Source organism: Vigna umbellata, chromosome 9, assembly GCF_029865625.1.
Source record: "Vigna umbellata cultivar VRB3 chromosome 9, Vumbellata_1.0, whole genome shotgun sequence".
Taxonomy (NCBI): Eukaryota; Viridiplantae; Streptophyta; class Magnoliopsida; order Fabales; family Fabaceae; genus Vigna; species Vigna umbellata.
In genome coordinates, this window is record NC_142173.1 from 26,845,340 (window position 1) to 26,917,428 (window position 72,089).

At 30.7% G+C, this 72,089-nt stretch overlaps 4 protein-coding genes and 1 pseudogene across 4 annotated transcripts in view; 4 read left to right on the forward strand and 1 right to left on the reverse strand.

The window, feature by feature from the left end:
- Nucleotides 1-8,050: 8,050 nt before the first annotated feature.
- On the forward strand, nucleotides 8,051-9,322 carry LOC148193095 (uncharacterized; annotated as a pseudogene).
- Nucleotides 9,323-13,336: 4,014 nt separating this feature from the next.
- On the reverse strand, nucleotides 13,337-13,889 carry LOC148193096 (uncharacterized). Its single transcript, XM_088097936.1, has one exon. The coding sequence runs from the start codon at nucleotides 13,870-13,872 to the stop codon at nucleotides 13,465-13,467; it is 408 nt and encodes a 135-aa protein (XP_087954062.1). The 5' UTR covers nucleotides 13,873-13,889; the 3' UTR covers nucleotides 13,337-13,464.
- An 8,698-nt stretch (nucleotides 13,890-22,587) lies between these two features.
- Nucleotides 22,588-30,458, forward strand: LOC148193097 (putative GPI-anchored protein At1g61900). The gene is made up of 8 exons (XM_088097942.1): nucleotides 22,588-22,919; nucleotides 23,439-23,591; nucleotides 24,815-25,414; nucleotides 25,539-25,784; nucleotides 25,906-25,917; nucleotides 26,053-26,196; nucleotides 29,509-29,553; nucleotides 30,083-30,458. Exons 1-8 carry the CDS (start codon nucleotides 22,853-22,855, stop codon nucleotides 30,151-30,153), a joined length of 1,338 nt encoding a protein of 445 aa, XP_087954068.1. The 5' UTR covers nucleotides 22,588-22,852; the 3' UTR covers nucleotides 30,154-30,458.
- Nucleotides 30,459-44,745: 14,287 nt separating this feature from the next.
- LOC124848952 (protein DETOXIFICATION 40-like) lies at nucleotides 44,746-49,272 on the forward strand. The gene is made up of 7 exons (XM_088099656.1): nucleotides 44,746-45,162; nucleotides 45,252-45,883; nucleotides 48,050-48,106; nucleotides 48,230-48,468; nucleotides 48,565-48,683; nucleotides 48,770-48,856; nucleotides 48,945-49,272. Exons 1-7 carry the CDS (start codon nucleotides 44,809-44,811, stop codon nucleotides 49,011-49,013), a joined length of 1,557 nt encoding a protein of 518 aa, XP_087955782.1. The 5' UTR covers nucleotides 44,746-44,808; the 3' UTR covers nucleotides 49,014-49,272.
- An 18,944-nt stretch (nucleotides 49,273-68,216) lies between these two features.
- The window catches only part of LOC148193098 (glutamate receptor 3.4-like), a 5,094-nt gene continuing 1,221 nt past the window's right edge, over nucleotides 68,217-72,089 (forward strand). The window contains exons 1-6 of the mRNA XM_088098811.1: nucleotides 68,217-68,339; nucleotides 68,774-69,151; nucleotides 69,312-70,657; nucleotides 71,165-71,442; nucleotides 71,648-71,679; nucleotides 71,772-72,089. The exon at nucleotides 71,772-72,089 is cut by the window's right edge and continues 92 nt beyond it. Of these exons, the coding sequence (XP_087954937.1) occupies nucleotides 68,854-69,151; nucleotides 69,312-70,657; nucleotides 71,165-71,442; nucleotides 71,648-71,679; nucleotides 71,772-72,089 (2,272 nt within the window). The 5' untranslated portion in view covers nucleotides 68,217-68,339; nucleotides 68,774-68,853. The remainder of the gene's footprint in view (nucleotides 68,340-68,773; nucleotides 69,152-69,311; nucleotides 70,658-71,164; nucleotides 71,443-71,647; nucleotides 71,680-71,771) is intronic.

Consider the following 72,089-nt stretch of genomic DNA (forward strand, 5'->3'; position numbering starts at 1 on the left):
TTTAACTGAAATCATTGTTGCTAAACTTTACTGAGAGATGACACAGGTTGCAAGAATTGCTTAGCAGATAAATCAGCATAAAACCTAGAATGAATTTACAACTTGAGTTGGTCGGACATAAAAGTAGTAAGTTGTTTATTTCCTACCATATTTGGTTGCACATTTTGCAATATGCACTCATTCAATCGTAATATAGGCACACTGTTAGATGATCTGGGTTTTTGCACAACCATTGTATTTATGAAATAATTCTTTTATACTGTTGACGAACTGTTATTGTTGTATACTTAAAAATAATTAACTTTTTAATTTAAAAATATTAAAGTAAAATGTAATTAACTTGTCAGCACGAAAATCTTTATATTATTCATGTCTCAAAATAAATCCCATTAACTAGTTGCATTTTCTCATTTCCTAATATATTCTATGGAGAGTGTTTCTTCCTGCACTTCCATAGAACATAAAATGACAATTTTATCCCTTATTCTTCTCCTGTATTCAGCCCATGTTCAGCCCCTGCACCTCTTCCACTGGTAGGTGCTTCTTCTTCCCTATAACCAGCCGACGCACCTCTTCAAGTAGTAGCAGTCGTAGATGGAAAGGTCGAATCTTCCCTCTGATTAACTTCCCGATTTTGGAAGCTTATTATCAAATTTAATTTCTCTCTCTTCCCATAACCTAATCAAATTAATCCCTCTGCTCTCTTCCCGAATTTCCACCTCGCCAAGCTCAAACCAATGTATGTAACTATACCAAGCCAGCACCCTAAAAGCACACCTTTTCCGTAGCAAAATCATTGTGTTTCGATCGTCTACTTACTAACTTCCTCTATTCTTCGGATATCACTCACCATCGTCTTCATTGTATATCATCGTATTGGAAAATGATACTTGAACAACCATTTTTGACAACATTTAGACACGCGCACACGTGTCTAAATTTGAGTGGTCCAGTTGGAAAAATTAAATGAAAATGGACCACTCAAATTTAGACACGTGTGCGCGTGTCTAAATGTTGTCAAAAATGGTTGTTCAAGTGTCATTTTCCCATCGTATTCATTGCATATCGTATTATGGATCAGAAGTTGAAGCATTTGCATTAAGATAGATTATTAAATTTGTATTATAAATTGTATAATATTGTGAATTATATAATTTGGAATAAAGTTTGTATTGAGGATTGATTTTCAAATTTACATTATAGATTCTGTAATCCAAATATAAATTTATATACTATGGATTGTACATTTTAAAATACAAAATCTCTATTCTAAAATATATAATATAGAATTTGTAAAATTAATAATTAATATTTTTGAATTTCTGATTATATAATCTGAAATATCTTTTACAGAACTATAATTTTAATAGGAGTATAATTAGAATTTTAAAAAGTATGAGGTGCAGAAAGAAAACATGGGGTGCAGAAAGAAATTCTCTTCAATGGATCGCTACGGGCCTGTTTTCTTTCTCCAACTTCAAGTAAATTGTTATATATACCTCCCTTCTTCAAAATAGTTTTGTTTCCAAATACTTAATTATTAGCTGTCATACTGAATGAGTTACCCTGAGGCATAGCTCTTATAACCTGTTTTATTTATCTTTAAATTTCTCTTAAACCCTTCTATACATCAGTAAACTAGATGTAAAAGTTAAAGTCGGGTGTGCTGTAAATTAAAAATATAAAAATATAATAATAAAGATGGGCGAGGGTAATGTGCTGTGAAATTGTGTAATTTACTCATGGGAAGCTTTACAAATCGGAAATACTTGTCATAGTGGCCTAACTCATCAACACCACATGTACGAAATATACAAAATGTATAATATTACTTTCTAACATTATCAACGATTGATTTCTTAATTAATGGTATAATTTTAGACTTATCCAAATCAATTCATTATAAGAGATGAACGGCAATAAATTAGAGTCGAAAAGTCATGGTCAACAAAGAATTACGATAGCAGGATGGAGATAAATATATTAGTAAATTTTAATTTCTTTTTTATGTCCATATTTAGTCAAGAAAAAGTAGGTCTCCGACCTATCAATCCTGTTTAGTTATATTAAATTATGATTAAGACTAGTTCAATCTAGCTTTATCAAGGTCAAGTCAATTCAAATGAAGTTTAATATGTTCAGAGTCCAAGTTGAATTAAGTAAGCTTGGACAAGTTGAATTTGGTTGTTGGCTTGAGCCAAGATTGAAATGAATCGGTTAGAGCTTTAGTCAAGTCAAATCAAAACAAAGTCACATTTAGTTGAGTCGGAGTGGGTCACATTCATCTAAGTCGGGATCGACCCACTTTTAGTTAGAATTGGAATAGACTTATATCAATCCTTGATCGATCAAGACAAGGTTGGTCCTAGCTTAATCAAGACCATGTCAAGTTAGGTGTAGTTGAGTCTACTTAGACCTAAGTTGAGCCAAGTTGATCTAGACCTAGTTAAGTTGATTCGGCCCAAGCGAGTTGAGTCAAGTCAAGTTGAATTAGTGCGAGTCAATGTCCATGAGTTAAGGCCGACCTCCATTTAGCCAAATCATGTTAGGCTTAGGTGGGTCCTAGTATGATCAAGACTAAGTTAGGCTTACCTCTATCAAGATTATGTCAACCCGAGCCCATTAAGCCTAGGTCCAAGTTGAACAAAGTTGACCAAGACTCGATCGAGATGAGTAGGCCTGAGCCAATCAAGCCAAGCTTACCCGATTCCAAGTTAAGTCGAGTTAATGTGGGATCACGTTCAATGAAGTTGGGTTAGGCCTATGTCGAGTCAAGTTTGATTAGGTTCAAGTTGGATTGAGTCCATGTAGTGCTGAAAGAAATTAGGTCAAATTTTGGTCAAATTAATTTGAGTTGAGACATCGGATCAGATGCATGACAACACAAAGTTGGATCAACCTCATCAAATCGAGCATAATCTACTCAAGTTCAATCAAGTCAACCTGACTAAAAATACAAAAGTCGATGAATTTAAGAATGAAAAAGATAGTCAAATTCTTATTATTACGTGCAATTTAAGTAATTAGATTACTCTAATTAAATTTTAAAATTTCAATTTATTTCAAAAAATTTCTTACCTAAACATATTTCATTATAAAACATTTTAAATTATTCAAAAAATAAACTACCCTTTTCTTAAAAAAGAGACAACAAATACAAAAATTAAGATCAATCCCGAATTGATTCGGAAAACAAATTAGAATATCTTGTGATGGTGATGGACCTATAACTACCGCATGTAAAGCCTGGAAACAAATTTATTTAGAAGGGTATTTGTGGAAATATATAATAGAAGGTGGTAGATTATTTAAGATGGAAGGTATAAGTAAGAATTGGCAAGTTGATATGAGTAGGATGTGTAGCAAATCAACCAACATCTAAATAACTCTGTCCCAACATTCTCCATCCTCTCTTTCAGACCTATCATTTCTAACCATATATTTGGAAGATTTTTTTTATAATAATTTCTAGAAAAATGAAATTAATCTATGTATAAACTAAAATAAAAATTTAGATAATTGTATAGAAAAATATTAATTAATTTTAACTGATGAAAAAATAATTTTTAATTTTCCTTTATTATTTTTTAAATGTTATTATATAAAGAAACTCACTCAAAGAGAATCATAAATGCTATTAAGTATGGACATAACTGGAAACGGTAGTACCTTTTCCATTAAATGTAACGAAAGTCTGTTTCCAATTTCACAACCGAACCCAACAACTCACAGAAAACAGTTATTAGGTTACTTTAATGGTTCCTAAAGAAACAATGTCACATGGTGGAAAATGACATTCTTTTTTGTTTGTTCCTATTAGTAGTGTTAGTATGTTACCAACTAAGGTGTGATCTTTTCATTAGTAGATGAGTTTTTCAACACCAGCAGCTACCTATTAGAACCCATTTAAAATCTATATTCATTAATTGAAGTTGATATCTTTTTTTATGAACATTTCTCCTAAAAAAATTGGTTTTTGTCAACTTTTGCATTCCCCTAAAATTGATTTTTTTTATGAACGTAAAATAATCTTGAGTTTAAGAATTCTTTTATTAATATATATATATATATATATATATATATATATATATATATATATATATAAATACAAGATGATTGTTACATAGAATGATATTAAAGATTCTTTAGTTCAATTGATAGGGTTTGTGATGAAATATATGGTAGAACTTCTTGCTAAGCCTGTGATGAAGCATATAGTTTAATGTACAATTTGTTATGGTAGAGCTTGTTGCTTAGTCAAAGTTTGAATCATGATAATTATTTGTGTTGTGAGTATATCTTCTCTAATTTATAATTTTGACGATGATATGTCAATGGAATATGATTTCTTGGCTTATATACCTTATTCGGAGGATGTCTTTTCCATTCTCAATAATTTACAAGATTACCAACAACTAGATTCATTTTATAGTAGTTTAAGGAAACTCATTCTACAGGAATTAAAAATAGTTTTTAAATGAACTAATAAATTCTAATACTAAAAATGTTGATTAGTCAATTCAAATTTCAAAAAACCTAGAGTTAGGACAAAAAAGTTAATACTAAATCCTACAAAATTAAAAAAAAAGTTGACTAATAATAAATTTTGTACTCTGGGAATTTGTTTTTTTTATAGTATATAAAGTTCAAATTATAAAAAGATTTTCATAAAAAAGTGCTTAGTTCCATAATATTTTTTTTTGTCTATTTTTACGATATAATTTTATCATAAATTTGACATGACTCCTATTTTCTTTAACAAAATTTTTATGTAATGAAAGATATATCTATAACCACTAGTGTAAAATTGGTCTTTGACGTCACCCCATAGACGTTGGTACACCAAGTAACCAATGTAAATTATTGACCGATGGCATTTTCGTAAATAAATGGACATATAGACGTCTATTAGGAGGGGCCCCGATGTCTATAATATTATAGACGTCGGGGCCCCTCCTAGCAGATGTCTATATGGCTGACATGGTAGGTGAGAAGTTATTTTTTTGCCATATAGACGTCTGTTAGGAGGGTCCCCAACGTCTATAATATTATAGACGTCGGGGCCCCTCCTAACAGACGTTTATATGGCTGACAGGGTAGGTGAAACGTTCACCTAGACGTAGGGGCCCCTCTAAACCGACGCCTATAAGCCCCGCGAATATGAATTTTTAAATCAGAAAGACGTCATATTAGTTAGGGCCCCGACGTCTATACTATTATAGACATCGAATCCCCTCAGCACCCGACGTCTACAGCCAGTTATAGTGCAAAACGCGAACCCGCGAGGAGTTACGCTCACTGTTCATCTTCTTCCTCGCGTTTTCTCTTTGAGACATTGCATTTCCAGGTGCGTTTCCTCTTTTTTGGACCGTTTGAATTTACTTTTACTCTGATTAAATTACTCTTTGATGAAATATCTTCCATTTGAACCGATTAAAATTCATTTTCGTTTCGTTTTGGTGCAGTTTCTGACGTGTGCTTGGGCGCCGTTTTTGACTCTTTTTGGCCTACGTTTTTGGGCATGCATTACTCCATTTCCCTGCATTGCTTTTTTAATCTGCTTAAAAGGTTAGCTTCTTTGTTGATAACTTTTTTGTATGCATGTTATTGACTTTTGTGTATGCATGTTATTGGCTCTTACGTATGCATGTTTTTGGCTTTTAGGTATGCATGTGTTATTGGCTTTTGAATATGCATGTGATAGTTGTGTTATTATAATTGGCATGTTAGATTATAAGTATCAAATCATTGAGTGAAACTTAGTTCCTGTTTGAAATTTAACACAAACGATTAATCTTTTAATCATTTGTATTAAATTTTGAATTGTCTGATTGGACAGTTTGGGAAAATTATTTTTCATAATTTGCTATAACATGTACGTTGGAGTTTATGGATAAGATTGATAAAATTTCGGTTCAGTATTTGTGTTGTTCTCTGGATGCATATTTGATTGTGGTCATCCTTGACTACTCTCATTTCGTGTATTTTGGAGACCAATGCAAAATGCTGCCGAAATCTTATCAAATTTATGATGTAGACTTCTTTGCATGTGTCTTAGCAATTTATGAAAAATAATTTTTTCTGAATGGGTAGGGCCTAACCTTGTGAAAGTTAAAAAATTGAATCTGATGAAGTATGTTACGAACATAGTATGGATCGAAGCTAGATGAATGAACGTCGCATCGGTGAAGAATATGAGAAGGGTGTTTCGGAGTTCTTGCAATATGTTGAACAAAATGCTAAGTCTGTTAACGAGACATATTTTTGTCCTTGTGTTCGTTGTCTTAATCAAATACGGCAAGACTTAGGCAATGTGCGTGACCATCTATTCATGTTCGACATAATGAGAACTTATACCGTTTGGACTTGGCATGGAGAATTACTAGACCAGCCTACCATGTCACGAGGAACGAATTATGTGGAAGAATGGATGAGTGATCATTTAGAGGACATGATACGTGATGTCGGTGAAGATAATTTTGCAAGAGCTAATTTATATGATTCTCTTATAAATTATTCAGAGCAACTGTTGTTCCCAGGATGCTCGAACTTTACACGTCTGTCTGCAACTTTGAAGTTGTTTAGTTTAAAAGAAAGGAATGGATGGACCGATAAAAGTTTCACAGAGTTGTTGGAGTTGTTGAAGGAGATGCTTCCAGAAAATAATACTCTACCTATTCGTAATTAGGACGCAATTTTTTTTTTATGTCTAATGGGTCTTGAATATCAAAAGATACATGCTTGTCCTAATGATTGTTTTTTGTACATAAAGGAGTTTGCTTCACTAAAGTATTGTCCAACATATGGTTTATCCCGTTTTAAAAAGAAATATGACAGAAACACTGCTGATGAAGGTAATGATGGTGCACCTGCTAAGGTGATGTGGTATTTGCCTATAATACCTAGGTTCAAACGTATGTTCTTTGTTAAAGAAGATGCAAAGAACCTTAAATGACACTTTGTCGGAAGAAAGTGCGATAATCTTCTTCGACACCCAGCTGATTCACCACAATGGAGGAAGATTGATGAAAAATTTCCAGAATTTAGTGCAGATCCAAGAAACTTAAGACTTGCACTTGCAACTGATGGTATGAATCCTTATGGGAACTTAAGTAGCAAACATAGTTCATGGCCAGTTATGTTGATGATATACAATCTTTCTCGTTCGTTGTGCATGAAGAGAAAATATGTAATGTTGTCCATGATGATATCGAGTCCTAGACAACTTGGAAATGTATTGATGTTTACTTAAAACCTTTAATTGATGATTTGAAATTGTTGTGGGAAGAAGGGGTGGAAGTGTTTGATTCACATGTTGAAGAACAGTTCCGTTTGCGTGCAATGTTGTTTTGCACTATAAATGATTTCCCAGCGTATGGAAACTTGAGCGGTTATAGTGTTAAAGGTCATTTTGCATGTCCCATATGTGAAGAAAACACTAGTTACCTTCAATTAAAGCATGGTCAGAAGACGGTATATACAAGACATCGAAAATTCCTTCCTCGTAATCACCCTTATCGTAGATTGAAAAAAGCATTTAATGGATGTGTTAAGGATGAGGTTGTGTCCAGACCCCGAAATGGTGAAGAGGTGTACAACAAAGTCAAAAACATCGACATTGTGTTTGGAAAACATCATAAAAGTACCTTTGCAAAAAACATTTGGAAGAAACGGTCAATATTTTTTAATCTTCCATACTGGTGTAAACTTGATGTTAGACATTGTATTAATGTGATGCACATTGAAAAAATTTTTGTGACAATGTCATTGGAACTTTATTAAACATGAAAGGGAACAACAAAGATGGAATAAAAGCACGACAAGATTTGATTGACATGGAAATCCGATCTGAGTTACATCTACAGATAATAGGAAGACGCACCTATCTGCCCCCAGCCTGTCACACTCTTTCTAAAAAAAAATACAAAGTTTTTGTAACTGTTTAAGAAGTGTGAAGGTTCCACAAGGTTATTCTTCAAATATTAGTAACCTTGTTTCTATGCAAGAGTTAAAGTTAGTTGGTTTAAAGTCTCACAATTGTCATGTATTGATGCAACAATTGTTACCAGTTGTTATTCGAGGCATATTACCTCCTTCTGTTAGGGGTATTCTGACACGTCTGAGTTTGTTCTTTAATGCCATTTGCAAGAAAGTTATTAACCCTCGAGGTTTAGATCAATTGGAAAATGAAGGAATAAGACTACTATGTGAATTGGAGATGTATTTTCCACCTTTTTTTGATATCATGGTTCATTTGATTGTTCATCTAGTCAGAGAAATTCGAATATGTGGGTCGGTCTTCTTAAGGTGGATGTACCCAGTTGAAAGATACATGAAGATCTTAAAGGGATATGTCAAGAATCAGTATCGACCATAAGCTTCAATCATAGAGCGATACGTTGCAGAAGAAGCCAATGAATTTTGTTCAAGTTATATGCCAACTTGTGAACCAGTGGGTTTTTCCAAGAGCAGACATGAAGGAAAATGTGAAGGTAAGGGTGTTCGAGGTGTGAGAATTCAAAGTGTTAGTAGAAAAGAAGTTGACCAAGCTCATTTGTACATCTTAAACAACACTGTTGATGTGATTCCTTACATTTCTGAACACATTAATGAAATAAAGGCATCACACCCAAGAATGAGTGAAAAATGACTTGTTAATGAACATGTCAAAACCTTCTTACAATGGTTTAAGAAAAAGGTTTATGCGACTCCACATGTTTCTGAAAGTTTATTGAGGTTATCCCGTGGGCCGAACACAGATGACATTACATATGGTGGGTACTATATAAACAATATTTCTTTTCAGACAAAGCTAGAAAATGACAAAAGTAGAGTTCAAAATAGTGGCGTTACACTACAAGCTGAGGCTGTGCACTTTGCTAGTTCTAAAGACAAAAATCCAATCACAACATCCATGAGTTATTTTGGAATAATACAAGAAATATGAGAAGCTGATTATGTCAGTTTTAGAGTCCCAGTTTTCAAGTGTAAATGGGTTGATATAAATTCTAGTGTCATGACAGATGACTTTGGTTTCACATTGGTAGACTTGAACAAGATGAATTACACTGATGAACCATTTATCATGGCTAGTCAAGCAAAACAAATATTCTACGTAAATGATCCAGCGAATAAAAAATGGTCAGTGGTTTTAGAAGGAAAAAACATGCAAGGATATGATGATGAAGATTCTCTTGATATACTTGAGACAACATATGTTGCTTCAAGACTCATTGAAGACTCAGTTGATGACGTTGCCGATGACATCCAGGCAATTCGTAGCGATCACAATGAAGGGATCTGGGAGAAAACAATATCTTAATAGGTTGTGATATTTTTTGTAATGACTTTATATGTAGTTTCATCATATTTGAATTATTACTAACCTTGTATATATTTTTCAGGTATGTCGGCCTCAAACTCAGGATCAAGACAGACCAGACGTGGTCGAGGCGTCACACGATTGCCAGATGTGACATCCGGACGCGTTGATGGGCAGAGGAGACATGTTGACATTGGCTTCAGATCAGGTCAGGCATCAGGGCCAAATGCTGATAGATTTAGGAGTTATCTGGGTAAGTTAGCAAAAAGTCGTGTCTCTATCCTTCATGCATCTTGGGATGACGTCCCAGAGGTCGAGAAGAACCTCTTATGGCAAGATATTGAGGTATGTTTACTTAAAAGAATTTTGATATACTTATTTCTTTTATCTTATTATGTCATTAACATGTTTTTTGTTTTAAACAGCAACATTATGATATTCCAAACACAATACAGATTAGAAAGAAAGTGTTTCGCATATAACGATAAGATTGAGGGATTTCAAGACAAGGCTGACACGACTATATGTCTTTGGAGACAGACAACATGAAAATCCATGTCAGCATTATACCTTCACAGAGGAGGAGTGGATACAGTTTCGTGCATCTAGAGAGTCTGAGGAATGGAAGGTATGTTTCTTAACATCTACAAAGTCTTCCATTGAGTTTTTATGATTTTACACTTATAAATATACATGGTTTCACAGGGTAAAATGTTAGCCGCCTAGAAAAGGCAAAGGCTAAACGATGCATCACACTTGTTATCACGAGGTGGTTATGCAAAACTGGAAAAGAAAATTAGAAAGTCTCAAGCGGATGCCTTGGGGCTTGAGTCCCCGGACCTAGCACCTGCACCTGTTAGGTAAGAGCTGTGGAGGCTGGTCGGACTAAATCTGATGGAAACATGATATCTTCCTCAGCTGCATTGATCTTACAAAGAATTGTAAGTTCAAATTCTAAACATTGTTTGATGAAGTGGTTGTTGTTGTTGATATTAATGAGCTCAACACCAAGAAAAATCCTACGATCTCTAATCTCCAAAAGGATGAACGAATTATAAAATATCTCAAAGAGAACGGAGAGAAAGTTTTAGAAAAAAAAATTATAGAAAAAATATGTATTTTAAAATAATTAAACTTGTTTATAAAAATAATATTTGTATTTTAAACTTTTAATATTAAAATACTCTAGTCTCATTATTTAATAATTTTTCATCATTATTATTTTGTTTGGATGACTAGCAATTTTATATTGTATAAGTAATGAGCACAAATTTATTTTTTTAAAAGGTTTAACATGTTAATGCATATAATAGAATTAAATTTGAAAAACATTTCGATCAAACTAAAAGAAATTTCATCATTTTTTATACATTTTCTCATTCGGCTCCCATGAAAAATAAAATTGTTTTTAAAAATATATTTCACTAACTATAATCTATTTAGGATTTTTTCCAATCTTTATTTTTTTTATCAATAATTTTCTACATAATAACTTTTGAATTTATGACAAACTTTTTTGCAATTTTCAGTTTTCATGTAACATCACTTACATAAAATAAGTTTTAAAAAAAACAATATACTTTTTTTATTCTAAATTTTAAGAATAAATAATAGTTTCGTATCATAGTTCTCCATTTTACAATATCTTAATAAAACATTAATTGAAATATATATTATTTTATCTTTTGGAAATGGTATCGTTATGTTTAATTCGTCCTTTTCTATTGTTATACATTTTTTATCAATTTCTATATTTTCTTATATCACGAATTTTCACGAACTTCATTTGAGTGTTTTATTTATTCAATAGTCATTTCTAATAAATTATTTTTATCAATTTCAATTTACAAGCTTAAGAACTTCCTTTATTTCCAATACAATTTAAGAGTTATGTTTTGTAATTTTCTCATTTTGATATATTTTGAACATTTTGAAAACAACTTATCATAAAGGAATTTTCGTTTCCTCAAAATCTTATAATACTAGTGCAAAATTGGCTTTTAACGCCACCTCGTAGACGTCAGACCACAAAATAAGCAACGTAAATTATTGACTGGTGGTATTTTCGTAAATTCTCATGTCACCGTATTCGTTTTCATTGCCGGTTGGAATGAAACTATGCAAGGACCCAGATTCGGTTTTCGGTTGAAATGCGAGGTCCAAAAGACACAACCTTTTCTATGACGAAACTAGCAAAGGAAGAAGGGGCTACTATGCTACCCAAAGACACGAGTTGCAGTAGACGTCCGTTAATGTCATGTCTGACGTCTATTAGATGTCGGTTAATGCCATGTCTGACGTCTATAAAGACGTCGGACCTGTGGAGTTCGACGTCCCATTAACGTCACGGGTGTTGCTCCCTCCACCACCACACCTTTCTCCCTCCACCTCCCCTTTACTATTTTGTCCCTCAGTAAAATTTTATTTTTAGGGTTATTATTTTTTAATTTTACCCATTCACAACCTATTTCACTAATAACCTATTCTAGTCCCGATGAGTAAAATACTTTTCTTTCATTTTAACATTATATTTCTTCCTCTCTTTCTTTCGTCGTTGTGAGATACTACAAGTTGCAAAGGTTGGTGGTGGTGGAAAGAATTGTCAAGCAGTCTCCCTCTCGTGGTGCATTGTCGCTCTCGTGGTGCAGTGCGTGGAGTGGTGGAGTGCGTGTCGTGCTTCCTCGTATTCAAATAAACCTTGAAATAAAACCCTAAAATAAAAAATGTAACCTTTAAACGGAGGTGACATCCTTCAACGGATGTCAACATCCTTCAACGGATGTCAACATCCTTCAACGGATGTCAACATCCTTCAACGGATGTCAACATCCTTCAACGGATGTCAACATCCGTTGAAGATGTTACCTCAGGTTACGTTTTTTATTTTAGAGTTTGTTTTATTAGGGACATCCGTTAAAGGATGTCACCTCCGTTGATGTATACTTCCTCACGCTGGTTAATGCTCTGGACGCTCTCGGTGTTCCTCCACACCACGGCGACAATGGAAGCTTTCAAACCAAAAAAAAACTGGGAAGAAAAATGAATGGAAGTGCGGGAGGTGGGGAGGTGAAACGAAAATGGGGAAAGGAGAAGAGAGTTCCGTGGGTGGGTGCTGGGAAAGTAAAATTAGGGTTTCAAATTATTTAAAATAGGATAAAAGTAAAAATCTTTTTAACTTAAGGATATAATTGTATTTAAAATAATGTGGGGAGGTAGAGGAAGTATAGGGTGGTGGTGGAGGGAGCAACACCCTAACGTCACCCATAAAGACGTCGGATCAGAATCTGACGTTAAAAGCCCAAAATAACATATGTCTAAAACCCGCACTGGTGTAAAATAATTACAACCTTATTGCGAAAACACTGTGGGTTAGCATTTTTACAAATTTTAAAAAATAATCTAAGTTATTATTGAATATTGTAATAAAAAATTTATAAAAAAATAAATTCTTTAAACTTATATGTGAAAAAAATAATTATATTAAAAATAATTTAAAAAATTTTGTACCCTAATATATAACAAGGAGGAATCTTTGATATGTTAATTTTTTAATTATTCTCATTTAGTTTATCATCGCTCAATAAATATCAAGATATTAATACAACTTTTCTGTTAGTGAACCTAAGAGGAAGACCAAATTTTCCTTACTTTAAACACGAACCTATATATATATATATATATATATATACATACATATATATATATATATATATATATATATATATATATATATATATATATATATATATATTCTCATAGTTTTTGGAATTCAAAATTTTAATAAAAAAACTATTTTAATAGTTACTGTTAAGCACCTTTGGTTAATTATTATTAAATTATCAACTACTCAATTTTACTTGTAATGAATATGACCAGAATATCTTTAGCTATAGTCTTTAGGTTTTTAATTATATATTTTGGAACAAAAAATTATAATAGTTATAAATGAGTTTAAAAAAATCTTAAAAATAGAAAATGTTAGGATATAATATAGTTCATGTTACTATTGTCCCCATCCCAACAAAATTTCTCGTTTGGAAGAAGAAAGGCATCATAAACTGAATTTGTATTCTCTAAGTAAGATTGAAACTACGTACACATGATTGATGTTGAACACATCAAATATATATAAGAAAAAAGTGTCATTGTTTACATATTGTTGAGTTTGAATTGATGAAGCAATCCTCTGGAATAGTGTCTAAAGATGGCTTCCAAGAACTGATTCTGTCATGATCACAATCACCACCAACTTGTAAAATTCTTCTTCCTCTCAACTTCACAGCATGCAGAAATTCCTCCATTGAACTCTGCTGCCGAGCTTCATCAATGCACCTCAACATCCTCTTCAACTCTTGCTGACTCATCACCACGCTAATCCTCACACCCCCACTTTTACAACTGCCACCATTTTTCACCATCAACCTCATCACCTTCTTCTTCATCATCCTTTCTTCCATCTCTGCTGCTTCCAACTTGGACAATATTCGAACTACCTTTACCTTCTCATTATTCTGTGCTGATATGTTGCTTTTCCTCAAACAGTTTCCCATGTTAATGATGTAAGTTGCAGAAGAAGAAAATATGGCGAGATAGGGTATGAAAAGTGAGCTATAAATAGAGAGAAAGAACATGGGGTATCCGTTTGTTGCGCCGTATGATGGAGATATAAAAAAAGTGAGATTCTCTTGCTTCTTTTCATCATCACTATCAATTGTCTGTGCATGCTTTTTCATTTCTTTCATACCTTAGAAATCAATATTTTAATGGTGGAGACGCGTCTATCACCTTAATTAACCATAACTCTTGTTTCAAAAAAAAAAAAAAAGCTTTGGAATCATTTGAGTTACATATATAGTTTTACAAAAAATGTAATTTTTATTGATTGATTTTATCCATACCTATGTATAAAGAAGATTTTTTATTTTGGTGTTCACATTTGTTTTTCAAATTAACTTTTAAATAATTTCTTAAAAATTTATACCAATTTATTGAGGAGATTCCATTTTTTGTTGTGTCCACGTTCATTTTTCAATTTTACCCTTTAAATAAAGTTTTTTAAATTAAAATAACTATTTTATTAATTTTATATTTTAAGTAACTACTTTTTAAAATTTGACATTTTTTATTAGATCATTCTTTTAATTATAAAACTATTTATAAAATGAATAAAAACTATTTACAATAAAATTATAAATTTATTTATATTTAATTTTATAATTATAGTAATAATAATAATAATAATTTTACTACTTTTTGTTGTCATAGAAAAATAACACATTTCTTCACCAGTTCTTTATAAAAAAAGTTATTGTCGAACAAGATTATTTTATATCTATAATATGCAACAAATAATAATCATAGTCTGTTAGAGGCAATAAAAGATTGCCACGTTTGGTAAAGTTGACAACAATTTACAATAATTATTTGGTTTAACATTGCATCTAACATAAATCCCGTTTGGATTTTCTAATTTAAAATATTACTTTAATCTCTATTTACAAAAAAAAATAGTTTTGACCCAAAATCGGTTTTATAAAATCGTAAATTTAATATTTAGAAATTAAAAGCATTAAGTTTAATTATTTTAAAAATCGTATTTAAAATAATTTTGTTTTACTCTAAGAAGAAAAACGAAAGCTAAACGCTCTACAGTGCTGCTATAACGATAATTGGATCATTCTATTAAGAAAAGAGTAGCGTTTGAACTTTTATTACGCCGTTTGCCCCAATAGAACGTAAGATTTGGTCAATTGCATTAATTAGTGTATAATTCTAAATTAGCGACGGTTATGCCCTCATATTACTGCTTAAAACGCGCTAATATTCAACTGCTACTTTATAGTCACTTAATTTCATCACTTTCATTTTTTATATACTACAAAGTTTTTTCTTTATCTATTATAGACTCCGCATTATACGAGGGGAATATGAAATTCAATTTTTGTTAAGAAATTCACAATGAAAAATGTTAGTGATTTTACCTCGATTAAATAAAATTAAGATAAGTTTAAAATCTATTTTTTAAAATAATATTTAAAAATTTTAAATTTTATCTTAACAAAATTTATTATTTATTAGATTTATCATAGTTATCAAACAATTATTAATGAATATTCTTATACTCAAAATATATATACTTCAACATAAAAAGTAAAACATATGTCTTTTCTTATGTTGGTTAAAAATAAAATAAATTTACATAAAGACACAATTCTCATCTTAAATATTGATTTTATAAAATTATTAATAAACAAAAATATGTAAAAATAGTTTGGAATCATTTTAATTCTAATAAACATAATTACATAGAGAAAGTGAATAAGGTTGTTTGTCGTAGAAATTGAATGCTAATGATTTTAGAAGAAAAAATCGACACAGTAAAGCACAAAAAAACATGAAATATAAATATGATTGCTTGCACTTTAATTCTGTTGTCCCCACACTAAAGTTGATGCCAGTAACCATGTTTGCATTCCTCTCCATATTTCAATTCCACCCATCACAAAGTCAATTCGAGACCAAAAACTGATGAAGAAAATATATTGTTTTGAGTTACGGTCAAGTTTGATTATCTTCTAAGTTTGATTATCTTCTCGTCTAAGAGAAATGTGCATTGCGTGAATTTGGGTATCAACCTATAATTGCTGTAGTTTAGTCTCTAATATAATCTTAGTCATTATTTTCAAGAATCTAGAATATTGAGTAACCTTTTAAGAGAGTTTATACATTATGAGAATTACAACATCACATGAGAGGTGGATTGAAGGTTAAGTTCTACAATCTCCTATTTGACATGTTAAAAAATATATAAGAAAATTACTTTATATGTTTTTTATATTAATCAACTCATTAATTGGTATCTTACTTTGTCATCTTACTTATATTTGTTTATTTAAAAATATAAGATTTTGAAATTAATATATGTTGGAAATCTCGTATCAATTAAGAATAATTTATTATATATAAATGAGTATAAATCTTATATTACAAGCTAGTTTTGTAAGATTGAGTTAGACTTAAAATTCATTTTTTATTATGATATTGTTAAAACTTATCTTAGCGAAATTTCTTGGTTATAGAATCTATTATTTCACCCGTTATCGGAACATCCATTAATATCTATAGTTACGCTTAAAATGAATATACCTTGACATGAAAGAGATGGATTGAAAATCTTACCTCAATTAGAAATAAGACAAATTCAAAATATACAAGTAAGTGTAAATCTTACCTTATAAATTAATTTTGTAAAATTAGGTTAGACTTAAAATCTATTTCTTAATAATATAAAATAATAATGTGGTTAAGGTAAAATAACAAATAACTCTATTATTTTAATTAAAAACATGTTGAATAACGAAATTATCCTAAATATTTTTAAAAGATAGTTATCATTTTACATTAAAATATCACTTGTATTAATTACAAAAATTCATATTTATTACATAAAGATAAATAGAGATAAAACAAAGATAGCCACATAACAATATAAATATAAAACTTGTAAGTATTGAATAAACTAAAAAAATTAACAATTAAGATATGTGAATTTATTGAGGATTTAAAACTTAATTAAACAAATAAACTCCTACTAACAAAAGTTTGGCCCTAAGATAAAGAAATTTGAAGAGGGAGTTTATCTATGATAGTTATAACTAGCTACAATGAATGTGGGCATAATTTAAGAGTCAAAATAAATTTGTGATAAGGTAAAGAAATGTAACGTGAGCATGGTTATAGCAGAAGACATGGTTTTTATTCAGCCATGCATATATTTATTGTTGAATCATTGTATTTGGTCCCATTTAGTATTTGAGTTGTTGATCTTTTTAAGGGTCTTTTACGTGCATAAATAGTAACATATGCCTGCCATAATTGGGGCATCTCTTCACATGGGATAACTCAAACATAATTTCATATATATCCCACAAATTAATGTTGGACCCTTGTGCCTTCATCTATAGTAATTGGCACAAAAAATACAATGTTTTCACACTTCAGATTATTGTTTATTTGCCAAGGTCTGAATTTATATTACTGCAATAATTTTAATAATAGAATTAACAATTGATGACAACTAATTTTGTGTTTATTATTTGTAAAATATTAGGTTTTTAATTGTTTATGTATTATTTTAATTAATATTATACTTTTGTTTTATTATTTTTATTAGTGTGTATGCCAAATTGTGGTTTATGGAATGAAGGGTCGAATTTATCTTGAAAGTGAGTTGTAGTCTTAGTCTCGCGCTCTTACTTGCTTTACTTTATTGAATGAATATATATGTGAGAGTATTTAAAATTGCATTGCAAATTCTTTCATGCTTTAATGATAATGTTTGCTTGTTGGTTAGCATTATAACTTTATTTTTATATAAAATGTCTATATCATTGTAAAATTCTTAATCTTAAAATTAGGAATTGGTTGAATACGCATCTTTATTATGAGACATATAGGGACACAATGAAGTGTCATTATTTGTTAGTTTGTATCTTTATGATATCTTACTTTTCATTACTCCTCGCGATGTTTATAGCAAGCACTAGTAAAAAATATACTTTTTAATTCGCCTAATAGACTTCGGTCTAAGAAAAACCGAAGCCTATCAGAAATCGGTGGCAATTTTTTAGTTTTGATGAATTTATATGTCTCGGTTCAGTGAGAACCGAAGCATATAGCACACATTCCAGCCTATTAACTCGGTGAAAGGTGGAACCGAGTTCTGTGTTTTGGGTATTGACTCGGTTAAAAAAGAACCGAGGCCTATTACCTCTCGCAGACCTACACTCGTATCTCCTTTTTCATTTTACACAAAACGCTTTTCTTTCCTCTCGCAGCAGAAGCAGAAACTCTCGCAGCAGAAAAGGGGAATCTCTCTTCTCCCACTTGGCAGCCACGGCGCGAGGAGGTTCTTTCCTCCACTGCAGCAGCTTGCGCTCCGGAGGGAGGCGCGATGGTGGCCGGCGTCGAAAGCAGAGGAGAGGCGCGATGGTGGCCGGCATTGAAAGCGGAGGGGAGGCGCGATGGTGGAGACGAGTACCACGGCGACTATGATGGGAGGCTCGCCGATCTAAGGGTTGAACGAATCGCGGTGGTTTCTGTGGAGGCGAGGTGGCGGCTAGGTCACGACGAGACGGTAGCGAGGTCGCGGCGAGGTCGCGGCAAGGGCGTCCTGCAGTGGTGGCGTTTCTGCGAGAAGGGGAGGCATCAACCTTCATCTTTTCTTCTCTCTATTCTGGTTTGTTAGGCTAGTGTAGTTGTTGTTGGAGTGCTTGCTTCTGATATTTGGTTCTATATTTTTGAGATTTGTTTTGTGAAAGGGAGGGAAAATTCAATAACCCTTTTGCTTGGACCGTGGACTGTTTTGTTTTGCTTGAACTGTGGACTGTTTTGCTTGAACTGTGCTTGAACTGTGGAATGTTTTGCTTGAACTTTGGACTATGGACTGTGCAAGGAAGAGGGAGAAGTGGACTGTGCATACCGAAAAAAAACACGCTATTACCTCGATTATCTAAGAACCGAGGCATAATCCGATATCGTTTTAACCCGGTTCAGAACCGAGGCATAAAACCACCCCCTTTTTACCTCGTTCGTATATGCCTCGGTTGCAAAACCGGTGCCTATAAGCAAAATTAACCGATGCAATTTCTCCTTCATGCACTAGTGAAGGTAGTTAGCAAATCGGGTATAACATAATATAGTTATTATTTTTTACACATGGGCAGGGCAAACACATCTAAGCGATGAAAGATTTGTAGAAATAGAAAATAGAATATGAAGGGATTCTTTTTATAACTCTTATTAGTCAGCTAGGAATCAACAAGATGTCATTACTTTAAAACTACTAGTTTAACGAATTTCCTTGCTTTCAATGCAAAGTCGTCTTTAATTTTCTACTACTTTCTTTAATACTAACTCTCGAATGATTGAGTCTAGTCAAAACTTTAGTGGTTCCAGTAATCTATAGGGTAAATAAATATGTCATGGTCTTTGAAGGCATAGTGTAAACTACTTTCACTGCATTTTCATATTTCTATATAATCAGTCCTCCTTATTTAACTTATGCGCATACAATTCTTTCACATGATGCTAGGATGCTTATATTCGTTGCTTGCATTCTTCCTTCCTCCCTATTTTATTGTACTTGCTTCCTTTGAAGTTTGAGCTTAGCCATCTCTTATTTATAATGTCATGTGCCCTTGTTTTTCACTCTAAGCAAAGGATGCACCAATTCAAGGACGTTCAAAGCAGCATGGTAGATCATTATATAATAAAGGAGCAACAAGAAAGTATTTATCCAAGAATGAAGGTTTACTTTCAAGAATATCTTCGTCCAAGACATCAATGGATAGAAATGAAATATCCAATTTCACTTAGTACCCCGAAGGTAGAGAGAAAGCTCTCCCTTAACGAAGAACTAAGTAGAGTGGTTAGGTCATTTACTATGGCTTAAGTGGGGAAGTCTCCTCAAAGGTCAAAAAATGAATAAAATGATACAAAAACAAGACTACAAAAAAAAAGGTATTACTAACAGTTTAAATACGTCGGAAACGTAAAAAATTTGTTGGTATCGACTTTTTGCTGGCGGATTGCTGGTGGAGTAAAATTTGTTGGTAAAAGTGTAGTCGGTAAAATTTACCGACAAAAATATATATCCTTCGATAATTATCAAAGAAAAATTCGTCAGTAACTGAAGGAAAAAATTCGTCAATAATTATTGAAGAAAAAATCTTTCGATAAACACCAATCTTCTCAAGCTCGCCCAAGTCAACATCTCGGCCAGTTCTCAAGGTTGGCCAATCAACAACTCAGCCACCATTGTCTCTAACTGTCTAGTCCTCCCAAGAATGCTCATCATACAATTATAATTTCCAGAATCATGAGCAAACCCAAGACTTTTCCTTGCCCAATAAAAGAACCAATGAGTCGGCTTCCTAGCATGCGTAAACCTTTGTAGCACCTCCATAAAAAAATCATGCAACAATTGAATCCTGCATTCATCAAGCCATTTTTTTGAGTAGAACCCTCGCCAACCAAGCCGATCATTGTTGAATACTTCGCCAATTGTAACACGTTCATTCTCTGGTTTGATTTGTGCGCTCATGTAACATAGAAAACTCTACATCCTAAGTTGCGACCATGCTTCCCATACCAGCTCAAGGTCCAACAACACCGGTATAGCCATCGTCGTGTAGCATTGTTGCCACCATGATCGCAATATGTTGTCCCTTTCCTTCCTCGTCTCTTTTTCGCTTTTACTTCTCCATGTTGGTTTGTGGTAAACAATTGGTTACATTGAAAAGGGGTAAGGCAATGGAGAATGTGTGGTGTCTCGAGCAACAAGGTAGCTCGGCCAATAAGACAACTCAGTGATCCTATGGTTTGGGCGTGAGGAGGAGATGAAGATGAAGAGGTTTGGCCTCTCATATATCCAGAGGTTCCGATGGTGGTAGGTTGTGCGGCGTGGGAGAAGATGAAAAAAAGGTTTTATGTTTAGACATTACTACAGAAGATTTGGGAGAAAAATTTCTCATTCTTTTTTACCGACATTTTTATTGACAAATTATTTTATTATTAATACATACTTTATTTATGAACGGAAAAATATGTGGTAAATGAAATATGTATTACTGACAAATTTTTTCGCCAATAACAAATCTATCGATAAAATATGTTGATAATTTAAATTTTAAAATTTGTCGGTAATTCAAATTTTTTGACAAATTTATTTTTGTTAGTAAAATTTCATCAATAATTCCAAGAATGTTTGTATCCCAATGATTTATGCCTTTGTTTCACTTGTATCCATGACAAGTCCCTTATTCACTTCTCACTCCCCAAGTAGGGAAATATAATGAGTGATATCCAATAAGGAGAGTGTAAACTGAATTGAAATCTACATTCTTCTTATGTGTAATGAGTATAACACCAACTCCTCTTAGTCCCCTCAAGGTTGTTATAGGTGTCCCATCCGAGAAGAAAACTCATTGGTATTCATAATCACACTTTTTTTCTTCCTCTAGTTTGCCAATAATGAATTGGTTGGTTTTGTAGGGAGGAAAATAAGAAGTGACTTTCATCTCCACATTTTTTTCATAGTGAGCTTTAGCCACTCGTCCTAACTACTATAATAAAAGTAGACCTTTTAGCATTCATCCTAATGGAGATGAAGTAACCTAGGTCAACACCAAAGACCTTCCATTGAGTGTTTTTCACTCTACTTTTATCTCTATCTCATTCTGAAGAAGCTCGGTAGATCACGACTAGAAAATAAGATCTCAATTTGATGAATGAAATGAAATAGAATTAATACATTAATCCATTACTTTTACTCTTGTATGATGCAAACAACCTAATAACACGAACCCGAATTAAAACCACTATGAATGACTTAATGAAGGTTGATCGGAAATATTTCGTTAAAAAGGGCAATATTCAATGTTTTTTTTTTCAATTTTTTCAAATAAAGCAATTTTTAAGTATTATCTAAGTCAATGATTCTCTATATAACTAATCAAATCCGCATCCATATTTTTATTTTTAAAATATTATACAGCTATTCATTTAAATAAGTTTTCTCTTACTATAAATTCAATATAAATTAATGCATTAAATATGACTCTTTTAAAAAACTATATAGCTATATAATTATTAAAATTAAAATTTCTTCATTTATTTTATTAGTTTACTTCAAATTAAAAGGTCTCTTATTTCCATGATCAAATAATACTTGCATTTTTTTTACATAATTGTTTATTTATAAATCAGTGCGATAAAAGTACGTGCATTTTACAATAACTATTTTAAATATCAAATTTCATATGATTTAACTTACACATTTGATCAAATCCTATATATTCAATCTTTTTTATTTATAAGGTTCGAATTTAAAATTTTGCATAAAATAATTTTTCTATTTTAATTAACATAATAATGATTCATTAATCAAGAATTTAAACACAAGTAAAGCATGGTTACTAAAATGTTATTTTAAAATCAAAATAGCCGAAATCGTAATATTGTAATGCAAAATAATGTTATCGATAATGTATTGATAATATAAAATATACTATTTAATTTGTTATTTATGATTACTTGCACTGAATAGAAAGACAAGTTAATTGGATAGGGTATGTTGCTTGAATCGAACGGTGCATGATTGGTCTTACCAGCATTGGACGGTTGGAATTGCTTGTTGATGGGTGCTGGGACAGCAGGTAACATGGGATTAACTAACCAAGCTACCTCTTCACATGGCATTCAATCCATCACGTGCTCCTCACGTGATCATCCCTGATACACATGCCTGGCATCTGCAAGTGGCAATGCCATCTCTTTCTCTCTCCTTTCTCAACTCCATTGTGTGAGTGACGGAATCAGTGAAAACAACGAAAAAGGGGTTTCTGTCTTGCATCATTCTCTTCACTTCTCTCTCTTTGCATTGAAGTTTTTTTGTTCACTTTTGGGAGCAACCTTCTTAATGTTCACTTTGGGATTGTTGTTTGCCTTGGTTGCTGACAAGCTGCAACTATGAAGGGCTTGCTCTCTCCCACTTTCTTTCTTCAAATTACTCTCTTTCTTCTTATTTTTCTTCTAGGTGGGTTTTATTTATTGCAGATACATGCACGATCCTTAATTGCGAATTTGAGTATTGAATGATTAAATTGTCTCTAAGCTTTTCAAGTTTGCATCTTGATAATTGGATCACTGAATTTTCTGTTAATATGATAATGAATTTGCAATAAGCTATGGAATTGTGCTTCATCTCAGGTAGAATAATGTGTATTGTTGATGTGGTGTACTTTGGGTGTAAACCATAATGAAAAAGGGTAAGGTTGATACAATTTTATGACACTGATCTTTGTGCATTGTAGAAGGCCAATGGGGTACCAGAAATGGTAGCCAAACTACTGAATATGTTGTCCAAGCTGACATGATGTGTAACGTTTCTGTATGTAGTTGATAAATAATGCAGTGTGTCTAATATCTTAATGATGAATGCGTGTTTACTAATTTTGTGGCCTTAGGCAATGCAGGAGTATTTCATTTTGTTCTAGAAATGTATTCTTGTAGAAAGAGAATTCCTTAAACTGAAAATTGCCGATAATGTTTGCAGTTGTGAACAAGTCTCAGGGCTCTCCAATATCTACTGAGGTTGATGAGTTGCCTCCTGCTTTCCCTCCAAGTACACAGCCACAACCCTTTATTCCTCTTATAGCTCCTTCCCCATTGAGACCTTTCACAAATAATTCTGTGCCCAAGTTATCAGGTCTGGTTTGTTTTTGCTTTTAAATTTGTCATCGAGACCTTACATTATGATTCTTTTGTTTGCTCAGTTCTCGTTTACACAAATTCTATTTACCCTTTGGCATATTGTAGTTGTTGGTTGTCGAAAGTAAGGGGTTTTAGCTATAAAGGGAGGAAGTGGGATAAAGGAGAATGAAACACTAAATTAATATTAACCGAGATGTGTTGCAGATTATAATGTATTGATGAAATGCTGATAAGACATATACCGATAGTTTCTATTGGTACTGACCATAATCTAAACTAATTAGGGAAATAGAACACGATAAGATAAGGAAATAGGGTAAGCCCAAGAGATATCAAAAATAGGGAAACTAATCCTGGAAATTAGTAAGATGTTTTCTTTTATTAATGTATATAACATTGGTGAATAGTGGGGAGCAGGGCCATGGCCAAGATTTTAATCGCAGGGAAGGGAGGCCAAGACCCAAAGTAGATTGAAATGGTGTCAAATATTCCAGTCAAAGAGAATAAATTACCTGATAAATTGCAAAATAGACATTAAGTATGCGGTGTGTAATTGTAGTGAAGCAGTGGTGAGAGTGTAACACGGATGAGTTCAGTGCTATGGTATGGTGCAACAATATGGGTTTGTACCTGAAGACTCGTGCTATTTTTTCTGGGTAGAAGATGCGGTACAAATGTAATGAAGGGAAGATTCTGTGGCATTGGTGCTATATATGGTTCTTGTAAGTAACATAGTGGTTAATTTGTCCTCTTCAGTGGTGTACAGGGCAGTGTTATGGTAATGTGTGAGTTCAATATGTTGTTTTCATGTGGGTAGATCAGGTTGTTGTTAAATTTTGAGTGCGGTGCAACTGTGACCACCAATTTGCATATCATAATTCATATCTTAGGATAAAAAATGTAAAATAATTCAGCAAAAGGGGCATTATTTAGAGTGGTTTCAATTGACAATGTTGATGGAAGACCTATTGGTTGCTTAGGAAACATGTCTGGGAAAATAAAGCAGCTAGTTTCCTATGACAAAGTTATGTGTCAGAAATGTTATCAAATCTTTCATTCTTTTGCTTGATTTGGTTGTGTATATTGAGGGGTAACTCTACAATTTTTCTTGAACATGCCTTTTTGCATGTGCATCCTTAATACTTATGCTTGTCTTAAACTCCTTTGAATTACAAACCTTTTGGTCCAAGATGACCAAGGATTCCTTTTTGCTTCCAGGCCTTTGTTCATTGAATTTCTCTGCTGCTCAAGATATAATGACCACAACTGCTACTGATTGCTGGACATCCTTTGCTCCATATTTGGCAAATGTTGTATGTTGTCCTCAATTTGATGCCATGTTGGTGACCCTCATAGGGCAGTCGAGCAAATACTCTGGGGTGCTAGCTTTGAACGCAACTCATGCTAGTCACTGCCTCTCTGATGTTCAGAAGGTCCTTGTCAGTCAAGGAGCAAGTGAGAACCTAAAAGAAATATGTTCAGTCCACCCAAGAAATCTCACTGAGGCCTCTTGTCCTGTTGTATCTGTGGATGAATTTGAGAGTGTTGTAGATACTTCGAGACTGCTGACTGCTTGTAGAAAAATTGATCCTGTAAATGAGTGTTGTGATCAAGTTTGCCAAAATGTCATACACTATGCTGCTAGAAAAATTGCCTTAAATGATTTGTCTACTTCAGATGGAAACCATAGCATGCCTGGGCCAAAAGCTAGGATCAATGATTGCAAGAATATTGTTGTACGTTGGTTGGCTAGTAAACTTGATCCATCCACTGCAAATAGTGTTTTTAGAGGACTTTCAAATTGCAACCTAAACAAAGGTGAGCATGGAGAGAAAAACAAAAACGGTCTCCTTATATTTGATTTTTACAGTTTTGGCTATTTTATTGGAATGTAAAAGCATACATCTTACAATGTTCAATGTTGTTATATTACATCACTCAGTATGCCCATTGGATTTTCCAAGTGTATCAAGTGTTGTGAAAGAATGTGGCCATCTCATACATAACCAAACAGCTTGCTGCAAAGCCATCAAAAGTTATGTGTCCTATTTGCAAGAACAGAGCTTTGTAACCAATCTGCAGGCCTTGAAATGTGCTGCATCACTTGGGAAGAAATTGCAGAGTGCAAACGTCTCCAAGGATGTTTATAGCCTTTGTCATATAAGCCTGAAGGACTTTTCTCTTCAAGGTTGGCATTGTTATATTTCAATTGCTTAGAAACTGTTATTTTACCCTTTCTGCAAGTTTGATACTGACGTTTGTTTTGTGATGCTGATAACAATTGACGGGTTTTCCCTTGGATCAATCAGTTGGATTGCAAGGTATGAATTTTTTATTGATAAATTGCTTTTCCAAAATTTTTATTTTTTTCTTGTTCCAGTCATTCATAAAAAATATGATATTTTTTATTAAATTTAAATTTCACTCCATCATCTTGGTTTTTTGTTTTCACGCAGAATCTGGCTGCCTTTTGCCGAGTTTGCCTTCAAATGCAGTATTTGATGGAACTTCAGGGATTGGATTCATTTGTGACCTTAATGACAACATTGTAGCTCCATGGCCCACATCTTCATATCTGCTTTCATCCTCATGCAATAGAAGTACGTATAAGTTCTATCAAGAATTTCTAGCTGATTGCTCTCATTCTCAATTACAATCCTTTATGACAAATTAATGTAATTCCTTATTTGTATGAGCTAAAAAAGGAATTCCAATAATATACATAATTATTAGGCAGATTCTATTAATCAAAGAAAAGTAAAAATAATAACAGATCCCTACTAACACCCCCTGGAGTTGATGAGACTAATTGAGTAGCATAAATTTCTAAAGTAGAAACCAATGACAGGGACGTGGAACAACTTTGGTAAAGATATTTAGATGCTGAAGTTCAGAGCTAACATAAGGAAAACATATAACATGATCATCTCAGGACTAGGGGAATCAAAAGAAAGACAAGTAGAAAATATTGATTATCAAAGAAAGTCACATTCCTAGTAATGTGCAACTTACATTGACATCATAACAGAAAACATATTTTAGTAAGAGCAAAACCCATAAAGGCACATTGTAAGATAATGCAGGGAAATCAAAGTGGAGAACCTGAGATGGAAGAAGTTGATCGAGTATACACTTGTGGACAAAGCTCTAACCTAGAACAGAGAAGGGAGAGGTTTGAACGTGACATGAAGTAATTGTAGATTCTTTTGTTCATCACCACCATCTTGTTATGGCATATAGGAACAAGAGTGTTTGGAAATGATACATCACCGCTGCAGTAATTCGTGAAACTCATGAGAAATATATTCTCCACCAAAATTTGTGCATTAACATTTAATACCCATGAAATTTTTTGTCAATTTGTGAAAAAAAATCTTGAACATGCAAAAAACATTCAATTTAGACCTGAAAATGTATATTCATTTGAAACAGCTATATTCATCTATAAATGTTACAATTATTTGTCAGTTCAAACAATCCACAAGAACAGTAGTTGAATTGTGCAGTAAAAAAATTTTACAGTTGTAAAACACTTTTCAAAGATGAAAAACAAGTTTAATAAAAAAAGTTTGGAATCTGAGATCAAAGAATAGAAGAAAAACACAAATTTTTGTATGGGTTTATCTTAACCATTGAGACTACGTTCAGTTCTTGGTATCACCACCAAGTTTCACTAAAACTCACGAAAATGCAAGTATTATAAAAAGACAACCACTTCTGGCCTTAAGTATTCTCTATACTTGCTTTTCAAGGCAAAAACCCAAAGTATTATTTATCCAGTAACATTTTCAACCGTTTACACTTCCCCAGATTGCAAGAAAGTCAAGATTGAAAACAACGTTTGTATATGAGGAATATGAATGTCTCAGTCTAGGTATTCTCACAAGGAAAGTATCTAAGAGTATTACAAATTGAATCATGGAGAATGATTGCTTAATTGTTTTCTTATGTCCATCAATAATGTGAGTAGTCCATGTCTTCAGGTATATTTTAGGGTGTTAAAAAAGATAATCAGATGTTGTATATACTTGTGAAGGACTTTGGATGGCTTTGTTTGAGGTTTGGTGAGTATGAAGAAAATCATTATCATGCATTAATTGTCATGGCATTTCACCAACTTGTTTCTTTGATAAGACAAACAATCTACTTAGCTCACCTAGTTAGTTAGATATTTTTGACTTATGCAGTAGAGTTTATTACCTAAAAAACAACACAGGACACTCAGAAGAATAATATTAAATATAGTTCACATCAATAAATTTTCAATCCCAAACTCATACTACACTAAGTCTGATGGGGAACCTTAGAAGATACTTCGTCTGAATACAGGCAATACTCTGCCTTGGTGAGTTTTAGACAATACTTCGTCTAATGCCTCTAAAAATTTATTTGTTTGTTATTAATCAAAACAAGGGTCTTGACAACCTTTGTTATAATAGCATTTATATTTTGGATTAGATGATACTTGTGATATATCCCACACACAACTATGAATTAGATCAAATCATTTGTCAATATGGTGTGCTAGAGATGGAAAAGGAATAGTTTTACTTTTGGCAAGTTTGTAAATAGAAGAATCAAAAGAGTCATTAGAAAGAGGCCAAATTTGAATGACCAAACTTTCAATGCCTATTCTCACACTTATTTGAACCACTATGACAAGCTAGAAAGACAAAAGACATTGCAAACCAAATTGGAAAGAAAATAATCTGTCTACTTATGTCCCTTTGCAATCACTTTCCATGATGTCCAATCCTGCATAGAACAAAAACGAACTTTACATTACAATTGTTGTCCACCATTTTGTCGAATCGAAATTAAATTTGAAGCAAGTGCAGGGAATACAAACTCATCCCAAAAAGTGGAAATAATATTTCCAAAAACAGAAAGAGGGAGAGCATAATGTTGAGTGCCATTACAAGTGAAGCAGTCATGTGATTTGAGATTCTTTAATCAACAAACCAAAGCTAGGCAACAACATTGGACATACCTGAATACTCAAGGTAGAAAGAGTGGATAGTACCATTTGTTGGATATAGTTTAAGCTCCAATATTCAAGGCCCTTCACTAGTTTCTAGGTGCATATAGTTGGGCACTCTTTAATGATATGACCATGTTGCTTACAATAGTTACAACATTTCCTGTTGCAATTGCAAGTAATATGACCTAGTTGTTTGCAAGAAAAACATTGTTTCAGTAAGGCAGGGTAATGGTTTCAAATTCTGGTACAAGCTTCATGAGTGCTTCAAGAGAGGTTCCAAATTCTGGTAGAAGCTTCATGAGTGCTTCATGAGAAGTTAATTGATTTTTTATAGTTATCAATCTGCTTTCTTTTTCAATTGTCAAAGAAAAGTGGGTCCAATTGAAGCATGTCCCGATATTATTGTTGTTTGAATAGATCTATAATACTGATACCAATTCTCTACACTAGTTTCAAACCATTAACATTGGAGAACCAATTGAATTCAGGCCACCATCAACTTAAAAGCTGTCGCCCCACATGCCAACTTCCAAAATGGCTTGTCTATGTTCATTTTCATCTATGTTTTTCAACAGTCAAATGATATAAATGTCCAGAATTTCTCGATGCGTGCCTTCTTTCATTGTATTCTCTTTCATAAATAATGCATGCTCAATTACGATCTAAATGGCTGGCAAATTAACGTAATTTCTTATTTATGTAAGCTAAAAAGGGAATTATAACAGTATGCAATTATTAGGTAGATTCTGTCAATGAAAGAAAAGGAAACAATAATAACAACGAATCCTTGACTAACAAGATCCTCACCTATATCCCATGTTCCTGTCTTCAACATTGGATTGTCTTTTGTAATATTTTTACCATGAGCAAAGACATATTTCCATTCTGTACCATGGCTAATTCATTTGTTCCTTCAATCATGCAATTGCAGCTACAAAACTTCCATCTCTTCCTACGGCAACATCCTCACAAAATGGTAAGTGCCATGCTCCTATACTGCTATGAACTGGTATTTCAGGTTTGATCTTTCAAAACAGTGGTAGTTATAGGTTCAGTTTGTTTTAAATTGATTTTCTCTCAAAAATCATTTCTATTCACCACAACATGGATTCTTACAACTTCAAAGTCTACCGAAGCAAACCAAGTACTGTCAAAACCTTTCATTTATGATCTCTTTAATCATTTAAGACCCAGATGTCCAATATAAAATCTGTGAAATCAGTTTGTATTTTAATGATGTTTTCCTGGTATTCGTGCAGAAAAATGAAACACAGAACTAAGACAGAATGAACAGAATTATTTATACATTTCCTTAAAACTAGTAATTGAGTCTTGTCAGGAAAATCATCTTGGGACTTCTGAAGGAGAGATTGAATATATGACAGTTTAATTTAGTACACTAGAAATTTTTTCAACTTGATAACTTGAGCTTATCTATGCTGGTTATTGGATGCATATCTATGCATTTCCATTGACGAGTATCTACTCATTTCCATTTGTTGCAGGTCTTTTCATTAATACCTTGGTTTTGCCTCTCCTTTTTACCTCAATACTACTTCCCAAGAGGCTTCTTTAACCTTGGAGTTCACTGTATTTAAGGTTTTTTGGCTACAAGGATTTTTCAGATAAGTTGGCTATTCTTTGAGGATCCAAGGAAGAACTGTGTTCTTAATCTTATCCGATCATCAAATATGTTTATATTTTCACCGGTGAATGAGTACAGAAACACTATTTTGAGATAGTCTTTCTGGTAGATTCATGATTGTATTCTACTATTACCATATATCATTATTTCAATATTCTTTGAAATTGTAATAAGTTTTGTTTCCGTATAAAGAATAGTATAAATATAAAATACACTATCTCAGTTCTTTCTGTGTACCATAGATTTCATTCTTCTATCTTTCCTTCTACCTCTTTTCCATGTGTGAATAATTTAATAAACGCTGTAGTTTTATAACAAAAGAATAATCAACTTCAAAATGAAGAACAACTTTACTTTCTCCAATTCTTTCCCACTTTTATAGAAATCGTGTTCATTCAGAAACCTGCCCTCGATCAAATTTCGGAAAGCGTGTAATTCGGTACTCTGTTCAATTGAATAATCCCAAAAAATTGTTCAACATCAGAAGTTTGAAGCACCGGCAGATCCAACGAGGAAAAAGGTTGCACCTGTTCCACGAAAAGATTGATTCAATAAACAAATAATTAAAGTCACAGTGTGTGCAACGTAGTTGAATTTCATATTATTTGCTAGAAAGTTCCGAGTTATACGGGTCGTGAAATTTGACTCAAGACATTGCATGCAACTCGTGCTATTCTTTGACTCCAAAACGAATAAAAAAATAAAATTAGAAGCCATCACTGTTACCATGGTTTCAAGCAAAACAAAATAGAAATCCGTTTTTCTTTTTTCTTTTTTAAGAAAAAAATTATAAACCCTCTTTAGTTGTTGTAATTTAATAATCTAACTAATTAATCAGAATTATAATTACATATCTCCCTAAGATAACAAACCTATCTTCATAATAATGAATATCAAGACTGTATAAGAACTCATAACAAAAACAAAAAGAATATATATATATATATATAAGAATATTATTATTTATTTTAATATTGTATGATTAAATTATTAAAGGATATATTTATTTATTTATTGTATTAATTTCATTATCGTCAATATAAATAAGTTATCCGTATTTTTAAAATAACAGGGTTTTAGTTCAATATTTTTTATATTTATAACAGTTTAACATGAAAATTTTCTTTTTGCATCAAAAGACCTTCTTAGTAAGGTAAACCATCGTTCTCATCTTTTTCTCTTTACGCTGAATATGATTGTGGATTCTCTCTTTTTCAATATGAATTCATCATATTGTCTTACTTTAATATTATTAGACAAAGACACTATTAAGAATTCAATATTTTTTAGAAGTGTAAAAGGTGTATATATATATAAGAATATTATTATTTATTTTAATAATGTATGATTAAATTATTAAAGGATATATTTATTTATTGTATTAATTTCATTATCGTCAATATAAATAAGCTATCCGTATTTTTAAAATAGCAGGGTTTTAGTTCAATATTTTTTATATTTATAACAGTTTAACATGAAAATTTTCTTTTTGCATCAAAAAAGGTAAACCATCGTTCTCATCTTTCTCTTTACGCTGAATATGATTGTGGATTCTCTCTTTTTCAATATGAATTCATCATATTGTCTTACTTTAATATTATTAGACAAAGACACTATTAAGAATTCAATATTTTTTAGAAGTGTAAAAGGTATATATATATATATATATATATATATATATATATATATATATATATATATATATATATATATATATATATATATATATATATATTGAGATTTATATATATTCATATTAGTTGAGATTAAGTACGTTTAAATATTCATTCCATCTGTGTTTTTTAAAAGGAAAATCACGAAGGAGTTTTAATTTTCAAAGTGAATAATATCTCATATTTACTATGTATGTCACTTAAAGGATTTGTGATTAGAATATTCACGTTTATCCATCGAGGTATTTTTTTAAAAATAAAACCGTGACGCTAATATATATATATATATATATTATATATTATTTTCTTTTTTGATTGTTTATAATTGGAAGGAGTATGTTTGTCTTTATTTGAGAGTGACATTTTATTATTTTTCTTGATTTTTTTTAACTAATACAATATTGATACTTTTGATTGTTAAGTCTAATTTATATTTTTTAATCATGTGTATAGTGCTTTAAATTAAATTTTCAGAATTAAGAAGTTGTAAATATGTGACCATGTGCCAACTTTAACTTTTAGGTGCGACGATTTTTTTTTCTTTTCAATCGACATCCTCTGTAATATATTGTTTTGAAAACATTTATTTAGTCAGAAAAATATAAAAAAAGAAAATAATTGTGGAAACAATTAAAAATATAAGTATAAATTAAAAGTTCCAAATTAAAATAATAAAAAATTGAGTGACATATACAAGTAAAAGACAGAAACATCATCTACCAACAAAGATCACAGCAATAAAATAGTGATAAAATTGTAATCATCCATCATTAATGATTTTATGCTTCTAGTGACATTTGACCAAATCACTCTTTGCAATAATAAGTTTGTATATTTTGTATTAAGTGTGATAAATGAGGTAAGAAGTTTACCTAAACAAAAAGACGACAAAAAATTATATTTTTAACTGAGAAAAAAAATGTAATAATAGGACAAAAAAGATAACATCACTTAATTGAATAATTTACACACAACAACCTTTCGTAATAATATTTTACTCTGAACCCATCAAACGTGAGGACCAATTGGTTTCTCATTAATAATAATAATAATAATAATAATAAATTAGTAATTTTTTAATTATTTATTTATCATGCATGGGTGTCACGTGAGGCATTAACTAAGTTCAAAATGATGGCGCTGCTCTTCTGACCATAAGATTCATATGTGGTTGTGTGGTTGGGCCCTTTACGCATCCAAAACAGGACACTTATATAATATAATATTATTTTCATACAAATTTATATTTTAATTTATGAATGCCGCATTTTATAATATTTAATACCATGTTTGAGACGTGTAATTTCCGGTGTAAAAAAATGTGTAGTTTTATTTTCAGCCGTTAAATTTTTTCTTACATATTACATAAAATTTATTTTTTTATGTTCTATTTCATCTTATGTTCAAAAGTAACTTTTGAACTTCAAAAGGTTGCATGAAACTTTTTAGTGAGCAGAAAAATACGGAACCTTTTTTTATATTTGTAGGGTCAACAGTTTTTTTTTTCTCTTTTTGTATATATAAGCTTTTTTTTCGAATCTATCACTTTCAGGATAAATTAGTTTCTATGTTGATTTATTACATTCATAATAATTTTGTGGTTGAATTCATCAACTTTATTATGAAAAATAAGTCCACTGTACATTCGTGGATCAATTTAACATGAAATTGATAGGTCGAATAACTGAATTGCTTAGATATAAACCTTTACTAAGAATTCAATTTAAGTTATAATTTTTTTAACAACGAAATTAAATATACATTACTTATGGTTAGAAAAATTCCTTACACCTTGCATTATTTAAATGAATGAAATTATGTTTACTCAAATTTGGTTCACGTAATATAATTAATTAAAAAAAAACTTTAATGTACGGTCGAAAATTTAGATGGATTGTGTGGTTTTGCTTGTCTGTCAGAAAAATTGTGGAGGTATAAGTTAATATAGTAATCTCCTCTTTTTTTAAATTTATTTGAATTATATTGATGAGATTATCTTTCGTAGGTAAAAATAAAAAGAAATATGAAATATTATAATATGATAGTGTTTTAAATTTGATTTTTTTTTCATATTTTAAAGCGATTAAGATGAAATATAATAATAAGTAAAATGAAAATATGGGTGTGTTGTAGAAGGGAAAGCCATGTTTGGGTTCTAGTGATGTTGTAAGAGAGAGAAAATGCGTCATTGATTCCGTCACAAGAGCAATTATAGGTAAGAGTTTGTCTCTTTCCATGAGTTGGATACATAACTACGACGCCATTAAAAATTATGGACAGATCTTCTTTCGTGCCGAAAATTAGTGGCACCCCATTTTCTTTAATTATTTTTTAATTTTATTCCTGCTAAATTATTTTAAGATATCTATATTTAATAATCATTAAATTTGACTCCAAGTAAAACTTATTAGTGTTGCTTTAAATAAAAAGAATAAGACGAATCACTGATTAAGAAAAGTATTTATTAATGTTTAATTGTACGATTAATTTTCTTATTTGAATTGTACTTATTTGTGTAATTAATTAAGACATGACTGATTCCAAACACTCATCTCCTTTATACTAACCAAGATGTTTTCAAATTTGGATTCTATACCAATTATTTTATATATGTTATTTATATTATAATGTATAGTGATTTTGGTTATTTTAAATATTTTAAAAACCTTTTTAGTATTATCATAATTAGTGTATCTTTTTGAAAGTAAATTTTAAATTTAATTTTATCTTATAAAATTTATTATCTTGTAAGGTGAAACTTCTACTGTTTTTATTTTATAAATTCATCTTAGTTAAAACGAGATATTTAATATTTTTTTAACGAGACATTCATGTTTCAAACGACCATGAGATTTTATATTATTAATAACAATTATATAATAGATATAACCAACAGTCAATTTTGCTTCTCATAATAGATTTTTAAAATGATTTTGCTGGTTATAATAAATTTTTAAAATTACTTTGATAATATTTTAAAAATTGAATTTTAAATCTAAGTCAATCTTATAAATTTTTTGTAAAATAAAATTTAGACTTATGTATTATAAATTTATTTTATCTTTAATTAAAATATAATTTCAACAACTAAAAAAATTTAACAATGTATTTCATTTTTTTTCTTTTTATTTAACGTTAAGAAAAATGTGTTTTCAAATGGGAAGTTGTATACAAACAATTTTTATTCTTTATCGTTGTGTCATCTCACTTAGTCCTTTTATGTTCAAATTGATTTAAAATGACGAAAGAAACAAGCAACCACACTTTTAAACTCTCACTAAACATTATTATTAATTAGACACGTTGTATGAACATTGTCGTCAATTGAAACTGACGTGCTAAGTCAAATAGAAAGTACAAAGTGAAATTAAATTCAAGAGGAATTACATTTATTTAAAGCGAACGAAGAAAATTGAAACATTTATTAACATGGAGATAAAATTGAAAATAAAAATAAATAAATAGGAAATACAAAAAATAAAATAAAGTTTGAGAAAAATAAAATATAGGGTAGGTAAGCACGTTTTTCTCGTGTATGTTTTAGGTAGAATTTGAAGTATGCAAATTGTCGTGTGAGAACAAAAGAATCTGCGGCTAATGTGTGGGTAAGGAAAAGTAACGTCACTGATTCCGTCACATGATCAATTATATTTACTTCTTTGTCTCTGTCCATGAGTTGGAAACATGTACGAACACATCATTACACCAATACACCAATGCAGTGAAGAAAGATTCCAAAAATTACAAACACGTTCACTTAAGGCCAAAGTTAAACCCTAATTATTTTCTAATCACATTGATTATGCATGAAGACATGAAGAAACGAAATCTCAGTGAGCGTATTGGATTTGAGTTGTATGCATGATTAGAGTTGTTAGTGGATGTATAGAGATCTTAGTTGTCGCAATAGAAGTTAATGAATCTGGAACGATACCCATAAAGCCATGCATTAGGTGGCACAAAAAGTTAAGGTCATTTAATACAATAAGACAAAATAGTTGACTTACCCTAAATTTTAGTTGTTGGAATGGAACAACTCCTATTATTAAAATTAAATTATTTCATAAAATAAGAAAGTTTCACATATTTCATTCTTATTTGTCGTTCGATGCACATATTTTTCTGTTCTTGTCATTGGGTGTTATAGACTTCTGTCATTCGAAGCAGAAGTTGTTTGTCGATGTTCCATCACCAAATTCTCCATCCAGAAGATATCAACTCATGCTTCTCATGATGGCGGTGATGATAGTGAACATCTGTTTTGCAGGTTTGAGTGGAACAAATGATGGTGCAGTGGCTACTGGTGTGATTCTGGATAGAGGTTATTCACTGAGCGACTGAATTCTAATACATCAAATGCGAAAAACACCTTCTGCACCGAACGACAGAAGACTAATACACCGAATGGTAATACTGATGGAACAGAGAAATATGTGCACCGAATGGCTAAAGTCTAATACATTGAATGCGAAAAACAACTTATGAACCAAACAACATAAGACTAATAAACCGAATAGTAACAAAGAAATATGTGCACCGAACGGCAAAATGCCTTTAATGAACGACACTGACAACGATTCAATTTTTTGATGAATGAAATAAAATTTGTTTATGCCAATGATCCAATTTTCTCTCTCACACTTTTTTTTGGTATAACAAAAGGAAGAAGAAAAGATAGCACCGACAAAAAGAAGAAAAAGGTCTGCTGCATTGCAGAGGAGCATAAGAGGGAGAAAAAAAAAGTTAACGCCGTTGTGCGTATTTAACGGATGGACGATGTTGATAAAAAATTTACTAAATCAGAATCAAGTTGACATTTTTTTAAAACTAGTGACCAAATTGACAGAATCGTGCAAACCTGGGGTCAAAAGAGGCTATTAAGCCTTTACTTAATATTTTAAGTGTGTTTCATGATAATGTTTAGACTATTTATATGATTTTGACTGTATTTTTCCTTTAATATTAATTAGAAAATATATTTGAAAACGTTAAAAAGATATAATAAAATAAAATTAAAATAATTAAATTTATATATTTTAAAAATTGAAAAATTAAATTGGATTAAAATTTTAAACATAGATTGTTTTTAATTTTTATTGAAAATTAAGGAATAAAAATATATTTAAAAAAATAAAAGTGAAGAATTAACATGGGTTATGGAGTTTCTTACAACTTTTCAATTTAAAAGGTCCATTTTTTTTTCATTAGTAATGTTATTTTTAAAATAGAAATCATGTTTGAAGATTTTATTGCCTATAAAAAGAATTAAATGGTGTAAAATATATTTATTTTAGAGTATTATTAATGGTGTGGATATTTAAAATATTATGAATGGTGAAAAATTGAAGGGACCAGTGTTTGGAGTTCGAATGGAGGTCCATATCTGACAACCAGTTCCTTCTCTACAGTTATTCTATCATGTCAAGTAGTGTATGGTCCTATTCTACCATGTGCATCCTATTTCACCTACTTATCGTTTTTTTTATATATATATTTTGCAAAATTTTTAAGGAAGAAAGTGAGTAAAAACATAAAAATAAATAAAAGTAAGTTATTTTAATTATTTATTATTTATATTATTATTAACATTTTCATTAAAAAAGAATTGAAAAAAAAGTTTATAAACTCCCATCTTGGTTATTATTAATTTATTGTTATATGTTTAGTTTCCACCTTTTACTCTTTGATTCCCCTACTTTCTCGAGGGAGAGATATAAAAGTTTCTGAAAGTCACTTTTTAAAAACAAGAAAATTCCCTTTTCAAACCCGTTGAATCATTATCTCATCACCTTAACAAATTATTATTTTTTCTTCTTTTTTTTTTCCATCACCTGCCGAAGTAGATAAAATATAATTTTATTTTTATTTTTAAAATTTGGTGTGGCGTAGAATATATTTTTAATTAAACACGTAGTATAGATTTATAATATTTTAATACTATTTATTTTAAGTCAGACATTACTAACATCAATCACCATATATATAAAATATTTAATTTATATTTGATATCAACTCTTGAATTATGTAAAATTATTAGGTATGTTAGACAAAAATTATATATTTTATCAAAGTTAATTATATATAATATTTAAAATATACAATTTTGTAAAACGTGAGGACCAGTATTCCGATGGCACTGTGTTGTACATATCTGAGAAATTAATTGACGTAGAACACAGTTTCATAAAGAAATAAAAGATAAAAAGAAAAATCCGCAATAGCAGCTTTCCAAAGATTAGAAAGTAGCTGTTCTCAAAAAACATTTCAGCATCAGAGATTCAATTTCTGAACTTTCTTTTTGTCCAGTACAAGATCAGTGGGAATTCATTCTCTCAAAATTTAATTTCAAACTGTGCTTTTTATTATATCAATTTAATCTATTATTTCTAATAAATTGATATAAATAGAATTGTATTTATAGATGAATAAAAAAGTAAATTTAAGCATAAGCACTTATTGGTTAATAAAATATTATCTGTAAGTATATGAATTTAATTTTTTTATGAGATTATTGTTATATTTCATTTTTTTTCAAGTAAAAATTATTTATGGTAAGATATGAAATTTAATGTAATAAATTTAGTGATCTAAATTAATTTTTTAAAAGATGCATTACCTAACGATAACAATAATAAGATACGAAAATGATAATGAAAATGGTAAAACAATAAAGAAAATAACATTAAAAAAAATAGTAAGAAATTATAATGATCACCAAGTCATTTGATAAAAAAAAACTTCTTGATAAAGTCAAAATTGTATCTATCTCGCCTTTCTGTGATTGTAAATTAGTACATTTATTTTTCTTTCTCAACATATATTAATGCATAAGCTTTAACTTAACATGTGATATAGGTCAAAAACCTAACTTTAATTTTGTGACCACTTTATGATCTTCATGATTTAATGTCACCACCTTCTAATCGATATCAAGATAGTGTTGTGGTTAATGTTGATTTAATGATAATTTTATGTGACACTAAGTAAAAGTGGTATATAAGTCATTTTTTTATCACCAAAAACATTAGGGATGTATCAACCCATATACAAAAGTCATACATTTTGAATTAATTTTCTTATACACATGTCTAACTCAAACCCAATATTAATGAAAGACAAGGAAAAAGTCTATGTTATCCTTCAAATGACATTTTTCTTCACATATGTTGTTTGTAATATGGTGTAGTGCTTTTACTTGGTTAGCCAACCAATAGTTGGGATTGTATTTTAGATATCATAAATATTGTCATTGTTGGGTAGCACTCCAAAATTTTTATGTAAACCACAAGAGATATGTATGGAAAAACGACTTAACCTTGTCCATTTAAGTCTGGTTTGACATTGTCCCGCCAAAAAAGGGTGAGGCAGGTTGTCCTGTCAATTGAAAATGGGTTGAACTTTACAACCTAGTCCATTTCGTTAGCAGGTTGGTCCGTCCATTTTTTATTTGTCATAAAAAATTTAATATCACATGACAATGAGTTGAAGTTTTTTAATTTTTTACATGAAAATGAGTTGATGACGGACTACCGAGCTTATTTAGAGATAAAAGGGTTGTCGTCCGAGTTGTTTAAGATCTTTGTCAATCTTTATCAGATCTCGGTCGAGTTGTATCAGGACAAATTGTCTGACTATGTTGATATGAAGTGTCACAATACAAGTTTCAATTTTTTTTAATGAAGTCGGGCTGGTGAGTTGGCTTGACTGACCAATAGGACTGACTTATCGGGCTGTTGGGCTTGGCAGGCCAAGTTGGTTTGGATTTCCGGATTGAAATTTCGACTTGCATTTTTGGGTGTTACTCCCTCCACCCCCACACGTCTCTTCCTCCACCTCCCCAATTTTCTAAAATGCCAATTATATCCTTCTAAAATGACAATTATATCCTTAAAAGTTAAAATTTTTTATTTTTATTATTTTAATATTTTAATTTATTTAAAACTTCTGATTTACTTCCCTCTGCACCTCTTCCTCTCTTCCATTTTCCTTTACCTTTCTCTCTTCCGTTAAGCTTCTTCTCCACCTATAACAAATTCATATTTTAACAAATTCATATTTTAACAAAATTATTACGTTTAAAAACTAACCATATATAACATTTAAAATTATAAATTTAAATATAAATTACTGTAAATAAAATAAACAAATAAAATAAAAACGAAACGTAAAAGGAACACTGCCTCTGGACGGATGACATCCTTCAACGGATGTCAACATCCGTTGAAGGCAAAACGGATGTCGACATCCGTTTTAACGTTTTGCGGCTCATGCAAGGATTATAGGCTTGGATATTAAAAGGATTATTGGAAGTATGGGAAGGATTTAGGGTTTAGGATTATTGGAAGGATTATGACTACGTACCTGGAGAGGAACCACGACAAGGACACTACACCATAAACGCACTGCACCACGTACTGCACCGAGAACAAGAAGAAGATTATTTGATAATTCTTTTCACGATCACCAAGCTTTGTAGAAAAATATTTTACTCATACAAGAAACTACGTAGGTTATCAGTGAAATATGTTATAAATGAATAAAATTAAAAAACAACAATTTTAAAAATAAAATTTTACTGAGGGGCAAAATAGTAAAGGAAAGGTGGAGGAAGGGGCAAAATAGTAAAGGGGAGGTGGAGGAAGAGATGTGTGGGGGTGGAGGGAGCAACACCCTGCATTTTTTTATTAGGATGACAGACTGACCCGTCAGACTTAACTTTTTTGTCATCCTTAACATAGTTTTAAAATAAGTATATTGGAGTACCATTCTCTTTCCTCTTGAAAATGCATTTATTTGTACTTTACAATATTGCTTGATTGATTTCCTTCTTCATCATCTTATGTTGCAATTTAGTTTATGATTTTAGGTATATCATTTTTGACATTCATTCCCACAATAACTTTTATGATCATTTACACTTTTGACAAGTCAGTCCCATAATAAATTCATTTTCATAATAAATTCGTTTTCATAATATATTCATTCCCATAATATATTTTAGGTACAAGAAACATTGATAATAATTGCACATATTCTCTAAAGTGAAAGTTTGTATTATGAAATTGTTGGATTATTAGAGAAACTTGACTTTTGTAATGTCATGATAGGGTAGAGATGTTTCTGGTTATAAAAATGTTAATATGGTATAGTGTGATGAAGCAATTCACATAAACATCTATATAGTAAGATCTTTTGAACAATTTGGACTCTCTAAATCGTGTACTTGTTGCACATGAGATTCTTGCAAAGTTCTTTGTGCCAAAAAAATATTATTGCATTATCAATGATTCCTAACTTGTGAATGTTATGTCTTATTGATAATTATAATGATTGTATCTTTCTTGATAGATGACATTTAGACTTTTATGCATATGAATGAATAAAATTAAGATATATTTTCATATATAAATTAATTCTTAATAAACAAAATTTAAATTACGTATGTAATAAATTAAATATTTTAAGCTAATTTACATCATAAAATCATTTTTAATGTTAATAATATTATTAGGGATAAATTAATGATAAAAAATATAAACATTTTGATTAGTAAAATTATTAAATTTCATTTTGTAAAGGTCTATCTAGTAAATTTTAATATTAGTTAGATTAAATTAATTGGTCAAATTAGCATTGATTTTTTTTTCAGAGTTTAATTTTTTAAATCATAATTGTTATTGATAACACAATCGTCTTCCGATAGTAAAAGGAAAACAGTAAACAAGAAAGAAAGGGAAGAATGAGACTTTATTACACATTTTACTGGTAGATATTACCAATGACTATTTACTGAGAGACATTTATCTATAGATTCGAGGCCTTTGATACTTATCGATGGATGCCTGTAATCATTGGTATACTTTACATATGATCATTTTATTGATGGATTTCTATTTATTAATAAACATAATTTTTTAACAAATATGTCATTAATGACGATAATGACCATCGATAACACACAATTTTTTTGTGGTGGTAGTATTGATGTTAATGAATTTAATGAAATTAATTTTCAATCCATAATCTTATCATAGAAAAATAATAAGACTTATAAAAAAAATATTGGTGAAATAAGTAAATTATTTCATAAGAGATTTAATTTATTTGAATATTAGTTGTTGCTTGTATTATTAATGTAAGGGTTAAATATGTTTTTAGTCCCTAAACTATTGGCCGTTTCTGGTTTTCGTCCCTCTTCCAAAGTAAGGTACAATTTGGTCCTCATTCTTTAGAAAAACGTTCGTTTTAGTCCTCAAAATTTTGTTTTTAGTCCTCGTTTTAGTCCTCAAAACGTTCGTTTTTTCGACTAAAACGAACGTTTTTTAAAGATTGAGGACTAAATTGTACCTTACTTTAAAAGAAGGACGAAAACCAGAAATGGTCAATAGTTTAGGGACTAAAAACATATTTAACCCTTGATGTAATGTAAAGAAACCATTTTCAGGTTCATAATTTCATAGAAAAACTATTAATCAATCTGTCACAACTAGAAAAAAATACCAAAAAGAGTTAATCATTTAAGTAAATTAACAACATTTTTTTATAAAGTGATGGAAACTTAATTTACTGGAACCATAGTTATTCGTTGTAGAATTTATGTTAAAGAACCGAACGATAAAAAAAATAAGATTATTCATAAGAATAGTTGTCAAAGTAGGTAACTTCAATTTTTCGAACACTTAATTAGTTTGACCCTTTTTAAATGTTAGTTGTTTCTTGAAGTTGTGTGAAAGAATTTAACAACAGCATTTTCAGGTCCTTAATATGTTTGCATTAATGTGTAAACAACATATCAAATTTAGAAAGAATAAGATTTCTAGAAAAAGGTCGTCACCTAACTATAATTACAGTCTTTGTTCAAAACCATAGTTATTATCCGTAGAATATATGTCAAAGAAACTGTACCATTTCTCAAGTTCATAATAATTTTGCATGACCATGAAAACATCAAACCAAAATTAAAAAAAAAAAAGGTTCATCGGAAAAATTAGTCATTTAGGTAAGTTACTAGTTTTTTTTTTCTTTTCTAAATCATGGGAGACTTAATTAATTTTCCTAACCTTAATTATTTTTTGTATATTTATTCAAAGAATCTAAATGGTACCATTTTGTATATTTGCCACACAAATTATTTACAAAACATCATCACTGATGGATATATAATTCATCACTATATTATTCTCATTGTTTGAGGAAAATAGAGTAATTTTTTTTATAACTTACTTGATCATTTTAATTTCTTAGTTTATCTTTTTTATTTATGTTTTACAGTTTTAAAATCATTTGTCATTCTTGTTATTGTCATGACAATCGAAGACATTGGTGCTTTATGTAATGTGTGTTTAATATTTTTTTAAATTATTTATTTTTGTCATTTTAAATGTAACAGTTTACAGTAAATAATGTTACACAGAAATATATATGAAAACATAACAATAATTACCAATAATCATTTTACATATTAAAAAATATTTTATTAATCAATAAAGATAATACAATAATAAGTTTGTTATAATTGATAAAATTCCTTCCAAATATAAAAAATATTCGTAAAATTAATTTATTACCATAATATTTATATTTTTTAAGGGTTAACATTAAATTTCTATTTAAAGTATTAACTAGCATAATAATGTAAATCATACTTAAATTTCAATTTCCATCCTCTGTATTTTCTAACAACTCATTAAGTTAATATATTAATTACATTTAATTAAATGTTTAACTCAATTACATTGAAAATTTTAACAATTTTTCCAAATAAGCTTCAAATTTTATAATGGAAAATTTTAAATTATAATTATTATAGAATTATTCAGGATAGCAATATTTATTACAGACTTTAGATGATGAAGTTAATAAATTAATTATAATTAATACACTTTTTATATTTATTTAATATTCCATATTAAAATGAACAAATTTTTTTCCAATTAATAGTAAATTTTGAAACTTCTGATGGAAACAATTTCAGAATTAATTTGTTTTTGTAGCGTTTTGAAATGGTAATACTTTGGTATTAGTCGAGGAAGGATGCCGGTGTGAGGAATTTGTGTTGTGAAATACTGTTTTCTGTGAAAATAACTCCTTTTTTTTAAAATATAAAATAATTTAAAATGAATCAACTAAATTTTTTAATTAAGTATTAGAAAATAATGAAAAAATTGGCATTGAAATTATTTAAAAATAATAATTGTGTAATGATACTAGCAAGCCCCATGGTGAAGTGTATGGTCCTCAACTACCATGTGCAATTTCTCAAGTCTAAATCTACCTGCCACAAATCTCATCACATTTAATACATCTAACCAATTAAAAAAATAAAACACATTTTTTATTATTTTTCTACAAAAACCAATAAAACACACACACACACAAGGTCTCGTCTCATCATGATCATCTATTATAAAATCTCATTAAAAAAATATTGTTTGGTAAGAAGAAAGAAAGTAATCAATTATGTTAACCTAATTCGTTATTATATATGTAGACATTCACCTTCCTGTTCTTAAGTTAATTCCCTTTTTAACCCCCCATCAAACTAAAATCAATTTAAATAAATTTACTATTATTTATTTACTACTAATAATAAACTAAGGAAGTGGTTTGATATTGTTTACCATCACGATGAACACGACGAATTTAAAAAAGGAAAATATAGTGTGAGCGTGTTGTGAGAGATTATGAAAATCAAATATAAAATTTGAGAGGGGCAGAAAGGACTTTGTGCGTGTAGGATACGAAACTTAAGCTGATTTAAATCTGTATTGCATATGAGATTAATAATAAATTATTGAATTAAAGTGAATTTAGGATGTAAACGAAACAGGAAGTTTTAGTATATAACTCGGTTGAAGGTGATTTTGGAAACAGCGTTTTGAGGGTGAGAGAGAAAAGAAAGAAGGTAGTGGAAATGGATTCTCAATCGGCGCAGAAGGAGGTTAACGAGCCATTGGCAGTACCGGAAGAATCGTTACCACAACAACCTTCGTTTTCTCGATCTTTCAGCTCCAGACATGGCTCACAGAATGAACTCGAGAACCTACTCACAGACACCAGCGTCCCTTACTCCAAGCGTATTGGTCCAGCAACATGGCTCGAGTTCAAACTCCTCTTTCACCTTGCTGCTCCTGCGGTCATCGTCTACCTCCTCAACTATGTCATGTCTATGTCCACACAAATCTTCTCCGGCCACCTCGGTAACCTCGAACTTGCCGCCTCTTCCCTCGGAAACAATGGCATCCAAATCTTCGCTTATGGTCTCATGGTACTCTACAAACCCTAATTCTATTTCACCTCATTAGTAATTCATCCATTTCGAATGACTCACTCGTGTTTTTGAAATAATTGTAACAGTTGGGTATGGGAAGTGCCGTTGAGACGCTGTGCGGACAGGCGTACGGGGCGAAGAAATTCCACATGTTAGGTGTGTACCTGCAACGATCCACGGTGCTGCTGACACTCGCGGGCGTTCTGCTAACCGTAATCTACGTCTTAGCGGAACCAATCCTGCTGTTTCTCGGCGAGTCGCCGCAAATCGCGTCGGCAGCTGCGCTTTTCGTGTACGGGCTCATCCCTCAGATCTTCGCGTACGCCGTGAACTTCCCCATCCAGAAGTTTCTCCAGGCGCAGAGCATCGTGGCTCCGAGCTCGTACATTTCATGCGCCACGCTCGTGTTCCACCTCGTGTTCAGTTGGTTGGCGGTGAATAAGCTGGGGATGGGCCTGTTTGGCGCCTCGCTGGTGCTCAGCATCTCTTGGTGGGTCATCGTGCTGGCGCAGTTCGTTTACATCGTGAAGAGCGAGCGGTGCAAGCAGACTTGGGGCGGCTTCACCTTCGAAGCGTTTTCGGGGTTGCCGGAGTTTTTCAAACTGTCGGCGGCTTCCGCCGTTATGCTCTGCCTAGAGACGTGGTACTTCCAGATTCTGGTGCTGCTCGCGGGGTTGCTTCCCGAGCCTGAATTGGCTCTCGATTCCCTTTCCATTTGGTTAGTTTCATTCTCTCTTCATTACTCTTTCAAATTAGGTTTTAAGAATTTTTTTTTTCCTCATTACGACAATTATTTTCAATGTTTTCCATTTTTTTTCTTTATGATTAACAAAAAAAAAAGAACGCTAATAAACTTTAATGTTTCATTTTTTTTTCAAATTACTTTTCATTTCAAATTACTTTAATTTTCATCAACTTCTATTTTTTTTAATGTTCATATATAATGATTGTTTTAAAATTTATATTTAAGATCATTTTTTTTTCCGGAACGGTTTTATTCTGAGTTAGTACGAAAGTTGGGACAGAGTCTCGTCTGTAGGAAGGTTATTCTTTGGGCAATAGAATCTATTATCTAGATTGTGTTGTAGGAAGGTTCCAGCCAAACATTAGGCGGCTTTATAAAATAATATAATTTCTTAATACAACTTTTTGAGAAAATTATTATAAAAATAAATAATTTGATTAGAAATATTACTTTATAGAAAGTATGATACAAGTTCAGTGTATATTCTATTGTGTTGGAGTAAAAGATGATAACAGTAGAAGATAAATATGAAAGAAAAGGTAGAATTTGAGTAGAACTCTAATTTGAAAAGAATAAATCAAAGATCCGTGGCACACGGAACACCACTTGGCTGGTTAAAAACAAAAATGTTGATGTAAGAGTTTTTGACTGTGAATCAGTACTTTGTTCTGTAGCTGCTGACATGACTTGTAATCGGTCTAATGTATATAATATTGCAGAAAGAAAGATACGTGTTTGGTGTCACAGGACATACACTAATAACAGTGACACCACATGCTGTGTTATCTATTCTTTCAATTTTATTATTCTATTTATTACATCATAAAATCTTGCTTAATTATTAAATCATGGTTTTTTTATGTTTAGTGACCTAAAACTATGAAATCATAAAACTTTAAACTTCCATTAATCGTTTGGTAATTTTAAACATGACATAATATTATCTTAAACATTCAATATTCTCTTAAACTTTTTATAGTATGTAAACTAAATACCATATATTTTATATTTTTAAACATGATTATTTCCATGTTCTTGTTCCTTCTCGGTACATTCATTTTTTCTTGTTAGTATTATTTATTTTATTCAGTACATAAACAGTTTTGTTTTTTAAAAATATAACTCTAGTTTATCCTTAAGGCATCCTTGAGTCCAATATTTACAGAAATGAAAGAAAAATCAGGAAAAGGATAATCCAAGTGTACCTCTCAAAAAAGAGAAGGAACTACAATAAAGTTATTAATTGTTTATAAATTAAAATTGATTTTTTAATCTTTATTTCTTTAAAACTTAAATAACACATTCGTGTGAAAATTAATTATATAAATAATTTTTAACTTAAAAAATTAGATGACTTCTCTTGCCTTCCTGCATGGTTTGTTTGTGCTTTACTTTTCCAATTTAAATATATATATATATATATATATATATATATATTATTTTTTTTTTCAAAATAAATATTTATCAAAAATGGTCTCAAACGAAATTTAAAGATATTATATTGTTATTGAAAATTTATAAGATAATTGATGATGCTCATTTTTAATTTTCTTACAGTAGAAAAGTACAGTGCCTTTTTTTTTCTTTTATCTTTTTGGATTGTTGTATTTTCTATAAAGGCAAAGGAAAACGACGTTTGGCGTCGCCTCCTTAATGTGAACGATGGGTATTTTAAAAAAAGCAGCCTGACAGGTTGCGTTTCAAAACCAGTCTCGTACCATTTTTGAATCAACTAGTGGTTCTGTTTAGAGTTTTCCCTTTCCTTTTTGAGCTTCTGTGGTCCATAAAAAATAATGACTGTCTGGTTTTCTTGTCTTAAACTGTCACACAATCAAAATAATTGGCTACGCATATTAATGATCTTTGTTTGTATATATTATTGCTGTCCTTTCTACTGCTTTTAGGGGAAAAATCTGTTTGAGAAATAATTACTGTCAGGATAACCATTGAAATTTCATGCGTCACCCACCACCCACCAACCACATAAATACCTTAATTTAGTTATATATATAAAATTAAAAATAGATTTTGCAAATAGAAATCAATCGCACCCACATAATTTATTTATGAAAATATTTCAAACAACTAAAAAAAAAAGATTACTTTTCTGCAATTACTAACAGTCATTTCTTATTGCAGCACCACACTGTCCGGATGGGTTTTCATGATCTCAGTTGGATTTAACGCAGCTGCAAGGTTTGATTCTCCTTCATTTACAACTGAATTGTAGAATTTGATTCTTTCGTTTTCGCTTTCACCTTTTCTGTTGAGAACAATTATGAGACAAGGGTGTGTTTTGATTATTACATGTCACTGCAGTGTGAGAGTGAGCAACGAGCTAGGAGCAAGAAATCCAAAATCAGCTTCATTTTCTGTGGTGGTGGTGACAGTGATATCTTTCATAATATCAGTTATTATAGCAGTGGTGATTTTGTCGCTAAGAGATGTCCTTAGCTATGCCTTCACTGAAGGCGAAGAGGTGGCTGCTGCAGTCTCAGATCTTTGTCCCCTCCTTGCCCTTTCCATTGTTCTCAACGGCATTCAGCCTGTTCTGTCTGGTATCACCACTTGCAACTCTCACCTAAAAATACCTAAATTAAAAGTATAAGTTTTTAAGAATTTTTTAAACTTATGCATGAATGGTTTATGAAAAGGGGTGGCTGTTGGATGTGGATGGCAAACTTTTGTTGCGTACGTAAACGTCGGTTGCTATTACGGAATTGGCATTCCATTGGGTTCTGTAATGGGTTTCTATTTCAAACTCAATGCAAAGGTATATTCTATTTCAAACTCAATGCTGTTATTTAATCTTTCTCACCAAAATCTTCCATTTTATAACTCAATCCCGTGAATGTGCAGGGAATATGGTTGGGAATGCTTGGTGGCACGGTTCTGCAAACCATTATTTTGATGTGGGTCACATTTAGAACTGATTGGAAGAAAGAGGTGAGAGAAAAGCTATAGAATTGGTAGAGTTTGTATGTGACAGTAATTAATCGGTTAATAATTTGTGATGGAAATTTTGGTGTATTAGGTTGAGGAAGCAGAAAAGAGGTTGAATGCGTGGGAGGACATAAAGGAGCCACTCATCGTCAAGAACTGAAGAACAGGAATGGGGCTTTGGATTTAGAGAATTATTTTGAAATGAGGATAACTTATTGATTTCACTGTGAAGAGAGATTCCCATCATGTACTCTTGCAAAATTCAAATTGCATTCTCTCTACAAAGTGATACAGACAGTTCTTACCATTTGGCTTGCCAAATTTGTAAGAAATATAAAAACCCTACTGATTAGAAACTCTAGAAAACATTCAAGAAATCAACCTCGTTATGGAAATTTAAAAATTTGCATTTTTCTATCCATGTCAATGTAAACTCTGATGCATAAACTCAGAACTGGTAAAAATAAATCTTCGATAGACAATAGCATTGAATTTGATCTTTAAGGAAACTAAAGAAAAGTTTGAAAATAAGCATTTGCGCAACAACGTTATTACTTAGCTGCGAATTTCTTATTAACACCCCTTACTTTCTTTTTGCACCTCTATAAGTGTAGGCAAGATTTAAATCGTTTATTAGTAAAGAGGTATTTTGAGTTGCAAAATTTAATAATTTATTATAGATCGAACCAAATACGTTTTCATATATTGTGTAACTGAAATATTATAACTTACGTGATTACATAATCTATAATATATTTAAAAAATATTTTCAAATGTCGCGATCTAAACATTGAAAGAAAGAATATTTTAAATCTTTTCAACACCTTATGAAAGTAGAAACAATGGGGTGTAAAAAAATAAAGTCTAGCTTAATATGGACCGACATCACCACCCAACCCAAGTAAGGGAATTTTTGGGCCCAGAATGTAGAGAGAGCAAAACATTTAAAGAATGTCTTTATATTAAATGTAGCAGGATAAATATTTGTGAAATTCTGAATCATTATTTTTTTTAAGCTGAAAATTGTTGTGTAGGTTCAATATATACATATATCTATAGATTTTCATACTAGTAAGATATTGTCTGTTTTTAGCTAAGACCTCATAGATTTGTTTTTGGTACTACTTCAAAAAGCCTCTTACAAGGGAGATATCTTATTTGTCTATAAACTCATGTCTATTTCTTATTTTATCTTATCTGAGACTTTATTTGTACCAAACAAAAATGGTACCGAATAAAGTAAGATATTTGTAACAACCCAACATGTCATATATTATAATATATAGCAGAGGTTCTACATTAAAGCATCACACACAGGAACAATATATTTCAATAGAGTCTCCCAAAATAGTAATAGTTTTTGAAAACAAAATATAAATTTACAGACTTATATACCCTTTATTTCACATATATCTTATCAATCTCCTATGTTCATGATCTACAACTACATTATTTCATGTTTATGTGAGTAACACAATCATAGGTAAAACCAAGTACAACGATACAGAATAAACTAGAGTCATTTAAAACAGCAACAACTAGATATTGTGACCATAATAGAGGATTTTTCATATAACTATCATCCATAGCTAATTTCTCCTTATGCAACTTGTGTGGATAATACATGCAAACCAATATCCATGGATAATTTTCCACTGCTCAACTTTTATGGTAATATATACGAATCACCGTACGTGGATAATACATATAGATTTTTTATTTTAATTTTTTATGTTGGTGTCTTCCATTGCATTTTTTCACCCCTATCCAAATCAAGTCAATTATAATATAATCTAAAATTTAAATGAAACTAAAACAATCCAAATTTCAAATTATATTGAAACACAATCAGAGTTCCAGAACTTGAACATAAATCCAAAAGTAATGTAAATAAAGTAAACATACAAATCACTAGATAAAAAACATCAATTGTTTACTCTATAACATAGAATACACGGCTTGCTGCAATAAGAATTAAAAACCTTTAAAACTGACAACAGTAGAGATAAACTAAAAATATGCACTGTAATGTATTAGTTTGATAAGAAAATATAATAAATTATCATATTTTCATAAATAATGTATCAGCCACTTCAGACAACCTTTTCAAAGCACTAACCCTAATAAGTTCATAGTACCACTGATAACATGTTTTGGCAGTTGTATTTTTCTACAACTGTCTCCCTAATAAGAATAATAACATCATGAAGCACAAAAGTCACAACAGGTAGCAGCTGAAGCCGGGTTGGGATATTTAACCTTTAAATTTCTAGAAGAAGCACAAAAAGGAAGGATTTTAAGATATTTAACCTGCTTCAGACTGTCACTTGCACCCTAACCTTTCTTAGAATCAGATCACTTCCTTCTTCTTGAGGCCTTTTTCTGGTTATTGTGTCTCTACTATCGACCTCCTTAGTTGGTCATCATACCTCTTCACCACATACGTCAAATTGGAAATTCACGTTGGTCCTAGGATCAATCAACGTTAAATAACATCATATTACACTAAGTATGACTTCAATTTTTATTTTGAAGTTTGTTGTGATGGATTCTGAAATCAATTTTCTTTTTAAAATTTAAGAAACAATACCAATGCCTCACTTTTTTCTTTTTCTTTTTGCATCATGACGTGACATTCCAAATTCTTTAACTTGATAATTCATAGTCCATATATTGTAGCATTATATAGTCATTCATAAGGAAATGTAAAGGATTTCATATATGATACATATTTTTAAACTCAGATTTCAACTACAACACTCATAAAGATAACTCGAACTCTTTTCTATTGTTCTTCGGTATCTCTCTTCACTTGCACTAGATCAAACAACATTCCCTCATCTACGACACACACGTTATACAATCATCGCACAATATATATATATATATATATATATATATATATATATATATATATATATATATATATATATCAACACAAACACAAACAAGTAAGAGTGAGCTAACATGCAATAAATTATTTATAAATCATGTCAGACACACTCGTCCAGATGAAACGTTGATGTGCGATCATGGGAGGTTGTGCACTTGTGGTGACCTCCACTTCTCTTTACAAATACCACTAGTAAAAAATTGGGTTTTTACAGCGCACATTATGCCACGGTTCACTAGAAACCGCAGCATAATGGTGCGCGGTGGCAGTTTTGTAAATAAATCGAAAGAATATGCCGCGGTTCAGAGGGAACCGCGGCATATACGCCAGTCAACCATCCCCTTTGACGCCACGTCTGAAAAAAAAAAAATAACAGTCTATATGCCGCGGTTCTCTGGAAAACCGCGGCATATACCCCTGCCAATTTATTGCAGGGGCTGACTGAGTCAGAGAATTTCAGAAGTTACAGGGGTATATGCCGCGGTTCTCAGAGTAACCGCAACCTATTCTCCTACCTGAAATAAATTTAAAATGAATTTGAAATATTTAGAGGAATATACCGCGGTTGCCCTCCGAACCGCGGCATATAGTTTAAAAATAATTTCAAAAATGCCATCTTATACCGCGGTTGCCGCCGAACCGCGGCATATAGTTTAAAAATAATTTCAAAAATGCCATCTTATACCGCGGTTGCCGCCGAACCGCGGCATATAGTTTAAAAATAATTTAAAAAATGCCATCTTATACCGCGGTTAAGTAGTGAACCGCGGTAGATTCCCCAGTCAGAGTTAAAAAATAAAACTTTGGAACAGTATCGTCTTGTTCGCGCAGACGCTCGCTGGACCGAGTTTTCTTCTCCCGCCGACCACTCATCTCAGTTTCCTCGTTTCTTCACCGTTTAAACTCAAAATTGTTCGGTCATTTCCCATTTTTGACGATAAGAAACAATTTTAGTCGATCAAAATCGTTTGAAACGCCTGTCATTCCTCTCTGCTGCCATTCCCCTTTGTTGCACCAAGCTTTTTCGCCGCCCCTGTTCCAGGTATTTATGCCCTTTTGCATTCTTAACATGATTTCTTCATTAGTGGTAACTTTAACAAATTTTGATAACTTTAACAAATTTTCATTTTTTCCCAAATGTTGAATTCATATACACTAATTAATATGAATTGTCTTTTGCAGAGATTCAAGACACTACTATATGCAGGTCTGTTTTTGTGGTAGTGGATATCACAAAAACAGACCTGCAATTTTAAAAAACTGTAGGGGAATATGCCGCGGTTGTAACCCCAACCGCGGCATATAGTGGACAAATTTTTTTTTTTTTAAAAAAGGATTTAGGCAGCGGTTCTTTGGACAACCACGGCATATTCCGTAACCTATATACCGCGGTCATAACCGCGGCCTAAAGTCTCTGACTTACTACCGCGGCTGAATATGCCGCGGTTCGTAAACCGCGACGTATAGTGAAAAATAACCGCGGTAAAAGTCCCTCGCTGCACTAGTGTACACTTCCAATACAACACTCCATACCATCCACAAGGTTAGTCCGTTAACATCTATGCCTAAAACCAACACATAGACTAGGTCCTCTTGTCCCTCTCACCACATAACTTATCCTTCTCTACTTGAGATTGGATGATTATTAGAGTATGAGGATAACCTCCAACAATAGGACACTCAACATCAACGTGTAAACTAATTACTTACAACCACAAAGTCTCTCCATAAGACTCGTGACCAATCTCACATCATATTCATATTCATCAACCCATTTATCATATAATACATATTTGATCCAAAATCATGTTCATAGCTTAACATAGAATAATGTTCAAGTCAATGATACAATCAGACATACAATTCAATAAATACAATTACTCAAAATTTCACCCAATATAATCAAATATTATTGAACAATTTAACCAGTTATAGTATTACGTGGGGTGATTATTCTCATTACATCCTCTAATTAAAGATTTAACCGATCAAAATAAATAATAACATGTTTAGAACTTACTGTAAAAATTTTAGTTCGATCCAACGATTAATGAAGTGGAAAACTTAATTTTACCGACCTGACTCCAAAATAGATTTTAAGATGGGATTAAGTTATCTAAAAATTCTGAAATTATTTTCTCTAAATATATACATCCAATTACAAATCCGAGTGGTCAAGGTGAATAAATATGTCTTAGGAACTGTATGCTAAAATTTTAGATTAATCTAACGGTTAACTAGGTTGAAATTGAAGTTTTACCGAGGTAATTTAAAAAGAAAATTTGAGTGGTTTTCAGATCTATCCAAAATTCGAAATTAATTCCTCTAATCATAGCCATGAAATTAAGAATCCGAGCAATCAAGATGATTTTATATGTCTTATGAACCATATATCAAATTATTAGGTCAATCTAATGGTGAATAAAGTGGGGATTAATATTTTTATTGAGGTAACTTAAGAACATAATCACAGTGTTAATCAGGTTATTCAAAGATACAAAATTTATTATTCTAAGTATAAATCTTTAATTAAAAATCCAAACGGTCAAAAGGAAGTGAGATCCTTCAGAAATCATATATAAAAATCTCATTTTAATCTAACGGTAAACTAAACGGAGATTAAAATTTTACTTAAATATAGACTTTAGAACTAAAGAAATTCATTTATTTAATTATTGACCTTAGAACTAAAAGTTTCTTAACTTCAATTGGACAACCCAAAGTTAATTTGTCCTTTGTTTTGATTTTTTTATTAATTAATTAATTTATTTATTTTATAAACTATATTTTGAAGAAAAGTATTCCCCTATATTTGTACTCATGTTCCAAGTGTTACAAGGTAATTACTATCTAAGCTAGTGTAAATTTTTGTTTACATATTTTCAACCCATAAAAATTATTACTAATAATTATACTAAGAGAAAATTACTAATATTTATTAAGATGAATATTTTCATAGGCTTTACACATCACACCTATGACGAAAGTGTAGTAGTGTTGATGTCAAAATCTTAAGAAGAAATTCTTCACCACATTTCACTCCATCTTGGTGTTATGATACTTGTTTAAACTCAAACTTTCATTATCTTCTATTGCATTTTGCATTAATATTGGTGTTTAGCCATTGTTATGTGTCCTAAATATTACATTTTTTATTTTTGAATTAACTTTGATTTTGTAAAATTCACTAAAAAAATATTTTTGCTCAAATCTTCTTGTGGAAATTTATATGAGATGGTGGGATTATTATTAAGTTGTATTCGAATGTAGATTGTTCAAATATAAGATATTATTCAAAGAGTCAGAAATGTGAATATTTGGTGGTGAAAAAGTTTAAATTGTGATAACTTTTATTAAAAACTTGGTATGGAGACACTTAAAAATGAGAATTGTTATAAATTTTTAAAATTCATCATTTAAGGCACAATTTCTCTTAGCATTTTTCATCAAATTTTTAATATTTTACTGCTATATTTGAGGTACTCAAACAAGAAATTGTTGTGATGTATTTTTTGTTTATACATGGTTTTAGAAAAAAAAAATATTGATGAATTATTCTTTTTAAAAATATCACAAATTAAAGTTTGTTATTCGTTTATTATAAATAAAATGTTAACAATTTTTTTAACAACTTTTTGACAATAAATGATCCGTATAAAATAATTGTGAAGAAAAAACTTTTTCCTTAGAAATATAACCTACATTAGTTAATTTGACATCTCGTCGCACATTTGACAAAAACTTTAAAAACTAAAAATATTTGGTAAATAATAAATTACAAACTATTTTAATTTAAATTTGTATCTTATTTAGGCTTCTTCTATTATTCTATATATTCTAATATATTTTCTTATTATCTTAAATTAATTTTATCTAGTGTTATATATTTAAATTTTATAAAAATAATTAACTATTATACTATATTTAGTATTTGAGATTACTTTTAACTTTTTTTTATAGATTACTTTTGAAGTATTTTATTTACGATAGGTACCAATGATATATTTATGTGACAACTATAAGTATGAAGGTTGATGGTTGGTTGCTAACATAGTTTTCTGAAGAAGAGAAAAAAAAATCATTTTACAGAAACGTGTAATAGCAGACCAACTGTAAAGACAATGACTGAAAATGGAGGTTCCTCGTGCACATGATTCATTGTCAGAATACTTTAAGAATTGCAGAGAAACTGGTTTTTTTCAAAACTCTGAAATATAAAATCTGAAGGCTAAATATCTAAGAATATGCACAAAACACATCTCACTCATTCTCTCCCTTCAATTCCATACCCATTGTAAAAATAATGTCAACTAATATTATTAATTTTAGCTTTTCACTAGTAATTTTTATTTGGTTAATCTTTTAATTTTGAAAAATATTTAATTAATTTTTTAATTAATAATATATATATTTTTTAAAAATTATACATTAAATTATTATATAAAATAAAATTAAATTTCATATTTAAACTTTTTAGATAGAGTGATTTAATATATAAAATCTAACCTAATCTAACAAAAAAACATCTAATTTAATTATTTTTAAAAATTAGAAGACTGAATTAAACTAAAATTAGAGATTTAATTGAACATTTTATAAGAATTATAAAACTAAAATTTCTGTTGTATAAATTAATACTCCCTTCATTTTATTTTATAAAATTGGGAGTACACCAAGTAATGCTGGATGAGAATACGTTGTCTCTACAATATTTTCTTCCTGTCTTTCATGTAGAAATTTTTTGGGCTATTGTTTGTAAACATAACTCTTAAAAATAATTAAAAGACAAACTGAATTACACAGCAAAGTATTTATTTGTATTTGAACTATTTAAAACATAACTCAAATCATCAATAAATTAGTTATTTTATTAATGAATTAATTAGAATAATATAAAAATTTAAAGATGTACTTATTTTTCTTTTACATTTTTAATAAAATATTAATTGTAACAATTATTTAAGATACTCTTATTTATATTTTTCATTGTTTTCTATATTAATTTATATTTTATTATTATTTGACTGATTTGAGTGGAAGTATTAACGGACTTTCTTTTATTGCTTACACATATCTTACTACGACATTTTTTTTTTCAACAAAACCTAAATCTCAACTTATAAATTTTAAAAGTTTCAACTTATTAAATATTCGTTTAGAAACTTTCAAATTCTAGTATAAAAACATTTAGTTTAGTCAAGTTGTTGATTAAGAAAGTTTGGGGCTAAAATATTTCATATTTTCCAATTATCTTGTGCAAAATTATTATAATTTGATTTGGGTGTTTAATGTTGTGGTTTTCAATAGTAAAAAGTAGCAGTGATTTTTGGAAGATGATATTCACTTATTTTATTATTTAAAATATTATATTATAAATAGAATTTCTATTAACAAAATTTCATTTTATAAAAATCATTATCTTTTAAAAAAAATTCTAAAAGCTTCCATTTTTGTCTTTTTATCTTTGACTTCATCATCAGTTATTTGTAGATTAAAGACCACATGAGTAATCTTTGTAGAGAACTCTACAGTTTCAATTGATCGGAATTTAAAATAGAATAAAATCATTTTTGCTCATTTTTAAGCTAGTTTACAATTTTGACGTTTCATGTGACTAAAAATAGTTTAAGGTGAATATTTATTTGTTTGTGATCATGATAATGTGTTTTGATATTTGATAAGAGTTTTCTTTGTGTATTGAGAGCATAATGTGAAAACTAGAGTTTTAGAAACAATCTTTGAGTTAAAGGTTTTTGTTCGAGGTAAGGGAAGCTTATTATTTTTGTTGAAGTTCTATTAATCTATGTATTAACTATGCAATTGAGTGAATTGAATGAAGTATTAGATGAACTGAAATATGTTTAATGAATTACAATTATATTTATTCACTTTCAAAGTTTGAACATGAACAAATTTTAATTTTATGTCAAAATTAAAAGATTAAAAACATATTTAATCTTTAATTAATAATAAATTAACATTAAAATTTAAGGTTTAAATAAGATAAAAAATTAAGTGGATTAATATTATTAGAATTTTTGTAATTGTTTTTACTTTTAGTTATACTAGAGAGATGAAGAGAAGAAGAAGAAAAAAACTAAAAACTAATATCTCTTACTAGTGTAAATTGTTTGTTAAATAAATTTCTCCCCTTCTAGTGACCATTGGAAGAGTGCATCTAACATCCTCAACCATGTACACTATGTTAATGCTTGATGATTTGACTATATTAATAGTTAAAAAAGAAATTAGAGATGTCACTTCTTTAATATCAATGCCTAAATATTTAATTAAGGCTATTTCAACAGAAAAAAAAGCATATTTTTCTTGATTAGATTTATACACAAACTTAAGACAAACTTTTATTTAAGTTTGTTAATATATTTTATAGGATCTTAAAAGGACAAAACTCTCAAATAACATTATTTTAGCCTTCAACTTGAGTTAAAAGACCGAACTCAAGCCTCACCAAAAGTAATTTTTGGAGTATTAAACATACAAAGCAACATTAATTTTGGTATTCTCTGTCACAAACTAACAATCCTTGGTAATCATTAAAGTGACATTAATTGCTTCCTAAATGTCTATATCTTGACGAAAATGACATACAACTTTGCGAGTTAAAAGCTCAAAAGCATAATGATCAACTTCATCGGAGAGAGTGATGCAATTGCTAATAGGACTTGTTACCATTGAATAAAAGTCTGATTGTTCAATCGATCGATTAGACTCAAATGTTACCGTTGAATGTTTGACCGGTCGATCGATCGGTTAGACTCAGATCATGTTAATATGAACATGGTCAATCAATCTCGATCGATCGGCGTAAGATAAGGACTACGAAGTCAAGTGGAGGATATTCGTAAGAGTTTCCTGTAGTTACTTGGTTCGGACAACCGTTGAATATCATTAAGCACGCAATTAATGGTGTAACGGTCACCGTGAAACACTTAAGGTTTGCATTGATTATCATTAAGGGGTAAATTAATTAATTAGATTCCTTTAAGTCCTATAAATAACACATTATCAGGGAGGTAAGAGGATCTTTTTCCCGATTTTAACTCATTACTAATAGATTTATTCTGACTTGAGCGTCGGAGTATCATCTGCAGGTTTCCCCACTTGATACTTACACTCTGAAGAAGAAATTTAGGCATAGAGACTCATATACAAAGAACCAACTGGTTGAAGATAGTGAAAGCTAGAACATTCTTAAGCGGAAGTGACAGACGTTATCCTCGTCCCATTTATATACAAACAGGACTCATTTTTAATTTATATTTTGTTTTGAGGAGTTCACTTTGATTCCATCTTGAACAACGATGGTATGAAATTCTTAAAGAATACAAAAACATAAAACAGTGAAGAATTGGGAAATGAATGATTTTATATGAATAAAAAAGTTAAGAGTTTCAAAACAAAATGTTTATTGGTCCCGCGTTTTCAATTACTCTGTAACTGACGTGATATTTTAAAACTAATTTGAAACCTTGATTTATTTTTTTTATTATTGGATTAAATATCAACATAATCAATTAAGTCATCATTTAATCAAATAAGTAAATAATATAATTAATTAATACAGACTAGTTTCATTTTCTAAATTTCTAAAAAAATATTGCAATCCGTTAAATCACTAATATAATTAATTAATATTGACAGTTACTTAGTTTTTTTTTTAATTTTGAATATTCTTTCATTTCATGAGAATACTTTGACATTTTAAAATCAAGAGAACGTGTCTCAAAGAGTTTTGAGTATTCTAACTTTACATTCAAAATTTTATCCAAATAATAATTTTTCTCTTTAGTTATAGGTTTGAATTGTAAAACATTCAATTAATGTAATATCTTTTGATAACTTTTTGGCAAGTATAACATGAATTGGGTTTCATGAATCATATGAATATAAAACTCTTTTCAATATTTCATTACTTTATTCAAACATTCACATCAAGGCATACTAGTCCTAATCCCTTAGCAACTAGTTCTAAATTAATATATTAAAATGATAATCCCTTAGTCAATTTAATATACAATTTGCATTAAGTCTGATGTTAAGAATGATCAAGTTATTGAATCTATCCCTAGATCCCAAATCACTTAAGTGCTCTATATACGTTCATGTTCAAAGTTATTTTCCAGTAATCAAAGACATTCAAATAACATTATATTTTCATATAATGATAATAAATTCAAGAAAGAGCATATGAACGAACAACGATATATTGAGCAGGAAAATTAAATCATAATGAGTTCATTACATCCAATCCCAACGAAAGAGAAATTTAACTACTCCTAGTCATCTAAAACGTACACATTTGAAGCAATCCCTTGCAACAATGATGTCTTGATGCCTTGAAGTAGTCTTCGGAAGTTCCTGATATGTTTTCGTTTCTTTCTTTTATCCGGAACTTCTGTTAGAAGAGAATGTTTCTGTCTTTCTGTTACGTCTTTTAAAACCACTTAATTTCATTAATTCGCTCAGCGCACATGTATTGGTGCGCTATGCGAATTTTTTTAATTGTTGCACTTTAACTGATGTTATTCGCTCAGCGCACAGGTACTGGTGCTATGCGAATTTCCTTCTTCTGGCAGTGCGAATTTTGGCTTTCGCTTTGCGAAAATTGGCTGACAGAGTCTAAATAATACACCATTTCTTGTACAATATTTTACATAACAATCTACTACCTATTACAACTTTTCAATGAGGAACAACATGAATAATTACAAGATTGAGCTCATTTATAAGTATAAAAACAACTTTTTTTCACACTTATCATCTTTCTTGTATTCTTATTTTGTAATTTCAGTTTTTATGTTCTAATTCATATTTATATAAAAAGTTATTGTGATTGTGTGAAGCATCACTCAGTCTTATGTTTTCTAGAAGACTTTTTCAAGATATTGTTTAGATTTTAGTTTTAGAATTATGTAGATATATTTATAATCTCAAAATGTTTGATTTTTAATGAAATTTCTAGCTTATATTGTTAAGAAAATTGGATTTAAATTCATTAGAATCGAATCAATATAAAATTTGTGTATTTTGCTCTTTTTTTTCATTTAAAACTCTTTTTTCCCATTATTTGTGATTAAATTGATAATGCATCTCACACTAATTTTATTAAGTTCATAAAATTTGTTTTAAAAGGTTTTTGAAATTTTGAAAAGGTCCAATTTTTTTATTCTAAACCAATTTACTTCCTTATGGTTGAAAGATGTTGGTGATAAGAATTCTTAACATAACTTACTTATCTTTTATCATAACTCCAATATATTATTCATTTCCAATATCATGACCTAATATGACTATATAATTTTATCAAAAGCCTTCCTAAGTTTTTATAAAAAATGTGTTTTTAATAGATATACTTGTATTTATATTGTTTTTTTATTAAAGATCATTGAGATGCAGACTTCCTTTTGTATTCTCTTTATTTATTTTTATCGGTAATATACTCATTATTTATTAATATCTATAATTTTACTTAGACTTAATAGCTTACTTAGTCACTATGTTAAGTGAATTTTTTTCAGTTTAGTACACGATTTTAAAAGTGTTGGGTTCCAAAGTTGTTAAAATTGAATGAATCAAGTCTCTTTCGTTAAATTGGCAGAAACGGAATTAACTCCCAGCTGACGTGACGAAGGAAGCTGCACATTTTCTTCTCTCTCCTCTGCTTTTCCTACAATGCCCCAGTTTTTTCTCTCTTTTCTACATCTTTATTAAATACTTTTTTTCTATCTCTCCTTCCTCCACAACCTCTACCTCAAGAATTATTAGAAAGGTAGAGAAGAGAAATTGAATGAACGGTGTGAGTGACCGAATAGTGTGAGTGGCCGAATGGTGTGAGTGACCGAATGGTGTGAGTGACCGAATGATGTAAGTGACCAAATGGTGTAAGTGATTGAATGGTGTGAGTGACCGAATGGTGTGAGTGACCAAATGATGTGAGTGACCAAACAGTATGAGTGGTTGAATGGTGTGAATGACCGAACGGTGTCAGTGACCAAATGGTGTGAGTGACCGAATGGTGTAAGTGACCAAATGGTGTGAGTGACCGAATGGTGCAAGTGACCAAATGGTGTGAGTGACCGAATGGTATAATCCAATGATCGAACGGTGTGAGTGAATATTAAAATTGTTTTGTGCATCAACGTAGAGTGCGCTTGTTTAATGCATGCTTCAGGAGAGAGAGAAAAAAATATTTAATAAAGATATAGAAAAGAGAAAAAAAGTTGGGGCATTGCAAGAAAAGCAGAGAAGAGAGAAGAAGATGTACATATTCCTTTGCCACATCAATTGGGAGTTAACTCCGTTTATGTGGAAGAGAATTGATTCATGATAACTTTAGGATCCAATGTATGCACTTTTAAAACCGGGTACTAAACTAAAAACCGAATAAACTATTAAGCCTTCTCCTTATATATCAACGTATTAAATATTTAATTTTATTAAGAATTCGACACAAAACATTCCATTTATAATAAAAGCAACTATTTCTTTTTTTAAAACAGTTTGATATAATTCATAGAACGTTCAATTTAATCGGTTAAAAGAAAACAAAGTGTTCAACTCATCTTGTCTAGACTATTTTACAATTTAAAAGAGAGATTATTTTTACAGTTTAGTTTAATTATTAAAAATATAGTTTACTTTATTTCTTTTTAAACAGTACAAAAGAGATTATAAATATTTATTTTATATTTATAAAACTAAGTTATCTAATTTATTAAAATTAACAAAGTAATTATTTAAATAAGAATAATAGTTTTGGCCATATATATATATATATATATATATATGTGTGTGTGTGTATGTGTGTATATATTATAAAGCATTCTTGTCAAATTAAGAATGTTTTGATATAAACATAACTAATGAAATAAAAATAATAGACTTTGTTTTTATATACACAATTATTATTATTTTTAATTAAAACTTATAAATAAGTATTTAAAAAATAATTTTTTACCTATGTTTTGTACATGAATTATGCTACAATGTTATGTTTGTTAAGGTGGAAAAATATATAGAGGAAAAAAAATGTAAGAAATAGAATTAAGGTGTTGTACTATGTTGGTTTTCAAAATTTTTTGCTTGATTTTTCATTTGTAATAGAGAGGTTAGACAAGAAGGTCCTCTGTTTTCTTTACTTTTTTTTAATAGGTTTTGAGCAATGACATTTCAAATCTTATTTTTAAGAAGTTTATGCTTCCCATGGTTGGTTCTAGGGGTATAATTTTTTTTTCATACTTTCTTTAATGATGATATATTTATCTTTTGTAGAAAAAAAAATACTAGAACCTTATAGCATTTGACATCCTTCTTGCATGAGTATGACATTCAGTGGGTAAGTCTCGTAGAAAGCTTATTTTACAGTATTATTTCTTCTTTTGTTAAACATCTTACGAGATTTCTCTCTTGTAATAAAGGGTATTTTCCTTTTACTTATTTGAGTGTGTCAATTTTTATGGTGCATCTAAGACACGATTTTTTCGGTCTTTGGTTGATAATAAGATTTTTAATAAGCTTTCTCCTTGGAAAGGAAAGTTGAATAGTATGATGGAGAGAATTCAGCTATTGTGATGGAGAGAATTTAGCTAGTGAATTCATTGTTATTGGTTTGTTATATTATAGCTTCAAGGTTTATAAGAGACCTATTAAGCTTCTTCTTAAGGTGGAAGAACGAATTCAAAATTTTGTTTGGATTGGGGATTCACAAAAATGAGGACTACTCCATATATTAGATGATGTTTCTTGTATGGTTCTAAGATAAATGGTGGTTTGTATATTACTAATATTTAGTTGAAAAATAAAGTTCATATGCTACATTTAGCTTGAGAGTTTCCTTATGGAAAAATGAATTGGGTTAAAATTATGCGTGTTTGATTTCTTAAATGTAAGTAAAAATATATGTTATTTAACTTGTCATCAATTTGGCATAATACGATGCATATGATGTTATTCTTGAAAATACTTTTTGAATGTTAGGTAAGGATGATTGTACTAATATTTGAAATGAGCTTGGTGCTCTGATTTTTGGATATTTAAATTGGCTATAATTTTTATTTTTGATAAAGTAATGTTATATTCTGTTATGAGCTTGACTTTGAGAAGTATTCACTCAAACTTTTATTCTTTTGTTTTCAATTTATATGATTTTTCTTCTTTGATGGTTGATGAGTATGAGGATGTGTCTAATTAGATTCTGAATGATATTGGTGTACTTTCTCATAAAGTTTCTAAACAATTTTACTCTTCTGATATAAAATGTGTGGATTGAGGAAATTTGATTTGGTTGGATGTTGTACCACCAGTTAAAATGTTGATGTTATATGTGTTTGAATGATATGTTTCAAAAAAGGGGTGTGGTTTTATGTTATAAATGTCTTTGTGTAAGAATAATGTTGAATCTTCCTCTCATTTTTTCTTTCATTATTCTATTGTTGTGCGGTTGTGAGAACGACTAAAGGAGGTTTTTAAAGATTTGTAGTTTTTCTCTTTGGATTTGGTTGTTTAATTTATAAAGTTTACTTATAGTCCTCTATTTAAAATTATTAAAGTGATTGTCATTACTATTGTTATCTGGATTATTTGGAGGATGAGAAACCATATATTTCAAGTTTCAATTACTTTTACTTATGTAGTTTTTCAAATTAAAAAATTGTTGCATATGGTTATGAATAAATCTAATAGGTATGTGAATAATATTGTTTCCGATTTTTCTGTGCTAAAACTTTTCAATACTTAAATTAGGGAGGGTAGGATGATTTCATTCACAAATATTATATGACAAATTTTATATGTAATTGGCCTAAGGTGAATACTAATAATGCAAACAAAGGATTGAGATTGTCCTAGTTTAGCCACATTAGTATATTTAGAGGAAGTCCTAGTAAATATGTTTGTAGTTTTTCAACTTTTTTAAAGATGCAAATTTTTATCACTAATACAAAAATCGCGTACAACGTCGAATATTTTGGGCTTTTAATGGTGAATTCGCGAACGACATCATATAAGGAGATGTTAAATTGACGTCGAATTTAAAAAATTCAACGTTAAAATAACGTCGAATTTTGTCAATATACAACGTTAAATTAAGGTTGAATTTTGTTAATATACGAAGTTAATCCATTTTTTTTAATTTTTTTATTAATTGTGATCCTTTTTTACAACTTTACGAGACCTAAAAAACATAAAAATAACAAATTTCAGTTTTTGGTATTTTATAAAGCAAGAACTATGAACGTGTAGTGTAGTATAAGAAACAAACAACAATAACCAACAACAAATAAGTTCAATCAAACAACAACAACAATAAACAAGTTCAACCAAACAACAACAAACAAGTTCAACAAAAAAACAACAAACAAGTTCAACAAATAAATTCTTTAAAACGAAAACAAAAACTAACCTTCAAAAGGTGGGTTCCTCGGAATAAAGTGTCATCACCAATGACAGAGAAAACATAATGCGCCTATGAAGAACAAGAGCACGAAAATAATCGGTCAAAACAAACAAAAATCATACATAAAGTAGTTAATTAACATGCATTTGTATCAAATGAAAGAAAAATTACATGTGATGGTCGTCAAACTTCATTTGAGAAAAGTTTGAGAAGAGAAGATGGTCTTACGCGCTAAGATAAAGTGAATGAATTTTCAATCTCCCGCTCAAATTTTTATTAAATTCACTAAGAGGGACGTTCGACATTTTATATCATTTTACGTCGAATTATAATTATAAACGACATTTAATAATTGCATTTATTTACAAAAATGCCACCAGTTATTTCTAATGTTGGTTATTCAGTGGTTGAACGTTGAACACGTGATGTTATAAACTGTTTTTGTACTAGTGCATTTATGTTGAATTTATGAGAATCATTTATGCTTTGAAGCATGTTTGAAGGAAGACTTTCAAAAGTTTTGATTCGAAAAATTATTCTACTATAACTTGTAATAGTTTCTTAAATGATTCATTTGAGTCTTGAAAGGAGATGACATTAGTGGTTACATTTTTGTAAGCACGTGCAACTCAAAGTTGCTTATGTTTTTGCATAAATAAAATCATTTTATTGACAAGTTAACAAATTTAACTTTTACTCATAAAAATAAGTAGAAGTGATATAATGATTTAGATTTTTTTTCAGAATATATATAATTTATCTATGTTTCATGAAATATAATTCTTTTTATCATGAATTTAGTATATTTTTCATGTTTTTTATTTCATTTATTATTTCTTTGTTTTAAGAAAATTTCATGATAAATAATCGATAGACTTTGAATTATGAACATAATAATGTCTAAGGTAAATTTATTTAGAAATAAGATACAAAATATTTTTACCAAAAAGTAAGATTTTTTTTATTATAATATCATATTATTTTACTTTTTATATTTTATTATTTTGTTATTGTTAAATTATTTTTATTATAATATTATTTTATTTATTGTTTATTTCTTTATAATCTAGTCTCATAATCAGCCATAAATATATTTTACAACTAAAAAATGTATAATATAATCAATTATTTACATGAAACTATATTATTATCACCATATTTTTATTCACATGTTTTAGAAAAAAAATAACGTGAATTTTATAATTTTTTTTCACTTTTCAACCCACTAAACTATTCTTAACAAATCTTTTTATTCTTTAGTGGTCAACTAGTTTTTCTTCTTCTTCTTATCACTTTTTCCACGTTTACAACGAGATATCAAACACATTTCAAAGCTTTTTATGCTGTATGTGATAAATTGGAAATAGAGGGAGCGAAGATAAAAAAAAAACAAAGAGAACAAATAAAAAAAAGATAATATTGGCCAATTAGGATAAGCCTTTGACTTGATGAGAAGGAGAGAGAAAAATAGAACAGGACCAACCACGTGGCTTTTAATATTGCCCAGTACGATTCATTTATTCAATTACACTCTCCATAGGTCAAAAAATTAATATACAAACTTTTCTCTGTAATATTAAAAGAGATAAATAAACTCACGAAATGTTAAATTCATGTTCAAAATCTTTTTATATCTTCATAAATTCAAATAAAAAGAATGAGAACAGTGAAAGAAAAGCATATAAGCCCTTTTCGTATTTATTTATTTTTTCTCTTTTTCGGAGTTTCTGGTTCCCCACTTGTTAATGCATTTCACATATCTCTTTCATGTCACCATTTCAACTTTATTATGTAACTTTACTACCATTCAAAGCTTTCACGTTCAAATTTGATTGAGTTTTCATTTTCAGCCTTTACTCTTTCTTTTTTAATTGAGAATATTTGTTTTTTTTTACTTTTTATTCCATTTAAGGGTTTGTGTTAATCTATTGCATCAAGATTAAATTAAATGAATTCGATTAATGATCACGCAATTAAGAAAAAAAATTAAATTAGCGACAATTTTATGAAAAAAAAAATAGAAGAAAACTGTGTTTCCTCCGAAAATGATGTATGAGTATGACGGCTGTCGGCGGAGATAACTAAACGCATTAAAAAAAATTATGCTAATTTAACAGTTAATTAAATAAGCAAGAGAGAGCTATAGAATTCAATGAGAACAAAATTTAATCGTTAATAATTGCATTATAGTAAATAACCATCATAAAGTTTATATCTATTATTTATTAGTAGTAATGAACGTTGAAAGTATTAGTTAATGTGTTAACCGTATGATGTATTTTTCCGCATTATCAACTCACTTTCTTATATTTAGATAGTTTTAAAGTCTAAACAGTCATTATCAGACGCCATTAAAAAATTAGGAAACAGATATTACTTTTAAACAAATTATTATATCAATGTAAGAGAATAAATGTTATACTCAGATTGTAATTAAATAATCAGCAGATTAATATGTTCTGCGTCACATGGTTTGTAACAGATGAAGTTATAGTAAAATATTTAATAAAATACATAATTAGTAAAATGTATTGTGTTAATTTGAATTTATAGTTTTAATTAGGTACCAGAAATATTATTATTTTTTTAAGTAATATTTTCATTTATAAACCTACTTTTTTTAACTGTATTTCCAACCAACCCGGTCTTTCTCTGTCTTTCGTCCTCTCATGATGGCTATGGCTATTGCTTTGTCTGCATTCACAGCTCCATTATTGTAATTTGTTAAACCCTTTTAATTATTTTTAAATATTACTTTTTAAAACTTTTAATATATTTAATTCTTTCTGAGTATTTTTATTTTTCCTTATTAACGTACGTAAAAGTCCCATCAGTATTGTTTGGTAGGAATTGTTGATGCAAAATATCAACCAAAAAAAGGAGAGACAACGTACTATTCATGCTATTATCCAAGTCTTAATACTTAAAAAGAAATTTGTCTTATATATTATTTTTCATTAATTACAAGAACTGGAAAATAAATGAACACGTTGGTTCTATGAATCTTAAAAAATCTCTTTAAGCACCACGACATTTGAAAATGAATATGCTTGAAAGGAGTGAATGATTCTTTTCTTGAACCCAAGACACAGTAACTTCCCCTCTTCAGCTGTTCATGTTCCAATGTTTCAGAACAGCACTGTTCTAAGCTTTTTTACCTCATCAAGTCTGGTTTTGAGGTAACCTCAGATATTCTGTTCTTCTAACGTGTTATCTAGGTTTCTCAGACATATTATATTGGTTTTTATTTTATATCATTATCATTTATTAATGAATAAATTAAACATGTGGGTTTAACTTCTCCAAAGCACCAACCTTTATTATATGCTTTCAGTGGCTTATCTTTTGGAATTTCTGGGTATGATTGGATTACTGTGATTTTTGTGGTTCACTCATGCATATTTAGAATCACCAAAAGTATGAACATGGAATTTTTATTTTTGAGTGCGGAATCCTAGTCTTCTAGGTTCAAGCACCCAAGATATAGATAGAATCTTTGTGTTGATGGAGCATGAGCTGTTCTTCCTTGTTGTTCCAACTACGATGGTGCTTACTTATATTTACTTTTTGTGCTGTTCCTGAAATGGTTTTGGCACATGGCTGGTGTGCTTAGTTCTCTGAGCAGAATGGTGGTATAAACTGAAGAACTGAAGCCGAAAGTTGCTTACTTTGAAGGAAGATCCTCTTGGAAGCATGGGTATGGGGAGAACACTGTTCATCTTTGTTTTGTGCTTGTGGATTCCCCTGGAAGTGGTGGGGAGGAAAGAACCTTCTTCACCTACCAGTGTGGATTCCTCTGTTTCTTCAAGACCGAAGGTTGTGAAATTTGGAGCCCTATTCCCTATGGATTCTGTCATTGGAAGATCTGCTTTACCTGCAATTTTGGCTGCTGTTAAAGATGTTAATTCTAGCACGAGCATTCTCCCTGGCATTGACCTGCAAGTCATTTTGCACAGCACAAATTGCAGTGCGTTTCTTGCAACAATGGAAGGTATTTGCCATTGCCAAAGCTTGAAATTTCAGCAGCTATCTCTTTCACCGATTGGTTTTACTTAAATTTAACCTCAACACTTTTTTGTTTGTTCATGAAATCCTCTCTTTGGGGAAAGGGTGTGAGTAAATAGGCTTGATTAATCTTGTTGATGATGTAGCTCTGCAATTGATGGAGAATGATGTGGTTGCTGTTGTTGGTCCACTGTCATCTGGAACAGCTCATATAATCTCTCATGTTGTTAATGAACTCCATGTACCTCTTCTGTCGTTTGGGGCTACTGACCCCACTCTTTCTTCTCTACAGTACCCATATTTTATCCGCACTACTCAGAACGACTATTTTCAGATGTATGCAGTTTCAGCCTTTATTAATTATCACAGATGGAGGGAGGTAATTGCCATATATGTAGATGATGACAATGGCAGGAATGGAATTTCTGTATTGGGTGATGCACTGTCGAAGAAACGTTCCAAGATCTCTTACAAGGCTGCTTTTTCTCCTGGGGCCTCAGAAAGTGATATCAGTGACTTGTTGAATGAAGTGAACTTGATGGAATCGCGGGTCTATGTTCTGCATGTGAATCCTGATACTGGTTTAGCAATTTTCTCCATTGCCAAGAAGCTCGGAATGATGGGCAGTGGCTACGTTTGGATTGCAACAGATTGGCTTCCTTCAGTGCTGGATTCCTCAGAGTCACCTGACCCTGACACAATGAATCTCTTACAAGGGATTGTGGCTTTTCGTCATCACATTCCTGACACTGATCTCAAGAAGAATCTTCTCTCCACCTTGAAAAGCCAAAGGGCCAAAGACACTGTAAGCTTCAATTCTTATGCATTTTATGCTTATGATTCTGTTTGGTTAGCAGCTCGTGCTCTTGATGCTTATCTCAATGAAGGGGGAAACATTTCTTTCTCTAGTGACCCTAAGTTGCAAGAAACAAATGGAAGCATGTTGCATTTAGCTTCACTTCGTACATTTGATGGTGGTCCACAGTTTCTCCAGACAATTTTAGGAATGAACTTCACTGGTGTGAGTGGTCAAATTGAGTTTGACATGGACAACAATTTAGTTCATCCAGCATATGAAATTCTCAATATTGGTGGTAGTGGATCCCGTAGAATTGGTTACTGGTCTAATCATTCTGGTCTGACAGTTGTAGCTCCTGAAACTTTATATCTGAAAAAATCATCAAACACACCTTTGCTGAGAAATCAACAACTTTACAGTGTGATATGGCCTGGAGAGATTACAACTACACCAAGGGGGTGGGTGTTTCCCAACAATGGACAACCACTTAGGATAGCAGTTCCTAACAGAGTGAGCTACAAGGACTTTGTTTCTAAGGACAACAACCCGCCAGGGGTACAAGGCTATTGCATTGACGTTTTTGAAGCAGCCTTGAAATTGTTGCCTTACCCTGTCCCACGAAAATACATGTTATTTGGAAATGGTGTAAGGAATCCTAGCTACAACGAGCTTGTGGAACAAGTTGCACAAAATGTGAGTATCTAAATCATACATTGTTACCATTGATAATTGGGTTATATATATATTTTCAGTACTTAAGCTTGCAAAATTGGAGTCCGTCTCTGCCGAAACTTTGATATATTTTGATTCTTAAACTTTAAAAATAAATATATATAGTCTTCCTAATCCAACTGCATTAAATTTTGTGTCAAACAAAGTCTCAGGTTAACACATTTGAGTTGTTTTGACACGTTTCAACTAAAATATTAGCTTGGAACGTCATTTAATACATAACATCCTAGAGCTAAGAGAGTTATATCCATTTTTTGTAAAGTTTTGGACCAATATGTATTAAACTTTGAGACCGGACCGAATTTCAATTTGGCATCTAAGTTTAAAGACTACAAAAATATTTAATCCTTGATAATTTACTTATATTTAAGACTATGAGTAGCGATAATGTGGGAAATTGATCCTTTCCTTGATATGGTTTTTCAAATCCTGATAGTTTTGCTAATTTGGTGTCCTTTACTTGTCTAGAACTTTGATGCAGCTGTTGGAGATGTTACAATTGTCACAAATAGGACAAGGATAGTGGATTTTACTCAACCTTTCATGCCCTCAGGGCTTGTTGTTGTTGTTCCTTTTAAAGAGCAGAAGTCAAGCCCTTGGTCTTTCCTTCAGCCATTCACTACTGAAATGTGGTGTGTCACTGGTGCTTTCTTTCTTTTTGTTGGAAGTGTTGTATGGATTCTTGAGCACAGGCTCAATCCTGAGTTCCGGGGCTCACCGAGGAAACAACTTATAACAGTGTTTTGGTGAGTATGCTCTGCCCATTTGAAACCCTTTTTCTCAATCTTTTCGTGGATCACAAAAGTCCCTTTGTGATGATCATTGCAAGGGTATGTGACATTGCATCCCTTGCTATATCATTGTAGTGTATTAGTCAGATTGGAGGTAATTGCATTACTTTAACATACAGTAAAATATTTTTACTAAGATCAATTCCTTCCTCTATTGCAGGTTTAGTTTCTCAACCATGTTTTTCTCACACAGTATGTTTTTCTTTCACACCCTTTTCAATTTTTACCTGCAACTGTCCTTGTTTTGTATTGTTCATGATGAAATTCGTTGACTTGACAAAAAGGGGAGAACACTGTGAGTGGACTTGGACGATTGGTGCTAATCATATGGCTCTTTGTGGTGTTGATCATAAATTCAAGCTACACAGCTAGCTTGACCTCTATCCTCACTGTGCGGCAACTGTCATCTCAAATTGAAGGAATTGATAGCTTGATCTCAAGTACACTACCGATTGGAATTCAAGATGGTTCATTTGCACGCAAGTATCTTGTAGATGACCTCAATATAGCTGAATCTAGAATAGTTACGCTGAAAAACATGGAGGATTATATTGATGCCCTTCAGCGAGGACCTCATGCTGGAGGAGTTGTGGCAGTTGTTG

What these genes read in the sequence shown, in the direction of transcription:
- LOC148193096 (XM_088097936.1), bottom strand. Translation starts at nt 13,872, where the DNA reads ATGGGAAACTGTTTGAGGAAAAGCAACATATCAGCACAGAATAATGAG.
- LOC148193097 (XM_088097942.1), top strand. Translation starts at nt 22,853, where the DNA reads ATGAAGGGCTTGCTCTCTCCCACTTTCTTTCTTCAAATTACTCTCTTT. An exon ending in AAATTGCAACCTAAACAAAG is followed by an intron (nt 25,415 to 25,538) that starts GTGAGCATGGAG and finishes TACATCACTCAG; the next exon opens with TATGCCCATTGGATTTTCCA. An exon ending in TTCATCCTCATGCAATAGAA is followed by an intron (nt 26,197 to 29,508) that starts GTACGTATAAGT and finishes ATGCAATTGCAG; the next exon opens with CTACAAAACTTCCATCTCTT.
- LOC124848952 (XM_088099656.1), top strand. Translation starts at nt 44,809, where the DNA reads ATGGATTCTCAATCGGCGCAGAAGGAGGTTAACGAGCCATTGGCAGTA. An exon ending in GGATTTAACGCAGCTGCAAG is followed by an intron (nt 48,107 to 48,229) that starts GTTTGATTCTCC and finishes ATGTCACTGCAG; the next exon opens with TGTGAGAGTGAGCAACGAGC. An exon ending in ATTTCAAACTCAATGCAAAG is followed by an intron (nt 48,684 to 48,769) that starts GTATATTCTATT and finishes GTGAATGTGCAG; the next exon opens with GGAATATGGTTGGGAATGCT.